At 38.0% G+C, this 72,089-nt stretch overlaps 3 protein-coding genes across 3 annotated transcripts; 1 reads left to right on the forward strand and 2 right to left on the reverse strand.

The window, feature by feature from the left end:
* Nucleotides 1–5,578: 5,578 nt before the first annotated feature.
* Nucleotides 5,579–29,970, forward strand: LOC140841202 (uncharacterized). Its single transcript, XM_073208465.1, has 6 exons — nt 5,579–5,928; nt 6,341–7,180; nt 18,784–18,862; nt 19,224–19,319; nt 19,434–19,570; nt 29,516–29,970. The coding sequence occupies exons 1-6, from the start codon at nt 5,720–5,722 to the stop codon at nt 29,685–29,687; spliced, it is 1,533 nt and encodes a 510-aa protein (XP_073064566.1). The 5' UTR covers nt 5,579–5,719; the 3' UTR covers nt 29,688–29,970.
* A 1,473-nt stretch (nt 29,971–31,443) lies between these two features.
* LOC140841201 (exocyst complex component EXO70A1-like) lies at nt 31,444–33,703 on the reverse strand. Its single transcript, XM_073208464.1, has one exon. It carries the CDS (start codon nt 33,564–33,566, stop codon nt 31,758–31,760), a length of 1,809 nt encoding a protein of 602 aa, XP_073064565.1. The 5' UTR covers nt 33,567–33,703; the 3' UTR covers nt 31,444–31,757.
* Nucleotides 33,704–37,894: 4,191 nt separating this feature from the next.
* Nucleotides 37,895–59,966, reverse strand: LOC140840678 (glutathione S-transferase T3-like). Its single transcript, XM_073207849.1, has 2 exons — nt 59,907–59,966; nt 37,895–38,527 (listed from the first exon to the last, which is right to left on the reverse strand). Exons 1-2 carry the CDS (start codon nt 59,964–59,966, stop codon nt 37,895–37,897), a joined length of 693 nt encoding a protein of 230 aa, XP_073063950.1.
* Nucleotides 59,967–72,089: the final 12,123 nt, after the last annotated feature.

Genomic DNA, 72,089 nt, shown 5'->3' on the forward strand with positions numbered 1-72,089 from the left:
ACCAGTAATAGAGGAAGCTATTATTCTATCCACTTCAATATAGTACCGATTAACAGTAATAGAAGCAACTCTAATTCTATCCACATCGATATGACATCGATTAACAGTAATAGAAGAGCTACTAATCTATCCACATCGATACAATACTGATTAACAGTAATAGAAAAAGCCACCATCCTATCCACATCGATAGCCAAACATCCAGTGACAGTCTTTGGCACAACCGCCAATACACCATCTTATGACATCGTGCAATGTGCCCGTGGTGATCCCACCACTAACGGCACTTCTGTCATAAGATTACTCTTCTAATACCTGTAATCTATAACTCAAGAAAACAAGTATATAAATCAATCAATGCAAATATCAATGCAATAAAGTAAAGTATGTGATTTAGAGAAACCCAAGTCTAAACCGACTCAAGTCCATCTCTCAATACCACATTGACTTATACCTTTCTTTCGTCGGTTTCTGGCTCAGTCAAAGTCCTGAATTCACAATCTGTCTGGTACTGACAATATCAATAATCTCATATCAATATACTAGTCAATTCCATAACAATCTGATCAATCTGGATTTAATTCAAAATCAACGGCATAACGGTACAATTTCAGTATCCCCGTCAATACAATATCCTCATATCACAGTTACAATCCATAACCCATATCCAATACAATCCGTAATCCAATCACAATTCAAATCTGTCTGGTATAAATCAATATACCCTAAAAATTCATAACAATTCTATAATCAGTCCGTTTCTCAATCTGACTTCGATTCTACAATGTCTCATATGTCAAGAACAACATATATGAATTATATCCAATTCCTACAACATCATAATTTCAAATGATAATAAAACTCAATGAAACTTACGTCCAGTTGTAGCTGTTGACAAGAAGATCACAGAACTGTGTTCGGATCAAAATTCTGATAGACGGATTGAACAAAATCAATTTTCCCAAGCTTTAAAGAAACTTGAGAATTCCCAAGCGCTGTTCTCGGTCCTCGGCTGAATTCAGAAAGAGGAATGAAGATTTTACCATATAAATTGCATGGCAAGGACATGTGTCCCACTCAAGCCAATATTTGCACTTTAGTCCCTCAAGTCTTCTTTATTTGTAATTTGGTCCTCACTCAATCTTTTAATTCAATTTCAATCCTAATTAATTACAAAAATCGAGGAATTTAATTCATCATTCCAAAATTTGTAAATTAATTAATCTCGGATTAAAATGATATAATCTCGGGCCTTACACGACGCAACGTCAGCAGCTTATATATAAGCTAAATGAAGGACAAAGTGAGTTAATAAATATATATATATATATATATATATATATATATATATGTATATATATATATATATATATATTAGTCCATTATAATATTTTTATTTTTTATATATATAAGTATTGGACTTATCTTATGTTTTGTCACTGCTCAAAGTGAAAGTTCTTACACTGTAATATTCTACATTTTCTTAATTTTTCCTCTTGCTTTCAAAATTTAATTCTATCATATGTCGGTCTTTAAACATATCTTAAATTTTTTTCTAAGCACCTAATTTTAGATGTAATTATTTTAACCAAATAGTTATTATACTTTGTATATAACAATAAATAGATTGATACCATGTAATATATTGACAACAATAAAAAAACGAAAGTTAGAATAAACATTATGATTATTTAATGTCAATATTAAATATAACATCTTATATTCGTAAATGTGTTTATTGAGATAAAATGTTTAGAATATGATGATAAACTAAAAGCAATAATTTATTTATCATTGTAATATAATAATAATAATCTGATCGTTGTTCAGAATCAGAAACTGGTGTACTTCGAATTTTTGTTGAATTGTATAAACAACTCTCACAATATTTTTAGATGCATAAATATGTTAAATCTGTTAAAACTAAATAGTAGAGTTTTCACACAGTAGCTGTTAGGTCAAAGAAATATATTAATTTTTTTAATAAAGAAGATATTAATTCAAATTTCAATTTGGATTTCCGTATTTTGTCAACATGATGTGTATTTTTTCTGATTTTTCCTTTATCTCTAAAATATAAATAATCAAATAGATGAAAATGACTTTTTTCTATGCTATTTATGTGGAATATCAAGTATATGCTCTACTCAAATTTCTTATAAATTCATATGAAAGGTCATTTGCATAAACTTATTTGTTGGGTACAATAATTGTTCATATTGAGTATAACAATTAAAATGTTGCACTTGAGTTGCATTATAGTTTAAAAGATTTAAGTTGCACCGTTACTATCATCTACATATTTTGGTAATAGTAAACGATCGGTCCTACAATTGGTATTTGAACCAAGATCATGAGTTTAATTCTCATTTATTGCAATACGTGCAGTTATATTGTGATCGAAAAAGAGTTTAGAGGAAATTTTCTTATTTAAAATAAGTTTTTCAAACGTTTTTAGGCGGTTGAAAATTCTTTCTCAATCGGTTGGAAACTTGAACCACTGATGAGTGCGAAAAACGGTTCACAATTTCCAATGACAGTACAAACATTTTTAGCAAACTTAACAAATTGCGGTTAATAAGGTAAGAGCTTGCGATAAGTAAATAACACAAGATTTTTATGGATGTTCGGAGATTGAATACTTCTACGTCATCCCTTCTTCCTTTTTCAGGAAGGATTCCACTAAAAGACTTTGGATTTACAACGTATTTGCAAAAGCCCACTCCAATCAGGACTTATCACACTGCCTGAATTGGAACTCTTAGTGATCACTTTACACTTCTGGAAATTAAGAACACTCAGTTCACCAGATAACAAGACTAGATCAAATAACCAAAATGTTACTAATGAGAATAAACAGTTTGGTGTGAGTAGCACAAAAATGATCCTAAGATGATCAAATGATTTGTTTTGAAAAGCGTGCTGATTGAGCGAAGTAGTATGTAATCTTTTAGTGGCGATCGGAGATCTTTTTAAGTATGCAAGCAAGCTGTGATTATCCTGCTGTAAAATCGAGAGGGAGTTTCTGCTAACATACTCTTCCGTTAACATACATGATTTTCTTAACGGTTAGAAAGGACATAGAAACGTTAACCTGATTATCTGAACAGATGAGTCTTTGCGTCTTTATGAGCATTAAATGTTTTTTAACGAGCACATTTAATCTTCATTTTGCTCAGCACTGTTCTGAAGTGTTTTTCTTGAGAAGTTCCTTTTATATTAACTGTATTTAGCATCAGAGCATGCAATCTACACTTGGTCTCTCTTCTTTGAGATAGGATCATAAATGCGGATCATTCTTGGAGCATACGTATATATGTTAAATTCAAGATGGTGTAATACTTTGAATGTATTAAGCCGGTCATAGAATGTCTTTGAGCAATAAGTGGTCCTTCTTAAATGATCCGGTTCTGATAGACGGTTGAAACTCCTTTGAGCTTTGGACGGTTAGAAAGATACTTCATCATTTGAGCTGGACGGTTGAACTGATATATGTCACACATATGAACCGCAGAACTGTCTTGATTTTGTCATATCCAAAAATTCTTGGGAGTAATATTTTCTTTAACAAGTTATTATGAGAGATATTATTGAGTACAATAATTGTCCTTGGTAAGTAAAGTAATTGAAACGTGACGCTTGAGCTGTTGTATGATTTAAAAGATTTAACTTGCATTGTTACTATCAATTATAGCTTTTTATAAAACGGAAAGATTTGCTCCTACATTTGTAAAACTATAAGAAAGAAGTTGCATTAACTTTAGTTTTGAATTGATCCTTTAAATGTAACTATATTTTTAAATTTGAAATCATTCTTCGGTTTGCATATTTTTTATAGATTCAATGATAATTGATTCTTTTCAAATTGAAGAAATACCTAATATAACTCATGTAAATATTATTAACTAAAACATTTAAATGAAATATTGGATTTTTCGATCCTCAAATAAAGAAATAAACAAAGTTTGATCTTTAAGTGAGAAGTGATATATTTAAAGAAAATTATAATCGCCACAATGAAATAGAACACATGCATGCATTTATCACTGTAGTTTTACAACTAAAAGATCAAGAAATTTTTCCATCTATTATTTTTATATCATATTTAAAATAATTATAAATCCAAATTTTTATCATTTTGAGTTGGTTAAAAAATCATTATGAATAAACTGAATTTGAAAATTCTTATCTTTACATATATCACATCTTAATGTGTTAGCCTAAGTCGAAGAAATGAAAAACTACAAAATGGACTTATTCATATTTAATGTACACAAAATTATATAATGAAGATATATTATATGTCAATTAAGACAGTGAAGTAGAGTATATGTTCACACATAACAAAATATATAGACAAGAAAAACAAAAAATAGAAAGAGAGGAAGAAATGTTGTTTTCCGTACAATGAATTCAGTTTTCAAATTAAATGTATCCTACTAGAAAATTATATTTACTATTCAAACTTTGTAAATGTAATAATTTTTTCTCAAAATAAGGATACACAAATTATTTCGTGAATATATATGACAATTAAGAAAATTAAAAATATTATTATCTGGAAATAATATTAATATAACATTAATAATTTAATTGTGCTCATTATGCTTATGACTTATTATAAAATATTAAAGTAAGTGTCATAAGAGTCAGTAAAAAGATGATTTACTGTCAAAAATATTATTATTATAAATTACAAATAGATGACAACATTCAATCAATATTTTTTTTTATTAATACATCAATACTTTTATATGTTAGTAGATTGTTATAATAATATTCAGTTTATATGTTATCAAGTATAAGTATCTAATAAATTAAAGGTGATTAGGAACGTAAAAACATCTAGTAACAATGATTGTCATTTTACATAAAAGAGAATAATAACCAACACTATTATAAATAAAAAATAATTGCAGATAACTGATTGCCAAAAAAATGTAATAATTGAAGTTATAATAAAATATATGCATTTGTTGAGAGAATATGACAAATAACAAAAAAACGCTATGATAAAAAGATATGAGAAAAAACTGACTAGTCCAAATCTTTTTTTTAAAAAACTAAACAAATATGTTTTTATCCAAATTAGTTACATATACGTAATTAACATGAATTGTCAAAATTTACAATACTATTGTTATTATCTTTTGTTGAGTTAACTAATTTTGTTTCGAATTCTTATTACTCCAATATACGTTTCTCATGTGCAACACATATGCATTATTTCTAGTATATAATAGTTTCGATTGGTTCCAAGTTGATGAGATGTTATAGTAGATTATGAATGACCCTTATTCTATCCTTTCGGAATCGATCGTTTGATTCGTGGAATGAAAAATACGTGATGAATTAATATATATAGACAATATAATAATTCAAAACTGTTTTGAGTTAAAAATTTGATAAAAATAAAATTATATAATCATCCTATCATTGACAGTGTGGTTTAAATATGTGGATTTTATAATTACACCCAATAGACGTATATAATAAAATTAAAATAATTAAAAACATGATTTTCTATTTGTAAAAAATATAATTAAAAATAAATAAATTCTATTTAAGATTTGGTTTGACGGTAGTTGACAATGAATTCTGTGAAAGTGAAAAAAGGACAAAGCGTAAAAATGGAGAAACACTGGTCGGAGGTCACTAGGCTCAGCTTGCTTCTGCACTGAGAGAGAGATCTATAATCTATCCCCTCAATTCAGTTGCCATGTCGCGATGCAGCTCCTTAACTACCATTCTTCTCTGGGTGGTGCTGCTGATGCTCTGTTTGCTGCGGGTGGAGACGTCGGTGCATGTTTACCCGGGGGAGAGATTCGTAAGCAAGGGGAATGCTTTCGTTGTTCACGGTGGAAGTGAAGGGATTTACTCTTCTGCTCCTGACCTTAACGAATCCTCACCTGCCTTCTCTTCCATTCGGTGGATATCGATTCTCTTCGCTGTGTGTTTGTTTGTTTGTTTGTTTTTTTTGCTGAATTTTGTCTATTTGTTTTTATTCCGTGTTGCATGAATAGGTGTAGTTCTGGAAGAGTATTCGGTTTCGGTTAAAAATTTAAGCATCCCTCCCTCGAGCGCTAAATTGGCCTTGAATGTTGAGTTCTGGTATTTGAGCTTGGATTTGGTAAATTATTCGTGGTGTTGGAGCATTTGTCGAAAGTTTGTGTGTGACTTGATTTTCCTTTACCAGATCCTAGCTTCTTCTAAGCCAGGACCTTCTAACTTTTGGTTTCAAATGAAATAGATTAAGTTTCCCTTTCCGAAGGTTCTTGTTCTTTATGTTATGGTTTCAGGCAAAAAAATTTGTCTAACCCTCATTTTTCTTCAAAACCAGTTTCGAGAAGATAATATTTCGGAGGCCCTTGGAGATTTCTAATTTCAGTTCTAAATCAATCCATGCAATTGTATTTGAGGTGGATGATAGGGAAACGATAGGGGGCTCGGCCTATGGAGGTCAAAGAGCTCTGTGCTGCACAGCAGATCTTGCCAAACTTGGAGCCTGCACTGAGGGTGAAATCATTCATCGCCCCTCTGTTAATAATCCAGGTTGGCCCCAGGTGTTTGGTGCTTCATTTGATGTTGACGTTTTAGAAGCTACGCTGCAGCCCAGATCCATTCAAATTACGAAAACTGGAATGTATAACCTGTATTTTATGCATTGTGATCCCAAACTTAAAGAGGTTTTTGTCGATGGGAGAAGTGTTTGGAAAAATCCCACTGGCTACCTACCTGGAAGAATGGCTCCCCTCAGGAATTTCTATGGGTTCATGTCTCTTTCATTTTTGGTGCTCGGTATCTTCTGGTTTTCACAGTATGCAATATTTTGGAAAGAAGTTCTTCCATTGCTAAACTGTATTACTCTTGTTATAACATTGGGAATGCTTGAGATGGCATTATGGTATTTCGATTATGTTGAGTTTAACGAAACCGGCATTAGGCCGACCGGGATCACTGTCTGGGCTGTCACATTCAGAGCCGTGAAACGTACTGTATCACGATTGATCGTCCTCATTGTTTCTATGGGTTATGGTGTTGTTAGACCTACCGTAGGTGGTCTTGGTTTTAAAGTTCTCTTGCTTGGAGGAACTTTCTTCTTTGCATCAGAAGTACTTGAACTGATTGAAAATGTTGGTGCTGTGAGCGATTTCTCAGGAAATGCTAGACTTTTCTTTGTACTTCCTGATGAGATCCTCTTGAAATGGGCGAGCCGGGTAAGGAGCTCCAATCGGATCAAATCAACAATTTTTAATGTTTTGGAAATTTTGAGCGAAGACAATGGCTTGAACAACACCTGCAAACAATGAAAAGAACTCGTGAATGGGCGCCGGAGGGGTTTCCGACGTAGCCACTCCGATGATAAAGTCAGCAGGTTGTATGATGATGAACTTCGAACAATATCTGAGGAAAAATACGTAGAATGCTTAAAGTTCAAAGGTTTTTTTCTTCAGGATCATTTAATGACATTAATACCTGCTATTTATAGGAGAGGAATGGGTAGTTACCTCGATTCCCGCGTCACCTACTAAGTCGGTCTACCATACTAGCTTCTGATGACTTCTCGGACACTCCAAACCCAAGTTGCTCTGGCGGATTAGATTGGCTGTAATGATTACACTCGAGTGTGGCTCATTTATCGAGGTAGCGCTATTCTCGAGGTTGCCCAAGTGGGTATCCAACCGAGAACATTCCCTGGACAGGTGAGAAGCACCCGGCCAACTCTATGAGGACCCGGGCTACTGGTAAAGGACTGCGGATGAAGCCATCACACCCGGGAAGGGAAAACTTACCCGGGCATTCACAAAACTACCCGGTACCCTGGTTTGTACACATGGGTTTCAGATGAACAAACCCATATCCTTATAGGGGTATCACCACCCATCCCTAAAATAGTCGGGCTAGAGCTTGACTCGCTGTCCCGATTCAATCTTTCCTGCTCTCTCCCGGATTGCAAGTGTGAATAAATACCGAGTGAGGGAACTTTCTAAGCGTCTTGTATCTCATACCCCCGACTCCTCAAAATCTGATAATTACTATTCTCGAGAGAATCGATCGAACACATCATTACGTATACATTAACAAGGATTTTACTGAAAATTACTCGTTTTCCAAGGTAATGATGAGTCTGTTCCCTCGATAACCGCACACGTCTCTTCACTTGTACGCACGATTTCCTAGGCGTCATATGATCGTCCGATTAGATTTGAATCGAGGGCGGAGAATAATTCTCTTCCCTATAAATAATGACCTTGCTTATTCTTCCGTCTCATCAGTGCAATGGCAGGTTCAAGCAATTCGAAAGTTCCGGATATGGCTGAAGAGCTCATGGCATCTGCAATAGAGAGAAGAAAAACGACTATGGAGGACGAAGTCTTTCACAAAATACTTCACTTCTGGGAAAAATTATACAAGCTGGAATCCTCTCAGTATGTAGAGGGGGTTCCTTCTCCTGAGAACGTGGCTCTTATGCGGAAATATCGCCGACGCCTCGGTGTTGCGGAGTACGTGGACATCTTTACTCACCATGGTGTCTACGCACTAATGCTACAAAGGGAGCTGAAGATCCTGGAGGATATATCCGGGTCAGATAGCTTTGGCAAGACCGCTACCGGGAATCTCAGTGGCTGGTTGCACAAATGGAAGATGTTTGTTGAAAAGGAACATCTTCGTGTACTCTCTGCTCACTTCTTTTAATTAATAAAATATCTTTTTCGCTTTGTTATTGCATGTATTTGGTAGAACGTCAAAACCAAATTAACAATAAGTAAATAACGAAGATTAACATGGCTAATACTCCTCAGACTTAAAAACCAAATGCTTGAGTTTTTGAAATCCCGCCCTATCACTCAATATGCCCGAGTCCCGAATTTGTAGTCCGGGAAAAGGAATAAGCCAGGACCAAGAATCCTCCGGTCTGCTGACGTGGTGTCATAATGATATGAGATTTATTAAATTCCTGCCAAACGAAAACGTTCTGTATTCCGAGGTGCATCAGATTTGATGTTTTGATAACCGTCAGACCCTTTCGTCTGCCCAGCGCAATCTACGAGGGGCGTCCTGATCGTCCACCTGTCCAGATTCGATGGTTTCGATCAACTTTTGACTTTGAATAATAAAGGAGACGCTTCGACTGGCTGAGGCTCTTGGACTTCCTTGCTTGCCTATAAATAAGAGGATACAGATGCAAAATGAACCTTAATCCAAAATGTCGAGCTCAAGTGGTTCCAGTGCCTGCAGCAGTACACATGTCCTGGTGACTCCGGAAATGCGTCCTCATGTGGAGGAGTTGAAGAGAAGAATTGAACAACGCATATGGGCGAAGGTCATGGCCGTGCGGGACAAGGTTTATGACCTGGACTATACCTACCGCAATCGTCTCGCCCCTACTCGAGTACAAAGAACAAGAGCAAGGAAGTATATCCGAGAGTTTGCAGTAAACCGGGTAACAGATCTGGTTGGTGACGAGGTTTTGCTGCACATGATGTTGTGGAAAGAATGGCGTGCTTTGGACAAGATAATGAAGGATGAATCCTTTGTCAACCTCTGTATTCACGAGTTAACTAAGTGGATAACGGAGTGGCAGGATTCTGTATCTGATATAATGGATCCCATAACTCTTCGTCGTTATCGTATGTAATGGAAGTTTTATTGATTTTTCCTGCCTCGTTATTCTGTTGCAAACAAATCCTGTACAAATTAATGCGAACTGAAATAACAGACGTACCATAAATTAGGATAACCCAATCTTTAAGATTGAAATTACACTCGTGACATATTTGGTGAAAATATGGTCCCCGGATCTGGTATCTCCTGCACTTAGAACATACTCCCGAGCTAGTTAAATCTTTGAATTTGTAACAACATACCGGGGTATCGAACTAACCGGTCCCAGAAATCACCATCCCGGGTCTTTAGGCTTCCCGAGCTACGAAACAAACCCACCGAGGTATTCAAAACCTCCCGGCCTATCCACACAACATCATAATGACACGTGTTACTCTATTCCAACGGTCAGTAACGTTTCATATTCCGAGGAACAATAGGCCTGACACTTTAATGATTGCGCGTGTCCCTTCACGTACAATCCGATTCCCGAGGGTTATCTCGACCACCCGTTTAGATGCAAATCAACGGTAGAGATCAAGCCCCTCCCTTTATAAATAGTGGTATAGTCCTTTGCCAAAATCACTATTGAATTCAAATTTCAGCGGAACTCTTGCGCTTGGTTTTCTCTACTTCTTCGGCGTGTACAACCATTTTCCTCCGGCGACCTCCTCACTGTCTCTCTTATTTACTCGTAAGTACTCTTCTTTCAAAATGTCTAATTCTACCTCTTCCACGTCGGGAGCCAACGCGCGAGGCTCGCCTAGCGACGAATCTGCTGCGTTACGCTCCGATGCTTCTCAATCTCCCCCACCCCGTCGCTCTATCACCCAACCCGCTAAGAAACTAGTAGCCTCTCCAATCATACCATCTTCCTCTAAACCCCTCCCTCCTAGTCACTCCTGAGCTCTTGCCCAGAAGAAAGGTAAGGGTAAAGCTCGGGCCACGGGCCCTCCTCCCACCGAGGCCCCGGGAATTCCCTGGTTCTCCTCTTTGAGTAGCACCCTGCGCTCAGGGGCGGATGAGGAACTTAGGACCTTGGGTAACATTCCTTCCAATCTTTCTATCCTAATACCCGGGTCCTCTGACAGGGCAAAAAACCCCCCTCCAGGGTATACTACTTTCTTCCGGGACCAAATTAAGAATGGTCTTAGGTTTCCGATTCACCCCTTTTACATTGCGGTTGCCAAATTTTTTGGCATACCAGTTAACCAATTCCACCCTAATTCTTTTAGAATAATGGCTGCCACTTATGTCCTCTTTAATATGAACAATTTTTTTATTAACCCCCTCATCTTTCACTATTACTTTTCTTGCCGTTTCGGGGACAATGCCTTTTCCCTGACTGCCCGGCACAATACTCGCTTCCTTGATGATATACCCTCTTCTCAAAAAGGGTGGAAAGGAAGATACTTTTTTATTCGACTCCCGGGAGATCTTCCCTGCTTGACCGGTTTTCTCTCCTCTCTGCCTACACAACCTTCCCTCCCCGGCACTTACAAATTCGAAGAACCCTTCATTGTGAGCCAAGATTTGGTGGAGGGGCGCAGATACTCATCTTCCACACTAATTTCTGATGATAATCTGACCGCGTATGGGTTGAGTCCCCGGGCTGAGGATCCCGAAGATCACATTATTGATGAGGTGGCAGGCTCAGGCTCTCAACCCGGTAATTCGCCCCTCTTTCCTGCCGCCTCCTTCCTTGTTCCCTCCTTGATTTATTTAACATTATTCTTTTTTGTCCAGACAATTCCGAGATGCAAGCAGCTTTTGCTAAAAGACGAGCAGCTGAGAAAATCGCCCGGGAACAGGAGCTTGCGGCGCGCCGTGCAGCCACCGAAGCAGAAAAGAAACGTGCTGCCGAGGAGGTGTCTCGAGGAGTGGCAGTTACTGGGGAAGATCTTCCCCGGGAAGAAACTTCTCGGACAATGGCTGAGACTGTAGAGGATGCTGAAGATCTCGCCCCTCTCAGTCAAAGAAAAAGAAAAGCCACGGCGGAGCCCGAGATGGTTGTTCTGGAAGGCCCATCTGAGGGTGATCCCTGCACTTCCCCACCTGCACAACCCCAACCGCCCCCCCAAACTACTGGGGCCTCAACCTCCTAGCTCCCTTCCAACAATATTTTTTTCGAGGGAGCTACTGTTAGTGGTGCTAAACGCTTCAAGCAAATGCTCAGCCCCACTGAAGCAATATTTTTGAAGAGCATCCCTGCCACTAACAGATTTTTGGAAGGATCAAACCGGCTTCTCTCTGTAAGTTCTTCGTCTTACAGCTTAATATTGATACCGACCTATTTTTCCTGACTTTTGTCTCTATCCAGGCGGCTCAAATGATGGTCTCGGCCTTTGAGGAAGTGGCGGCAGTGGCCACCAGGACGAATAGACAGGCTCGGACGTCTCAAGAAGTTCATGACCAGCTCCGAGGGGAGATCGCCCGGGCCGAGAAGCTGCACGAGGAGAAAGTTGCCGGGCTCCTTGCTTCTTTGGAAAGAGCCAATCAACAATTGGCTTCAACTCAACGTGCTCGAGATGAGAGTTTTGCTCGAGAAGAAGCCTCTCAAAGGCAAATTGCTTTTCTGGAATCCCGAGCTCGATTTCTTGAAGAAGAAGCCACTCTTCAACAACACCGGGTTGTGGCTGCTGAAGATAAACTCAAGCTTTTCCAGCTCACTCATGAGGAATGGAAGACTGTCTTTCTCCGATCCTCGGATTTCCAAGCGGCTGTTGAAGATAGATCGTATAACTACTTCAAAGTTGGCTTTGCGAAATGCCGGGAGCAATTTGAGGAGGAGGGCTTGATTCCGGCAGACAAGGAGGGCTTTCCAGACATAGATCGAGCCATTGACTCCCTTCCCAAGGATGATGATGCCGACAAGGAGACTAAAAAGGCTTCTGAAAAGACTGGGGAATAGTCTGCTGTAGTATTTTTAGTTTAAGATTGTTTCTTTAGATTTCCATACTTCCTTGTGTAATTCTTGCCCCCGGGCTTTGGCTATAAAAATCATTTTTCCTTGCGCAATATCTTGATCTCTAGCGGACCAAATATTTTATATTCGATAGGAAATTAAAGAACGCGAACCTTGCTAAATACGGAGTCTTGAGCCCGGGTGTAACTCCTTGGGCTTTTTAGAACCAAGGTGCGGAGCCTTGGGCCGCGGAGCATGTCCCGGGACTTGGGAATGGTCGAGGTGTGTGGCCCTGAGCCAGGGTGTAGTGCCCTGGGCTTTTTCTTCCGGAATGTGGGAGATAATAACACAACACTTCTGGGAAAAACAAATATTTCATTTACGTCTTTTGGCGAATAGATTACATCTGTCAAGTATAATATTGCTTTAAATTAAATACATTCCAAGGTCTTTTGAGAGGGCGTCCTTGTGCATCCTCTAGATAAAAAGATCCGGAGCTGACTCTCCGAGTGATTTTGTAAGGCCCTTCCCATTTTGCCTCTAATTTTCCCACCTCTCCTGCTGGATTGACCTTTTTCATGACTAAGTCTCCAATTTGAAAGTCTCGGATTCGGACCTTCTTATTGTAAGATTTCATCACTCGACCTCTGTATGCTTCCATGCGGATAAATGCCCGGTCTCTCGTTTCCTCGACTAAATCCAACTCCCTGGCTCTGCTTTCATCATTATCGTGTGGGTAAGATTCTACCCGAGGAGAAGTCTCTCCAATCTCAACTGGGAGAACTGCTTCAGAGCCATATACGAGGCTGAAAGGGGTTTCCTGAGTCGGTATCCGCGGAGTAGTCCTGTAGGCCCAAAGAACACTAGGTAATTCTTCAACCCAATCCTTCCCCTTACCCTGAAGTCTCGTCATCAACGCCTGTACAATGATCCTATTGACAACTTCTGTTTGGCCATTTGCTTGAGGATAAGCCACAGAGGTGAAGGATTGAGTGATCTTCATTTCTTGGCACCATGCAACAATTCATTTGCCTTGAAATTGTCTGCCATTATCTGAGATTAATCTCCGGGGCACTCCGAATCGGCATACAATATTTTTCCACAGGAATTTCAGTACCTCCGTTTCCGTAATTCTTGCCAAGGGCTCAGCTTCCACCCACTTGGAAAAGTAATCGACTGCCACTAACAAGAATTTCTTCTGAGCTCGGGCAAGCAGGAAAGGACCTACAATGTCCATGCCCCATTGATCAAAAGGGCAGGATGCCCAAATAGGCTTCATAAGAGCAGCCGGGCTGTGTTTGAAATTTGCATGATGTTGACAGCCTTCGCAGGTTTGAACCACCCGAGCTGCATCCTGACCAAGGGTTGGCCACCAAAATCCTGCAAGCATGGTTTTTCGAGCTAGAGATCTTCCTCCGAGGTGCTCCGCGCAACATCCTTCATGAATTTCTCGGAGTACATAATCTACCTCCTTTTTAGGCAAGCATTTTAAAAGAGGCCCCTGAAATGATCTTTTATACAAGATTGCGTTTAAGAGCACAAACCTGGGAGCTTGTCTCTTGATCTTCTGAGCTTGATCTCTGTCCTCGGGTAGTGCACCCTTTTCAATAAATCTGATTAAGGGCGTCATCCAGGAGCTTTCTGGATCGGGTGTTCCTTCTTCGTCCATCGAGAGGATCAAGCGGGAGACATGCAATACCTCCCAGGTGTTTACTTCTCCTAGGGATGCTGCCATTTTTGCCAGAATATCTGCCTCGTCGTTTTCTTCTCGGGGGATTTGCTCGATACTCCAATCCGAAAAGCCTTCTGCTCGAGCTCTGATAAGCTGTAAATATTTCAGCATCCTATCATCTTTAGCTTCATACACACCCTTTATCTGCTGTGTTACGAGTTGTGAATCAGAATATATAATTATTCGGGAAGCCCCGACTTCCCGAGCAGCTCGTAATCCAGCTAGCACAGCCTCATACTCGGCCTCATTATTAGTTACTCGGGAATCAATCCTTATTGCCAATTTGATTTTTTCTCCCGGGGAAGATATCATCACGACTCCTACTCCGCACCCCGCAAGGCTAGACGCCCCATCTACAAAAACTCTCCACACTTCTTCTCTACTAGGCTGGATCATCTCAGATAAAAAGTCTGATAAAGCTTGTGCCTTGATAGCCACTCGTGGTTTGTATTCGATATCGTACTCCCCCAATTCCATCGTCCACTTAATCATTCGCCCGGATACCTCAGCATGGGTCATGATTCTACCAAGAGGGCTGTTGGTAAGAACCACTATTTGATGCGATAAGAAGTAAGGTCTTAGCTTCCGAGCGGTCACGATCAAAGCCAATGCAATCTTCTCCACCTCTGTATATCGGAGCTCGGGCCCTCTTAGAGCGTGGCTGACATAATAGACAGGCTTCTGATCATAGCCTTCTTCTTTGATCAACACTGAACTGACAGCATGCTCTGTAGAGGATAAATACATGAATAATCGCTCTCCGGGCTCGGGCTTTACTAATACCGGGAGTTTTGCAAGATGGGCTTTCAAGTCCTGGAAGGCTTGTTCACATTTATCGTCCCATCCGAAGTGCTTGGCCTTTCTCAAGACTTGAAAGAAAGGATAACTTCTGTGTGCTGATCGGGATATAAATCGAGAAAGGGAAGCAATCCTTCCTGTCAGCTTTTGCACCTCTCTTACAGACTGGGGAGAGGGCATACACAAGACAGACTTTACCTTCTCCGGGTTTACCTCAATTCCCCGATCTGTTACCATGAATCCCAGAAATTTGCCACTCTTTATGCCAAAAATACATTTGGCCGGGTTAAGCTTGATCCCATGTTGCATGAGGGTGGCAAAAGTTTCCTGTAGATCATCAATAAAAGTAGTGACCTCCCGGGTCTTGCTTAAGATATCATCCACATAGACCTCCACGTTCCGCCCCAGCTGTTTCTCGAACACTTTGTCCATAAGACACTGATAAGTGGCCTCTGCATTCTTCAACCCGAAAGGCATTACAATATAACAAAATGTACCTCCAGAGGTGACGAAGCTAGCTTTATCTTGATCTTTTTTGGCCAAGGGAATCTGATGATACCCCAGGTATGCATCCATAAAGCTCAACAGCTCATAGCCCGAGGTGGAATCTACCAGCTGGTCAATCCGGGGCAGCGGATAATGATCTTTGGGGCACGCTTTGTTTAGATCGCGGAAGTCTACGCACATGCGCCATTTTCCAGTGGATTTAGGTACTAAAACCACATTGGAAAGCCAAGTAGGGAATTGAATTTCCCGAATATGCCCCGCCTTCAGGAGCACCTTGACTTGTTCTGCTATGACTTTGTCCTTTTCAGGACCAAAGTGCCTCTTTTTCTGCTTCACGGGGTGAGACCCCGGGAGGATGTTTAAATGATGCTCCGATATAAAGGGGGAAATCCCCGTAAGCTCCTGCTGGGACCAGGCAAACACATGAATGTTAGTTTTTAAACATTTAATTAAACTTACCCGGGTGGTCGTGCTGAGATCCCGAGCCACCGGATTTGCTGTCCTGGCCCAATCTCCACCTCCTCCTGCTCTTCCTCGGCCACAAAGTGTATCTCCCCTTCCTCCACTATCCTTCCTCCTGTCTCACCTATCTTAGCCCTCTTCCCCTCCTTCTTAGATCTGTTCTGATCCGCCCGGACCGCTTCTACATAACACTTTCTAGAAGAGGGTTGATCTCCCCGGACTTCTCCTACCCTTGCTCCCACAGGAAATTTTATTTTCTGGTGGTAGGTAGACGCTACAGCCCTTAACTCATTCATGGCCGGCCTCCCAAGGATGATGTTATACGATGAGGGGGAGTCCACCATAGTGAAGGAAGTCATCACTGTTCTCTTGAGATCGTGAGAGCCCAGGGTCAGAGGTAAAATAATCTCCCCTTCCAGATAAACCACGTGCCCGGCGAAGCCAAAAAGAGCAGTTTCCACTGTTTCAAGGTGATAGCCCTGTAAATCCATCTGCTCAAAGGCATCTTTGAAAATTACATTCACAGAACTGCCTGAATCCACGAAGACCCGCAGAATGTCATAATTCGCCACTCGGGCTTGGATCACCAAGGCATCGTTGTGGGGTAGATTCACCCCTCTCAGGTCCTCCGGGCCGAAACTGATGATTGCCTCACTCTTCCTCGATCCTTCCACCTCCAAACACTCTCTCCTACTCCTTGACTTCCTCGCTCGATTGGAGTCTCCATCAGTAGAGCCTCCGGATATCATTTTAATCGTCCCTACAACCGGGGGTGACTTCTTTCTTTGCTCGGGTTCAGGCCCCTCCTCCTTCCGGGTTCGATTCTAGGATTGTTTCTCACACCCCCTCCCCGGGAACTAGATCCGGGCTGCCGGGACGTCCATGGCGGCACCCTAGACATCTGGGTATTGATAATGGGCCTTGGGAGGGAAGGCGCAACATAATTTCCCTTCAGAACTTTGCAATCCTCAGTGTTATGGTAGCCTAACTTGTGAAGCGCACAAAATCCCTTTTTCTCTGGCCGGGCCAGTTGATGATCCGGGGCCAAATCCCTACTACATTCCTGCACCTCCCTCTCTCGGGCAATCTTCAGAGGCACATGATGAGAGAAATGCCCTGAATTGCCCCTCTTTTGTCCCCTCTCCTCGGGCTTAGATACCCGGTCTCCTCTTTCTTTCCTCACCGCTTCCCTCTTTTGTTTCTGGGCTTCTTCCATATTTATGTACTTCTCTGCCCGGGATAACAGGTCCTCAAAATCCCCGGGCACAAGACGGGACGTCTAGAGCCACTCTGTTGAATCTTCTGATGTAAGCCCGCAAACTCTCCTCAGGGCTCTGCTTTACCTCAAAAAGACTGAAAGCGGTCTTTTTGTATTTCTTACTACTACTAAAGTGGTGTAGGAATATCTTTTGGAAATCTCAGAACGAATGCACGCTTTGGGGGGACAAACCCTCAAACCACCTCTGAGCGGAATCCACCAGAGTGGTCAAGAACACTTTGCACTTGATTCTATCAGTATAGCAGTGTAACATGGCCATATTCTCGAATCTGGCTAAATGCTCCTCCGGGTCCGCATTGCCATCATAATCTTTTATTTTGGCAGACTTGAAGTTTCCAGGAAGAGGTTCCCGAACAATGATATCGGCAAATGGACATCCTTTTGCCGCGGCCCGGGCAGAGCTGCGACTTTCCAGCTGTCCTTCTAAGACCTTCATTTGCTGCTTTAAATCTTTCAACTCCTCTGCTGTAGTCGGAGCCTTCGACCCGGCACTATAATCTACATTCTCTTCACTCCCTTCCTCATCCTCCTTTCGCCCCTGCTCCTGTTCTTGCTCCTGCTCTGGTGGTGTGTTACGTCGAGAAACTTCTTTTCGGGCCATAGCATGAACCATTGCATCAGCCATCATTTTTTTTAATTCCTCTCGGGTCATGGTTACGAGATTCTGGTCGGTATTATTAACGTTTACTTGTCTTGAAGATTGTCCCCCGTCCGCCTGGGCCCGGGAGTTATCTTGGTCTGTTCTTCTGGTACGAGCCATATCAACGCCTCGAGCTCAATATAATTTCCCACAGACGACGCCAATGATGAGATCCTCTTGAAATGGGCGAGCCGGGTAAGGAGCTCCAATCGGATCAAATCAACAATTTTTAATGTTTTGGGAATTTTGAGCGAAGACAATGGCTTGAACAACACCTGCAAACAATGAAAAGAACTCGTGAATGAGCGCCGGAGGGGTTTCCGACGTAGCCACTCCGATGATAAAGTCAGCAGGTTGTATGATGATGAACTTCGAACAATATCTGAGGAAAAATACGTAGAATGCTTAAAGTTCAAAGGTTTTTTTCTTCAGGATCATTTAATGACATTAATACCTGCTATTTATAGGAGAGGAATGGGTAGTTACCTCGATTCCCGCGTCACCTACTAAGTCGGTCTACCATACTAGCTTCTGATGACTTCTCGGACACTCCAAACCCAAGTTGCTCTGGCGGATTAGATTGGCTATAATGATTACACTCGAGTGTGGCTCATTTATCGAGGTAGCGCTATTCTCGAGGTTGCCCAAGTGGGTATCCAACCGAGAACATTCCCTGGACAGGTGAGAAGCACCCGACCAACTCTATGAGGACCCGGGCTACTGGTAAAGGACTGCGGATGAAGCCATCACACCCGGGAAGGGAAAACTTACCCGGGCATTCATAAAACTACCCGGTACCCTGGTTTGTACACATGGGTTTCAGATGAACAAACCCATATCCTTATAGGGGTCTCACTTCCCATGGCGATTTTGGATGCTTTCTTCATTCTTTGGATATTTACCTCCCTCTCTTCAACTTTGAGTAAGCTTCAGGTACTTGGTTCTCTCTATATGGTTTTTGTCTCATGAACATACATACATACAACTGAAAGCTATTTTTATGCGGTATTTTTGCCTTGAGAAACGGAGAATATAGATAATATATCCTTTAGAAAGGCATATATGCTTATTGTATCCAGGGATGGACACATTTTGTAACACGGTCGCGTTTCTTCTATATTTATATTGGCAATCGAGATCTTTCCAAATTTGGGTTTTTGCCCTTTTCCTCATCCAGAGCTCCGTTCCCCACAGCAATTCATATCAAAGCATCATTTCTTGAAGCAATAGCATTACCTTTGATATAGGCTCCAGCAAATCTTGCCTCTAATTTCTCTGTCTTTTGATGTTACAGGCCAGAAGGTTGACCGCCAAATTAGATATTTACCGGAAGTTCGCAAATGCATTGGCAGTTGCGGTTATCGTATCCATTGGCTGGATTTGCTACGAGGTAATTTTGCTGTATATTCTTACAGTATGAAAGCAATTTATATATTTATTTTTCTATATACTTTGTGGGTTTTACATTTTATAACTTGATGAGTTACCGCCTTGGATGTTGCAGCTTCATTTCAAGTCGAAGGACGTATATAATGAGCAGTGGCAGAACGCATGGATCATTCCTGCCTTCTGGCAAGTCTTATCATTCGCTCTATTGTGCGTCATATGCGCTCTATGGGCACCATCTCAGAACTCGACGAGGTAAATTATTTTTCCTCATCGATAATGTTTGCTATCGTTGCTAAGTGCACTGTAAATATTTTTCATCCCTGGTAGCTTACGCCTTCATTGTTGTGGGAATTTTTCGAAATCTCAGTTTATGGCCAAATTTAGCCGTTCTACAGTATCATTTTCCAGCATGACCCTACGTGTTAGTCCCTTCAATTGTGTACATACATATAAATTAAATGTTTATAAATATATGAAAGCTCGTGTGCTATTAAACAAAACAATTGGGCCAATTAAAAAAATAGGAGTGAGACACAAAGTATTTAAAAAACAAAGACTCTGACTTTTTTTTAAGAAACAAGGAGTTGACTCTTGATTGTTAAAATAAGGAAAATTTAGGGAGAAGGGAGTGGGACATGAGGTATTTAAAAAAAAGGATTCATAAGTTAATTTACTTAAATATCCTTGTGTTTTAAGTGTAAATAATCATTAAATTTGATTACATATAATCTGATAAAATTAACGATTATTTCGATTTATTATTTATTTTTGTTCTTCGATCGACTGGTTGAAGAAGAAAATTTCGACCACGTTTTGATCGACCATTGCTTTGGTCTACCAAAAAAATACACAATGGTCGACCATTGCTTTGGTCGACCAATTCTAGCAATGGTCGACCAATTCAAAGAATTGGTCGACCAAAGCTTTGGTCTTCAAAGACCAAATGGTAGACCAAAAGCTTTGGTCTTCAAGTCTTCAAAGACAAAAGCTTTTGGTCGACCATGAATTGTTCTACCATGGTCGACCAATTCCATGGTAGACCAAAAGCTGGTAGACCAAAAGCTTTTGGTCGACCAATTCTTTGAATTGGTCGATCAAAAGCTTGGTCAAATATCAAAGTTGGTCGATCAATTTGGTCGATCGTTGATGGTCGATAATTTTTTATTGTTGAACATTGTATTGATTTTTATAATTATTAGACATTGTAATATGTTTGATAATCATTCGATATTGTATTGATCATTTAATTATTGGACATTCTATTGATCTTTTTTATTTCGATTTAAGTATTTTAGGTGAAATTTTGTTGTTGGTCAGTTTTTGGGTCGACCATGGTGATTTCTGGGTTGACATTGTTGATCAATGTTGATATTGGGTCGACCATGTTGATCTCTCGGTCGACCCATGTTGATTTTGGGTCGATCAAGGTTGCTTTTGGGTCGACCCTTTTTCTAACACATGAATCCATGATTAAAAGGAAAATATGACCGATAATTATTTAATTTTGACGGATAATTACACAATTTTGACCAATGTTGCTTGTTTTTAACATATGAATCACATAATTTCACAAGCATGTTCTATAATGTTACATATTATGACATATGAGTCATAATTTCACAACTATGTTACATATGTTTTGACATATGAGCCACAATTTCACAAATATGTTATATGTTTTAACATATGAATCAGAATTTCACAACTATGTTATATGTTTTAACATATGAATCATAATTTCACAAATTTCAAAATTATGTTATATGTTTTAACATATGAATCACAATTTCACAACTATGTTCCGTGTTTTAACATATGAATCACAATTTCACAACTATGTTCCATGTTTTAACATATGAATCACAATTTCTCAAATTTCATAATTATGTTATATGTTTTAACATATGAATCACAATTTCATAACTTTGTTGCATGTTTTAACATATGAATCACAATTTCACAATTATGTTACATGTTTGAATATATAAATCACAATTACATAATCACAAGTATAGTATGTTCTATAATGTAATATGTTTTAACTTATTATGTTACATGTTTTGACATATAAATCTCAATTTCACAACTATGTTACTATTTTAACATATGAATCACAATTTCAATTGAATTACATGTTTTAACATAAAAATCACAATTATATGTTATCACAATTTCAATTGAATTACATGTTTTAACATAAAAATCACAATTACATGTTTTAACATATGAATCATAATTTTACAACTATTATGCATATTTTAACACATGAATCACAATTTCATTACATAATATTACATGATTTAACATATGAAACACATATTTAACTTGGGTCGACAAAGTAGCATTTATGTACCAATTTGGGCCAACAACTTGGTTGACCAAGAAGAAATTGGTGTTGGTCGACCAAGAAGAAACTTCTTCTTGGTCGACCAAATGGTGGTCCTTTGGTCTACGAAGAAGAATTTCTTCTTGGTAATCCAACACCAATTTCTTCTTGGTCGACCAAGGTGTTGGTCTACCAAGAAGAGACCAAGAAAATTCTTCTTGGTCGACTAATTTTTCTGGGTGGAAAGATGGATGGCTCGTAAATTTTAATCGGAGAATATGCGTGTCGACCGAGAAGAAAGAGAAGAAGACAATTAATTGATTAATTTAAAAGTTTAATTACGGCTAATATAATAATCAGGAGTCAACTCCTTGTTTCTTAAAAAAAAAAGTCAGAGTCCTCATTTTTTAAATAAATTCTTTCTCACTCCTACTTTTTTAATTGTCCCTTAAATTAACTGGAATTAAACTTTTAACTTAATTAATTCTCCTCTTCTCTTTCTTCTCGGTCGACGCACATCTTTTCCAATAAAAATTTACGATTCATCTACCCATTCTTCCCCAAATAAAACTATTAAAACAGTCATCTACCCCTTCAACTTCACCACCTTCCTTCTGTATACTCCTAGCATATTCTTGCTCATTCCTCAGATCTAGATCTAAATCTACTCCAACATTCTAAATCTACTCCAACATCTTGCCCAATTCCTCTGTACTTGAAGAAAAAAAGTCATGTCTCAGTTCATGCCCAAGTAAGTTTTCTCCATTTTCCTTGAACTCCTTGTCATTGTTATTTTCATTTAGCTAGATCAAAGCTTTAATTGACATGATTTAAAAAATGCTGCTTCGAATAAGCTGGGTTCTAGTTTTCGTGATCTGTCGACCCTGAACCAATTTAGTCGACCCAAAATCTACTCTTGAGAAAAAGCAAGAGTTCACCCATAAGAATTGGTCGACCAAAATTAAGTTGGTCGAATGAACTGGTGTGGCAACGCTTATTTATGTTTTTTATTAATTTTTTCCGATTTTAATTATCTTATTCTCTTAATTTTTGGTGAATTTTTTAGGATATACCTACAGTTATCGTTGTTCATTTCGATGGTAAATGAGAAGTGAGTGAAGCGATATGTATAAATGGAATCCAGGGTCCAATGCAATGTTTGTTGCTATTCCAGTAGATGATATTTGTTATTTCGAAAATTTAAAAATTGAACTATATAGAGTTGGGAAAGTAGACGATACAACCAACTTGAGGTTGAGTTATCTTCTAAAGTTGCCGTGCAATTCAACCGATTTATATAGAGAATGACCATGATTTGAAAGCATATTTGTATTTTTTTGTTGTCCGAAAAGTAAGTCAGTGCTTCAAGTTGAAATTGAACATGTTGTTGATGCTTCTTTGATGTTTCCGATAATGTGCACAGAGTTGGTATTGATGAATACAACAGTAATTTTAACGAACATATATCTTTTGATGATTATTTTGACTTGAATATTGTTTCTTTGGATCATAATAATACCAGGGAGTTTTTCGACGAATCACATAATGTGGATGCTATCCATGTTGATCGTAGTAACACGGCTAAGTTATATGATGAAGCACGTGATGTAAATGTGATCCATGACGTTGAGGTCGACGCAAATGTGGTTGCAAGTAATGAGGCAAATGTGGTTGCAGATGTGGATGATAATGATACATTTTCATTCACAGATGATTCAAACTTGTTTGTTGGTCAAGAATTTTCAAACAGAGAAGCGGTGAAAAAGGAGTTAAGTAGAATCAGTTTGAACGCTTTCTTTGAACTTGAGAATGTAAAAAGTAGCTAAAAAGTGTACGCCGTAAAATGTATAGTGTCTGATTGTAAGTGGAGAATCTGGACCTCAAAGATTAAGAATGATTCACATGCATTCTCCGTTCGTACATATTGCAATACACACACTTGTGGTTTGACAAGGAGACGCAAGAGAATCCGCGGAGCGAGTTCGACTGTTGTTCGTGATATGTTGGTGGATAATTTCCAAGGTCATCCAGTGCCAATTATACTGAAAATGGTTATGACGATGATGCGCAATAGTATGAATCCTGATATATCATAGTACAAGGCTTGGAGAGGGAAAGAACTAGCAGACAATATTTTGAAAGGTGATCCTAAGAAGAGTTTTACTCCATTGCCTTGTTATTTGCACATGGTTGAGAAGATGAATCGAGGAAGCATAACAGACATATGTGTCGACGAGGAAAATCGATTCAAGTATATGTTTCTTGCCTTTGGTGCATGTGTTAGGGGATATCGAAGTATGTAGAAAGTTGTATCAATTGATGGTACGTGGTAGAAGGACAAGTATAATGTTGTTTTACTCGTAGCATCGACACAAGATGAAAATTATCACCAATATCCTTTGGCGTGGGGAATCGTCGATGTCGAGTGTACTTCTTCGTGGAGTTGGTTTTTAACGAAGTTGTTAGAAGTAGTACCAGATGAAGATGAACTGGTGATAATTTCAGACAGACATCATGGAATCATTAATGCGGTTTCTAGTGTCTACAGAAATGTGCATCATTGTCATTGTACATGCCATGTATCCCAAAAACTTGAAAACTAGGTGCAAAAAGAAGAGTGCAACCGAAATGTTTCTGCACATTGCAAAAATTTATAAGCATGTAGAGTTTGATATTGCATATAATGATTTTAGAAAAAAATATCTTGAGGCCGCACAGTTTTTGGACGAGAGAGATTCACTTGATCGATGGACTCGAGCATGTTGTTCAAAGACCCATTACAATATTATGACGACAAACGGGGTTGATTCGATCAATGCTAGACTACTTGATGAGAGGAAGCTTCCAATAATTGCACTTTTATATTCTTTGCAGAAACTAGCTTCATCTTGGTTTGCCCGATATCGCCACGCATCAATTGCAGCTAATAATAATCAGACGCCTACCATCGAGGGGATTCTTCGTAGCAAGTTCATTGATGCCCAGGGAATGCAAGTTTTTGAATTAGGACGTCTTGAGTTTGATGTTAGGAGCCATCGACATTCGGCTATAGTGGACTTGGAATAAAAAAGATGCACATGTCGAGTTTTTGATATTGATATTGATAGAATCACATGTGCTTATGCCATTGCAGCCAGTTGATTAGCCAAGATTGATTTATATGATTTGTGTTTAGAGTACTATTCTACGATGACATTTTGCATGGCTTACTCAGAGACTGTGTATTCCGTTCCTGAAGAAAGTGAATGACATTAATTTTCCAGTGGTCCTGCCTTCTTTTTTTTAGAGAAGAGACTTGGCAGAAGAAAACATAACAGAACTCCTTCAATTGGTGAATTCAGCAGAAGATATCCCCTCGATGGTAGGGGTCAGATTAGTGTTAGCTGCAATTGATGCGTGACGATATCGGACAAACCAAGATGAGGCCAGTTTCTGCAAAGAATTTAAAAGTGCGATGATTGGAAGCTTCCTCTATTCAAGTAGTCTAGCATTGATAGACTCAACCCCGTACGGGTCTTTGGACAATATGCTCGAGTCCATCGATCAAGTGAATCTCTCTCGTCCAAAAGTTGCGCGGCCTCAGGACATCTCTTCCTAAAATCATTGTACGCAATATCCAACTTGACATGCTTATAAATTTTTGCAATGTGCAGAAACATTTCGGTTGCACCCTTCTTTTTTCACATAGTTTTAAAAATTTGGGATAAATGCCACGTACAACGACCATGATACGCATTTCTATAGACACTAGAAACCGCATTATTGATTCCCTGATGTCTGTCCGAAATTATCACCAGTTCATCCTCGTCTGATACTACTTCTAACAACTTCATTAAAAACCAACTCCACGAAGAAGTACACTCGACATCGACAATTTCTCACGCCAAAGGATATTGGTGATAATTTCATCTCGTGCCGATGTCACGAGTAAAATACCATTATACTTGCCCTTCAACCACGTACCATCAATTGATACAACTTTACGCATACTTCGATATCCCCTTACGCATGCACCAAAGGCAAGAGATATATACTTGAATCGATTTTCCTCATCGACACATATGTCTGTTATGCTTCATCGATTCATTTTCTCAACTATGTGCAAATAACAAGGCAATAAAGTAAAATTTTTCGTAGGATCACCTTTCAAAATATTGTCTTCTAGTTCTTTCCCTCTCCAAGTCTTGTACTATGATATATCAGCAATCATACTATTGCGCATCATTGCCATAACCACTTTCGGTACAATTGGCACTGGATGGCCTTGAAAATTATCCACCAACGTATCAAGAACAACAGTAGAACTCGCTCCGAGGATTTTCTTGCGTCTCCCTATCAAACCACAAGTGTGTGTATTACAATATGTACGAACGGAGAATGCATGTGAATCATTCTTAATCTTTGAGGTCCAGGTTCTTCACTTGCAATCAAGCACTATATATTTTACGGCGTACACTTTTTGGCTACTTTTTACAGTATCAAATTTAAAGCAAGCTTCCAAACAGATTCTACTTAACTTCAAATTCTTGACCAACAAACAAATTTTTGAACCATCTGTGAATGAAAATATGCCATTATCAATATCCACATCTGCAAGCACATTTGTCTTATTACTTACTACCACATTTGCCTCGACCTCAACGTCATGGATGACATTCACATCACGTGATTCATCATATAACTCAGCCGTGTTACTACGATCCACATAGATGACATCCACATTATGTGTTTCGTCGAAAAATTCATTGGTATTATTACGATCCAAAGGAACAATATTCAAGTCAAAATAATAATCAAAAGATCTATGTTCTTTAAAATTACTATTGTATTCATCAATACCAATTCCGTGCACATTATCGGAAACATCAAAACAAGCATCAACAACATGTTTCAACTTGAAGAACTGCCGTACTTTTCGGACAACCAAAATACAAATATGCTTTCAAATCATGATCATTCTCTATATAAATCGGTTGAATGTTGCACGACAACTCTAGAAGATAACTCAACCTCAAGTTGGCAGTATCGTCTACTTTCCCAGCTCTATATAGTTCACTTTTTAAATTTTCGAAATAACAAATATCATCTATTGGAATATCAATAAACTTTGCATTGGACCCTGGATTCAATTTATATATCATCATTTCACTCACTTCTCATTTACCATCGAAATGAACAACGATAACTGTAGAAATATTTTACAAAATTCACCAAAAATTAGGAGAATAAGATAATTAAAATCGGCAAAATTAATTAAAAAAACAAAAATAAGCGTGGCCATACCAGGTCGACCCATAATATGGGTCGACTAATGACGCCAAAAAGAATTCTTCTTGGTCGGCCTATAATACTTGGTTTACAAACTTAATTTTGGTCGACAAATTCTTCTGGGTGGAATCTTGCTTCTTCTCAAGAGTAGATTCTAGGTCGACTAAATTGGTTCTGCATCGACTAAAATTGGTTCTGCATCGACTAAATTGGTTCTGGGTCGACAGATCATACATCAGGTCAATTAAAGCTTTGATCTGGCTAAATGAAGAAAATAATGACATGGGTTTCAAGAAAAATGAAGAAAACTTACTTGGGCGTGGACTGAGACATGAATTTTTTTTCTTCAAATACAAAGGAATTGGGCAAGATATTGAAGTAGATTTAGATCTAGATCCGAGGAATGAACAAAAACACGTTGGAAGTAGACAGAGGGGAGGTGGTGAAGTTGGATTTAGTGTAATACGGAAGCATTTGAAGGGATAGATGGCTGTTTTAATGGTTTTATTTGGGGAAGAAGGGGTAGATGTGTAATAGCCGAACCCGGTGTACGGTATGGTTTAAGATTTTGTATGATTATTGGCTATTTGGGTAAGTTTAAGTATAGTTTGGATGTTAAGAGTTTCGATTTATGATTTTAGTATGGTTGGTTATAGATGATGTGCAGTGTTTTTGTAGCGGCGTTACGATTAAATTCATGATAAATGGTATATTGATCCAAATGAGGTGAGGCCAATTGGAGTGGTTAGATAAGACATAAGGCTATAACTTTCGTATTTTGAGTTTTGTTCAAATCATTGTGGAAGGTAAGCCAAAAGTGTCCCGAAGTGTGTCGTGTGATTCGACGTTCCTCCAGTGACACAGGTTGGGAGATTTAGCATAACTTTTTACTCAGACATCCAAATGATCTGAAATTTTGAGGGAGTCAAGATAAGACATAGAGCTACAACTTTGTAGTTTACCACTTTTTCTAATTCGGACGGGAAGAGGCGTTTCTGAGGCGATCTTTGAAGAAGCTGTGCGCAGAGTAAGATTTGGTCCGAAGGTGGAGCGCACCCGCGGTCATGTAAGGACCGCACCCGCGGTCTCAGTGGTTCAGAAAATGGTTTTTTTTGGTCGTAGGCTTGGCGCACCCGCGGTCCTTGTGTTGGCGCACCCGCGGTCATGCATTATTGAGGTATGGGCGAAGCTTTAAGTTGCTTTTTGGTTGAGTTGACTTCACTTTTCACCTTACCTTTCCTCCATTCTCGTTTTTCCTCTCTAGAAACAAGGGTTTCCTTCATTTCATTTCATTTCCTACCTTTGATTCTTGGATCTAGTTCGATTTTCGACTTGAGATCGTGGTTCTCCTTGGTGCTAGGAAGCTTAGGTAAGTTTTTGGTTGAATTCTATCATGGTTTTGGAAATGGCATGCTATAGGTTGGAGTATTGGTTGGTTCTATGGATTATTTAACTTGTATTTTTGGATATAGAGTTGATTTTGGTGTTGTTTATGGATTATTGTTGTAGGTGGTGAATCAAGAGCTTATTTGAGGTGTTCTATTGGGTTGTAAGTGGAATTTCATCCTTTTTGCTCACATGATATTATATGTATTGTGTTTTAAAGGTTTCAAAGTGTTATTCCCTTCAATTGATTCATTGTTATGTATTGATCCCATTGATTATCTATTGGAGGCATTGATGTCTCACTATTGTTAAAAGGGAATACAAGAGATATTAAGAGATTTCGAAATGACGGCTTTAAATGATATTCAGAGTTCAAATGTTTTATTGGATTGATTGAATCATAGTCAGAGCATTGCATGCAATTAGTTGATCAACTCTCATAGGCTTATATCCCTCACAGTTATCGATTTATATCGATGGGATATTTGCAACCACAGTCAGAGATACTATTGATATCAATCCAACCAGAGAAAAGAGAATACCATCGTATTGCTATCTATTGCTATGCTATTGCTACAGTTATTGCTACAGTATTCATATTTCAGAGTTGATGGTATTTATGATTTCAAAGTCATGTTTTACAGAGTATACTATGTATCATTACTATGTAAGAGTTCCACTTGCTGAGATTTATTCTCATTTCAGTTATTTCATGTGATGCAGATCAGAGTGGAGGCCCGGGACGTTGACTGTGGACAGGGAGTCATATGCATGCACCGTTGGAAGGATGATTTTGATGGCATGATCATAGGACTGATGTTTTGTATTTTATTATACCTTTTGAATGATCATGTATTTATTTTGGTTGTTAAATGTTTAAAGAAAATGTATTTTGAAACTCCTTCCATATTTTAAAGAAAATTTTTATTCCGCTGCGTATTTTATTTAAAGAGGTCAGGGGTGTCACAAGATGGCTCGTAAATTTTAATTGGGGAAGATGTAAGTCGACCGAGAAAAAAGAGAAGAAGAGAATTAATTAAGTTAAAGAATTTAATTTCAGTTAATGTAATAATCAAGAGTCAACTTCTTGTTTCTTAAAAAAAGTGAATAGTCCTTGTTTTTCAAATACTATGTGTCTCAGTCCTATTTTTTTAATTGACCCAATTTAATGGTATATTTTTCACTCAATGATTCTTTGTTGTTTATTATTTTGATAGATACGCTTACTCTTCTGAGGATGCGGATGAGGTGTTGGACAAAGAAAACACTTTGGCTCTCATAAAACAATTCTCTTTGCGTTCAAAAGATGCAAGGAATCTTGAACTTCCGTATGCAGAAAGTTGTCACGGCGTAGCCCGTTGTGATCTCCAAGAAGAAAAGGCTTCATAAATGAGTGTAACTGGAACCATTTACTATACCCCAATCCGTTGCTACAATAATCTGATTAATCGGGGAAGAGTAGGCGATTTATGGGATATAAAAATATCCGTGGGATTTGGGAGGAAAAACATTCGTTATACTCCATTTATATTTCGTCGATTTTTGAAATTTATGTCTTTTGGTTCAAACAGGAAAACAGAAAGTCAATTCCGTTTACAAATCTGTGCCGTGATGGTTTTGTATTATTCATTTTTTTTTACTTTCGTAACGTGTTATCTTTGTCATCCAAAAATATATTATATATGATTTGAACATGATGCCCGAGAAACAGGTGGCCATAAACACAGCGTTCACACAATTCCCAATTTGACCTATGCGAAGGGAAATTTGACAGTCAAAGGTGATAATCAATGAAGGCATGTTTCACTTAGTTTGAAGTTGTGATTTGCGATTATGGATCAAAATTGAAATTTGCGACCCGTGTCCGAAATTATCATAAAAGCTTCAGAGGAGGAGGATATCGTGTCAGAGAATGGCCGTGGTCAACGACAAGCATTTTCAAGAGTCAGCAACTGCCTGAAAATGTCCAAAAATATTTATACCACACTGGCATCTATATTCTTTGACCTTGACTAGTCTTTACTTTGCCAAAGAAATGTCATCCGACTGCCCAAATCAACTCATTTGTTATTACGTCAGCCGCCACGCTAACAGGAAGATCACCCACACATCCGATAGCCCAATGGAACATGGCAAGAATGGCTAGAATAGAATAGAATAGAATAATTGACTAGTCCACATTTTTATGCTACCGCCTGCGTGTCGACCCCAAGAAACACACAATAATATACATGCTGCGTGGAGTTGCGTATCGAAGGCCAAGATCAACGGCATAGAGGTATCCAATCATATAAAGTTCAAAGGACTACTACTAAAAATATCTCGGCTAAAATGATCCGCAAAGATTGGCAAAATTCTCCGAAAGAAGAGAGACTTGTCACTGTCTCAGAGGAATCCCAAGATCGCAAAAACTCAAAAATATGAAATATGTGCGACTTTGAGACTCCACTTTTTGGAAGAAAGGAATGTTATTCAGCCAGCAGCAGCCATAATAAGATGATAACAGAGGAAGCATCAAAATAACTGTCTTCTAATAAGCTACAGCTGTCCGCTTATGCAACAATTCTGGATAGACAAGTCCGGAACTAGAAGTTTTTAACTTCCGAATTTAATCGCCTATAAATAAATTTCAACTAGTCTACATGTATCACCATCTAACAATTGATATATTGTTGAAACAAGAAGCTTCAAAAAGAAATATTAATACAGGGTCATCGCAGTCCTCTCCAAGTAAAGGAGAGCTTGGGATTTAGTGTCTAATGTCAATGTCCTCAAGGCAGATCGATATAAATTTGCATTTCCAGACTTCGACTTTCACCCGACATTCAATACAAAATCAGAAAAGGAGCTACCGTTGCAATATAAGAAATGCCATGCAGTAAATTTGAGAAGTCTGTGATCCAGGATAATTCAATAGGTTATAGTCTTGAGCTCACAAACTAACACACCATTTTGAAAAAAAGTCAATAATTTGAAGACATGATTAAATTGCATTTGATCTCGGAATAACACAATAAAATTCAGTTGCTTTGAATCTAACTCATCCAACTCTAATGTTTTAGAGTCAGTTCAAGGGCACTCATTCATGCTTTATATTATTTTCATAACCCACAATAAATTGCATGTGCGGATTCAAAAAAGTAGCATAACACAACAAACACAGCAATTCCCATATAAACAAATGATGCAAAATCTACATGCTGGCACAGTTATAAAACACATTGCTTACAAAAAGAAGCATTAAAGAGGCAATGGCTGCTCTGACCTGCACAGTTATAAAACACATTGGTTGCTATTGGATCACAACCACTATATTCATTGAGGATCTTATTCCAGTCTTTCCGAAGAAGGCTGCGAGCTCATTCCCAGAACCACCAGAAACTCATCCAAGAAGGCTCCACAAATAATTAAAAGAATGATTTCCTAAATTTTACTTGGGAAAACTCAATCACAGTCCTTTTAATGATGTTTCCTCCTGAAATGCTGAGAAATCGGGTAACCCTCAAAGAAATCCAAGACCGCATTCTCAAGGTCTTCAACTGAATATTTAATGTAATTTTCAGGGTGCCTCCCACTCTCGATATGACTTCTAAACCGTCCGAGAAACGACCTATAAGCTGGGATAATCCTTTCGGATATGGAAATCCTAAGTTCCTCGCGAAGCTGAGTATCAGGTATCAACCATGTGGCCTGAGTCCTATGCACTTCCTCAAACATTGCATTGAAGGCCTTAAACCTCTCTCTTAGAGCACTCTTCGACACACCAGATGAAAAGCTTCCACTTACGTGCAAACCCTCGTCTCTTAAACAATGCAACACCCGCACCCATGTTGCCCTCTGGTAATTTGTTGCAGCCAAACGGAATTTCCCTGTTAACTTTTTCAAATAGAAATCCCCAATCATCTCTCTCAATTCTGGTGACCCTTTGATCTTTTCGACAATATAATGAACATTATTCATCATAAACAAATGAGCCAATGATTCATCCTTGTAATACTTAGACTTGCCATCCAAATTAAACTGCAAAACCACAATAATCCAAATCATATGAAGTGCTAGGGTAGAAGCCTGCCCCTCAAACTCTGAGAAATCTATATCCGGAACATCTGGATCGCTGGAGTATCTCGACCCTGTTGAGGGCTTCGACACAATCAATTTGACCAAATCTGTTTTATAATCCGAAATCAAACCAATATAGTTCATCACGTATCTAGTCAAGGGATGAAGAGCCCCCCCTGGAACAGGAACCTTTGAAGGTTCACGAAGCACCGCGTTTTCAAATTCCGACAATATCCCTCTCACAGCCTCAGCTAACCTAGACAAAATCTCGGCAGCTTGAACTCTGATCGATTCGCTAGATTGTGAATCAAAAACAATTTCGATGTCAGGCATTAAATCGGATAAAGCATCATGTAAATCCAATGTTTTAAACAGTTTCTCCGGTGACCGCTTGCTAATGCTAATAGCTTCGGCAAAATTAAACAATTGAACAGTGGGACCTTTAATAGTTTCCATAAAACAAGCATCATCAATAGATTCACCCAAACCTTCGAAAATCTGCTCGCACAACCTCCGTTCACTCGCGAAGTGAAACCGAATGCATATCTTCGCTGCTCGTATCCAGCGCCGGATCTTCGTCTCCAGCGTCTCCCAATCGAGGCGCTGTATTTCGCCAATGTTCAGTTTCTCAACCTTGAGGCTCTTCAAGCTTGCGTCCACAGCAGATTTACGAACACTCCCATACACCTGGATACACTCCCGCTGGTATCCAGAAGCAATCATCCGCTCCGCGATACAGCGAAGATCGTAGACTGCATCACTGGGGAGTAGATCCAGTTCTCGTATGCTGCTAGTTGACTTGTAACTTATGCTGGAGATGCTGCAGTTCGTCTCCTGATGCTCCAATTGTTTGACTAGATCGTTCTCATGGAACTCTTCACTCAATTCAAACTCCTGCGAGGTGAACTCGGAGTGAGTTGACTCGGAGTAGGAGTCGGTTTCGATAGGTGAAGTGTGTGAGACGAGGATGTTACGAAACTCATCCTCAAGCCGAGACATGGCGATCTGAAGCGCAGAAGACTCTGCGGAGGAGGAGCGGGACAAGGAGGTGGAGGACATGGATTTCTGGAGCTGATCGACGGCGTTGAGATAGAGGTCGATTTCCTGACGGTCGCCGTTGAAAATCATCTGGTCACGCGAGTAGTCCGACGCCGTGGAGTCCCATCGGCGGATCACATCCTCGGCTGGGGCTGATACCGGCGGTTCCATGGAAGGGTAAAATGGGAAAAAGGGGCAGTGCTGATGATTGATGATGGCGGTGGCAGGAAATGGACAAGGTAGGTGGATTGGGGTTGAATGTTTTTGGGTTCGGTACTTCTCAACAATTCTTTCTTTCTTTCTTTTCTTTAATTAATTAATTTGCTATTGCTATGGTGAAACAGGCGCAGGGAACCGGATAATTCTTTCCAGCTTGTCATGTCTGCATGCATTTTAAAAATATTGATTTGAGAAAATAACAATAATCATAAATTTAAGGGAAAATGTGAAATTTTGTAAGTTTAAAAAATGTGCAACTATATTATTCGTTTGTTCATTTTACTAAAAATTATAATTAACAACAATGATGTAAATTAGATTTAACAATGATGTAAATTAGCACTGACAAGGAGTGGCTCCTGTCAGACTTATAGGCGAAATGAAATATGAATGAAACAATTCAACACCATAATGAGAATAAAATTCCAAGACTGTACATGTATGAGACTGTTGCATTTCATGAGTACTTAAAAGATTTGATATGCATTAATTATATCAACAAAGTACATCAGAAGTCCATAACTTCAAAAATTTTAAGTTTAGCATGGTTGATTTGAAGCAATTATGATATTGATTATTAGTCATGGTTAATATATCGAGTTGATCTGGAATCGGTCCTGTAAAATATGTTTCAATCCAGAATTGGTTAATGTGGTTTAGGGTCAAACCAAATCCAATATTCTAATTGAATTGGATTGGTTTTTAAAATTTTGATTAGGAACCGAAACCAATACGGTCCGACAATGGGATACAATCCGATGCAAGCCTGGACTAGCTCCAATCTAGTCTGGAATTTTTTATATTTGAACATATAAAAAAATATTTTATTTTCAAAGACATTGCTTGATAAATGACATGTTTAGGTACATACTGATTGAATAAGAAAAAATTGATTTCATTGCGATCTCAATACATTCCTACACATATCTAATTCGGTTAACAGTCCGGTCAAATCCAATGCAACCTGTTTGTTTTGACACAGTTTTGGATTGAAGTATATACAAAATCATGTAAATCCAAAAATGCTATTATTTTGGTTTGATTCTGTTACTTTATCATATGAAACCGGTTAAATCCAATCTAATAGCATGTCTATGAATGATCCCTTACGAAGTTTCTCGAATGAATGAAGTATCCATGTCAAAATATATGATTTTAAGTTTGATTTGTTTGAATGGAGTTATATTATGTGAGTTTCCGTCCATCGGTAATTCAATAACTCTAAGTATTAGGTTAAGCGTGTATGAGTGAGAGTAATACTTGAATAGATGATCTTTTAAGAAGTTCTCATGCGTCAAGCTGCTGACATAACTCAGCTTGATCTGGTTGGCTAAGTGGGCCGTAAAAGAGTGACTTCAAATCTTAACGAGTAATACTGTCTCTGTTGGGGATAGGACCGACGGCAGGAAAAGGGTAAGACTGGTCTCTAAGAGATGTGAGACATCACCAACAGATAGATGCGGACCTCCCCAAACTCATAGGCTTAACAGCCCGACCTATTAACACCCAAGTAGGTGCACTCTACGCTATTACAAGTATAAGAAAATAAAGTTTCGCCCCTAGCTAATAGCTATAGTTTTTGGCCTAGTGGTAAGCGCTTGACCATAACAATTAGTATCAAAGCGAGGTCATGGGTTCAAGTCTCCCAAAAAACATATTTTTATGTACATCTTGGGGGGAATGTTGGATTAAGCATGCATAAACGAGATTAGTACTTGGATAATGACCTTCTATGAAGTTCTCATGCGTCAAGCTGTTGACATTGCTCCACTTGATCTGGTTGGCTAAGTGGGATAAAAGAGTGACACCAGATCTTTACAGGTAATATTATCTATGTTGGGGACATGGTCGACGGTAGAGAAATTGTAAAACTAATCTCTAAGGGATATGAGAGAGACAACACTAACAGATAGACCAGCACCTCCCCAGACTCATGGGCCTAACAGGACGACCCATTAGCACTCAAGTAGGTGCATTATGCGCCACCACAAGTAATAGGAAATAAAGTTATGTCTTTACTAACAACTATAGTTTTTGGCTTAGTGGTAAGCATTTGATCCTAACACTATATTATAATTTTAGAAATAACCTTGTTTACTGAGCATTTTATACCATTATCTATGGACAAAAACTTGTGTGAGACGGTCTCACGGATCGTATTCGTGAGACAGATCTCTTATTTGGACTATCCATGAAAAAGTATAATTTTTTATGCTAAGAGTATTACTTTTTATTGTGAATATGGGTAAGGTTGACCCGTCTTACAAATTAAGATCCGTGAGACGATCTCACATGAGACTCACTCATATCTATGATATATATTATAAAGAGACTGTTAAATTGACCATTTTAAAATTGCAATTATCATAATTAACAAATTATTTATTTGATAACTTATCCAAAGAAACTAAAAATGCTCGTAAAATAGACAATATATTTTACTAATTAATTAAATCAACACTTTTAGATAACTATCCGGACAACTTGAAAAAAATAAAAATAAAAGAAGCTAATGAAAATAGTATCATCATCGCACAAACAAATTACATCCTCATATTTTTTTTTTATAAATAAAACACATTATATAACGCAATAATTTAAGAAATTATCACAAAAATAATAACAAATATTTTCAATACAAATTATCCGTAATCTAAATATCAACTTAGCTCTAAAAATAAGTATCCATAAAAAACCCGATTTTACAAGAATACAAGGCTCCTCGCGTATATTGCTAACAACAACGCTGGATTAATTAATGTCCAAATAAATGTTTCTAGATTCATTTTAGAAGGAGGTTGGACTCACGAATCACGATTATTTCGAACAAAAGAGATGGGTTGAACTTATTTTAAAATCTAAAATTTAATTTCAAAACTAGTGTACGCATACGAGTTATATATATATATATATATATATATATATATATATATATATATATATATATATATATATATATATATTATATCTGTGTGTGTGTGGAAAAAAATGGGTTGCCAAACAACAAAATTGACTTGACATTTCTTTTGATTTTTTTTTTTTACACTTTTAAGTTCGTGTTTGATTGGAATATAAAAGTCTGATTTTTACCTTATATTTAATAATATTGTAGGAATTATGTTGTGAGTTCACGTAATTTACTTAATTATATATGGAGAATAAATAACCTAAGGACACCCGCATTGTTATTGTTATAACAGTCATCACCTCATCAAAAATCGTAGGGTCCATATGTCTCTCACATTCATTTTAACATTCACACTCATTATTTGTAGGTCTCATTGTCCCTAGGGGTGAGCAAAATATCGGTCAAACCGAGAAAACCGAAAAAACCGAAAAAATTTAGAAATTCGGTTCGGTTTAATTGGTTTAATCGGGTTATTCGGTTTATAAATTCGGTTTAATCGGTTTATTCGGTTCGGTTCGGTTTTTTGGGAAAAAAATCGGTTAGACCGATAAAACCGAATATATATATATATATATATATATATATATATATATATATATATATATATATATATATATATATAATATATGTTGGGCCTCAAATTTAGATAGGATACATTTTTATTTCTACTGGACTTTTTACATGATGGAAAGTTGGAAACTCAATTCTATTGAATAAACACAACTATTGGCTTCGTTTTCTTAATTGATCAAACTTAGGCTAGGTGAATTGATTATCTCTGTATATTTGAATCATGTATTAAATTCAGTTGTAGTTTTGTGTAAATATGTTTAAAAAGTTTATTTAATAAAAAATCGGTTATTTCGGTCGAAAACCGAAATAACCGAATTTTTATCGGTTCGGTTTCCTCGGTTTTCTTTTCAAAATTCGGTCGGTTCGATTTTCCCAAAAAAAAATCGGTCGGTTCGGTTTTCGAAAATTTCGGTTCGGTCGGTTCGGTTCTGACCGATTGCACACCCCTAATTGTCCCCACTCATTCATCTTATTCTTACTTTAAATTAAATAAATTCAATTTCAAATTTTTAAGAAATTAAAATTATTATTATTTTATATTAATAATAATATGCTTTTATATATTTAGTACGTAAAATAAATATTCATTCATATTATTATTTCATATTCCTTTAGTTGAACTTTGGCCATAGCAGCTTTTGCTTTCATCTCCTCTACTTCGAGTTGTTTTTGTTTCATTTCAACTTCAACTTTTTTCATGCTTGTATATTCAGTAAACTTTGCAAACATATTGTCCAAGTTTGTTGTCATACACTCCATGTCCGATCTCGTTTTATCTTCCTTTTTTTTTTGCTGCCTTCTAACGCATTGGACGATTTTCTTCTTCGTTTAGGTCTACATGTAGACTCGCATCTTGGTTGGATGAGGTGTTGCTTGCTCCCGACTCCGAGGTACTTGCCTTCTTCGTGCTAGCAAGGTGATCAACGGACTGTGAAGTAAACATAGGACGGTCTTTTACGATCTTCCACACATGCTCAAGATTAAATGCGATACCATTATTTTCCTCACAATATTTTTCATACGCAAGCCGTAGTATATCCTTATCACTGTGGCCGCTACGATATGCACTATAAATACTATTGTAATTTGCATTGAAGCAATATACTTTTTTTTGGATGGTATTGTGCAAGTGCGATCGTATGACACTTGCACTTCTATTGGGTGTACTTGCGGGACGATTGTCATTGTAGTAGCTTGCAACACGTCCCCAGAAAGCTTCCGCCTTTTGATCATTGCCGATGATTGGGTCATCGCTGATAGTGACAAACGATCTCGCTAAGACCTCGTCTTCAACCTTTCTCCAGGTTGACCGTTTTTTTCTACCCTCAGCGCCAGAATCCACATTCTCCAAATTTACGACTTCAATTGGGGATTCACGGTCGGACAATTGAGTCTCTAGGACGAAAGTCGGAGTGGCCGGTTCATTTTCCGTCTAAGAAATAAATGGCATACTGGTTGCATGTAGATTAGATGGATAGTTTGGTGAATATGGATTATAAGGATAATTTGGTGGATACGAATTATAAAGATAATTTGGTGGATATGGATTTTGTGGATAATCTGGTGGATATGGAAAATATGGATAATTTGGTAGAATTTGCGAATTTTGGGAAGAAGTATTTTTGGAGAAAAGATTTTTGGAGTGAAGAATAATATGTTTTGAAGTTTGAAATAATTTGTGTAGTGTGTGAATATTTATAGATGAATATATTATTTTTTTATTAAACTAGCCGTTAAAACAATTTTACTTTTATAAACAAAACAACCGTTAGTTTTTCATTGAACATTATTTTAAATTTATTTTAATATCCGAATTTCTTTTTAAAAAATGAAAATTTGAAATTTAAACCAATACATTAAATAGCATTAAATAAAGAAATATCATCACGTGTGTGGGGCTCGCGTTCAGCGACGGTTTGTAAAAACCGTCGCTAAATGTCCAATTTTTTTTTTTTAAAAATAAGCGGACAGATGGGCGTTCAAACATATGAATGCCCCCTTTTCTCTCACTTGAACGCCCACTCACAATGGAGAAGGAGTGTTAAATGAATGTTATAACACCCATTTAACACCCATTGTAGTTGCTCTAATAAGATAATCTAATTAATTATAGGTTTCAAAAATATTAAATAAATTGGTATGATCTAATTTATGTGTAGGAATCAAGCTCAATTAAGTCTTCTATTATGGGTCGAAGACGGCTAAGGTTATATAAGGTCATGGTCCCCAAGACACATAGAATAACACAGAATATCTATGACACACATATTCTAGATCTCTCTCGTCCTCCCATCTAAGACGAAAATAAGACGATCGATTCTTTGTTGCCTTGGAAAATCTATAACAACAACGCTATCCATTGAATGCAATACTTGATTAATTCTCTCATGCTAGAAACTCATATTACGTATATATCTCCATGATATTGTTAGAGTAGATGCCCTGCAAGCCAACGGTTGGCTAGGGAATTTATTGACTCAAGTGAAATAAACAATCTTTATTTTAATATAATTTAACTTTTCATGGTCTTGTTATACTTTATCTGTATACCCATGCAAAGAGCATAGATAAAGTCCTTGATTATGCTTTAATACAAATAAATCGTAATTCGATGTTGAAACTCATTTGTAAACACTGCATACTCTAAATTCGTTCCTAGTCGATTCAGCCGCCTAAAACAAGGATAAAGGCCGCTTGAGCTCGAGACTAGCATCTGTGATGTTGTGTACTGCGTTTCTTGGTAAGGACATAGAGATGCCCAAACATGCAGATGGGTAGTCATATGATGATTATACCGAACAACCCTCCCTCGGACTTTCCAAGTGGTTATCATTCATCGAGAGGATAAGTCCGTGGTTATGATTGTACACCATTAGTCCTTACGACCCGGGACAACACTGAGGCTCTATATGCTAGGGCTGTGCTTTGACTCGTTTACCGGCTCCAGGAGAGTCATCAGGTGGCGAGGTTGGGTACAGTTGCGACACATATAGGAGCCAGTGCATTGTAGTCGGGGATTCACCGCTCACCTACGGGTGTGGATATCCTATGTGATCTAATGAAATAATAGTGCATGGAATCTCTGGCCAGAGTACGAGATGTACGTTGGAGAAGGAGTTCTCCAAATAGTACACGCGATGCCACTATTATAGTTATCACATAGTTATCGAATTAATATGCAACCCTCGATGAACCAATGGTTGCAGATTCGATCGGGATATATGAGATGAAGGGACCGTACTGTACGTTAATCATAATCGACTGGTTCTTGCAGGCACTATCAGTGATACCTAGGGGATCATGTTAGAGTAGGTGCCCGTCGAGCCAAGTGTTGGCCGAGTGTTCACAATGAAACTCTATGTATAAGCAATCTTTATTTTAATAATATTTGAAATTATTATTTTGGCACATCTTTATCTGTATACCCATGCTAGTTGCATAGATAAAGCCCTTGAATATACAAATAGTAGAAAGAATATGAGATGCTCATATGATGAGTATCATGAAACTCATATTTGTAATACTGTATATTCTAAACGGTTCCTAGTCGATTCAGCCGCCACTAAGAAGGATATAGGCAGCTCGAGTTAGAGACTAGTATCTGCGATGTGAGTACCATGTTTCATTGGTAGGGGACATTGTGATGTCCGAGCATGCAGATAGGTGCTCCTTGTAGAGTGCACTGAAAAACCCTCCATAAAAGGACTTTCCAAGTGGTTCTCACTTATCAAGTGGAAATATCCTAGTTCATGGTTGTACAGAATTAGTCCTTATGACCCGGGACAACATTGAGACTCTATGTGCTAGAATTACACTTTGACTTGTTTACCGACTCTCATGGGGTCATTAGGTGGCAAGGTTGGGTGTTCTGTCGAAACACATAGGAGTCGATGCATTGTAGTCGGGGATTCACCGCTTACCTTCGGGTATGGATATCCTATGTGTTATCATGTGTATGTATATCGAAATCTCTGGCCAGAGTATGGTGGTAATTATGAAAGGGTTTCACAGATTACACCATCGATGCAACTACGACATGACACATAGTATCGATTCATTGACAACTCTCGATAAACCAATGGTTGTCGAATCGATCGGGATATATGAGTTGAAGGGACCGTACTGTACGCTAACCATAATTGAATGGTTCTTACAGGCACTATCATGTGATACATAGGGAATCACGTAAGCGATGCTGCTAGGCGTTTAACGTGATTGGTTGGGTACTATCAAACTTGAGTTCTGACGTTCTTATTATCAAGGTGTTGATAAATAAGAATGGAGCAATTGGGGTATGCTCATATAAGGACATGTTTAGTCCGAATCACATAGAGATGTGAACCCACGGCTAGTTGTATCAATGAACCATTGAGGGCCACACAAGTACTAGCTTTCTAGATCCCGTTGAGAAGTAAAAATAGTTCAATGTGTTGAACGGCTTATAAAGGAGTTTATAAGCGTGAGGAAAATTAGAAGTATGACTTCTATAAAGGAGAAATTAGTTCAATGTGTTGAACGACTTATAAATGAGTTTATAAGTGTAAATGAAATAGAAGTATGACTTCTATGAGAGAAATGTAAATTTTAATTTATGGAAGTGTTCCTAAATTAATTGGCCAAGTAAATAATGTATTTGAAAATTATGATTTTCATAAACATTATTGTGGACTAAATTAAATTAATTCAAGTGTTGAATTAATTAAACACTAGTGGACCTAGTAGAGTCCAAATAATTAAATTAATTCAAGTGTTGGATTAATTAAATTATATTGAGTCTTGTAGAGCTCAATTAAAATAATTATTTAACTAGTGTGACTTGGGTAAATTCAAGTAATGTTTAATTAGTCTCAAATATGTTTGAGATAATTAAATTTAGTCCATGGTTTTTAATTTGTTAAAACCATATATTATATGCATGGGGAGGTGAAAGGTTGGGAGACAACTTTTGCAAGAAACTAGGCATGTCTTGCACATGGTAGAACACAATTTTTCCTCAACCAAGAAAATGCTCTTCCCTCTCTCCTCCCCTCACCATGGCCGAAATTTCTTCCCCCTTTCTCCTCCAATTTTGTTCTTCAATTTGTTGAAGCAACAACTCAGTTCTCAAAGAAAAATGCCCTACATTTTCTAGTGCAAGTGTAAGGTGGATCTTTTAAGTTGGTGGTGGGCTTGATTGGAAGAAAGGAGTCCAAAAGAAAGGAGGAGCTTGTAGATCTTCATCCATCAAGAGCTAAAGTGTTTATACTTTAGTTGGAGCCATAAAATCAATCCTTGTGATTGATAGGTAATTTTCTCAGCACCCTATGCTTGAAAGTTGAGTTTTTGTATATGCTACACTAGTACACATGGTGGCCGAAAATTTCCTTGCAAGAAAATGTGATTTTCGAAAATTTTGTAGCTTCCGTTGTGTTTTTCGGTCACCTTATTCGATCCCTTTCAAGTGGTATCATGAGCTAATGTTACTAGTTTTTTGTAGCATATACATAATATTATATTGAGGGCGATTTCTAACCGATTGAGGATGAAAATTTGCAACATAAAATCAAGGTCTTGAGGGGAAAATTTGGGCAGCTTGTTGCTGCCCATTTCGGGCAGCTTGGGCTGCCCGTGGGCTGCCCATTTCGGGCAGCAAGTGCAGCCCGAGGGGCTGCCCGAACGCCCCTATCTTTTAATAAAAAAAAAAAATTTTTTTTTTTGGTTGGCCGGAATCCGGCGACGGAGCTCCGGCGACGGCAATGACGACTAGGGTTTCCAAAAGTGTTTTGGACTATCCAAGTGTCATGGGCCTTGATGTTGTTGGGCCATTTGTTGGTCAACATATTTGTGAATTTTAAATGGGCCAAAATGTTTTTGGTAAAAAAATAAAGTTTTGGGCCCGTAAGTTTAAAATTACAAAAGTTGCAAATATTTTCTCATGAAATAAATAATTGAAGTTGGACTTTAATTATTTATAGTAAATGGTGATTTACAAGAAATTCGGTTATAAATAAATTAATTTGAAAGTAGACAAATGTGTTTGTATACTTTGTTAATTTAGTTTATAATCGTGGCGGTTAGTGATTGGTTCAAGATATATAATATTGGATCAATTAATTATTGTGATAATTAATTGATGGTGTATGATATGTGATATTATGCATGAAGGATGATCAAAAGCCCAAGCCCAATTTGCTAGGTGTATGCTAGGATATTTGTGTTGTATGATTGTAATAATTATCAATTTAAAGTGGGCTTGGTTTATGGCCCGTTCCCACCCCCCATGAGATGTATCCCTATGTGCCATGGATATTTAATTGTAAATATTAGAATAGTGGAAGATCAAGATTGGAAGATGGTGGCCTTGGTGATTATGAAGATCGAAGACATGTAATATTGGATGCTAATGTAATAATGTAGTTGCATTTGCATCCCGTGCATTTACCCTAGGATTGGACCTAGGTCCGTGTTTAGCTCACACGGACCGTTAGTATTGGGGCGATTGATCATCCTTGTTTGTTTACTGTTTATAATATATGCATGATATGTTATAAATAATGAGTATGTGCGTTATTATTATGATAATAACAAAGTTGCATGAATCCGGCAAACATACGATCAAACATGGCGAGCTTTTAAATAAAAAATTAATGATGAGACCTTTCAAAATTAAAAACCCTCATTTTGAATAAGATTCAAAATTAATATCAAGCCCGAAAAGGGGAATTATAAATTTATTTATAATTTCCTTGTCTTCCATCGACAATGGGTGCATGATGAACGCTACCCGTACTCGAGGCTCGGCTCATATTATTGGGGGGGCCCTGGGTGCCGGAAAGCTGTGACATCCATTGACATAGTGATGTGAACTATGTGGAACTCCCATGATTTCGGCTCATATTATTGGGGGAACTCATGGCGACCGTCCATTAAGGTTCGACATCGATGGGTAAGGCTTGACACGTGAAGATGAACGACGTCATATTATTGGGTCCTAATCAAACGTGAGACAAAAGTTTACGTAGAGGGTTGCATTGTGATGCAATTGGAAACTACCTTTTAGGAATTGTGATTGGCTGATATTATTCGGGATCATAATTCGCTAATTGGACCTTACGTACCTACTGAGGAAAGGAGTTTCCCGCTTTCACTAGAGGGTAGTGAAAGATGTCAAAACAGTGGGAGCCAATATTTATGAAGTAAAAGTCCAAACTTCATATCTTACTAAATATTTTAAAATAGTCATCAACATTTATCTGTTTTTACTTTTCAGTACAAATTGACAATGTCATCGCTTCGCAATCCAATATCCGTAATACTCGACAAAAACATATTAACTGGACCTAATTACCTCACTTGGCTAAGAAACCTAAAAATCGTCTTGAATTCGGAAAGGGTAGCATATACACTGACTGAGTCGCCCCCTGTTGAGGCTCCGACTCACTGCAATCCTGAGGAATTGCAGGCTTACAAGGAATGGTGTGACCATGACTTGATAGCCAGGTGTTATATGCTTACTTCTATGAATGATGAGCTGCAGAGGCGTTTTGAGGGTGCAAAGAGTGCTGCTGACATTCATTTGCACCTCAAGGAGCTCTTTGGAGAGCAAACACGTCCTCTTAGGCATGCTACCGTCAAGGAGCTGATCACTTTACGCATGCAAGATGGGGCCTCGGTCCATGAGCATGGCCTAAAGGTGATCGGGCTCGTGGACAAGCTCGTTGGCATGGATCTGATCTTGCCTTCGGAGTTGACCACCGACGTGTTGCTCTTATCGCTGCCTAGCTCATTTGATCCTTTTGTGGTGAACTTCAACATGAACAAGATTGAACCGACCCTTGAGGAGTTGGTGAATATGCTTGTTACGTTTGAATCCACCATCAAGAAAGAGAAGTTGGTTCTTTATGTGGGTTCTTCATCTGGTACGAAGATTGATCCACATGGGAATGGAAAGAAGCGTTCTTTCCAACGTCCCAAGAAGAACGTGCCCTTGTTGAGGCAATCTCCGAATCCCGTTGTGGCAGCCACACCAATTAAGGCTGACAAGACTGCTGATGAATGTCATCACTGCAAGAAGCCTGGACATTGGAGGCGAAATTGCAAGGAATATCTGGCCCAGAAGTGTTCTGGAAACGGTATGTTCTAAATTTAAGTAAACGTTTCAATTAACTCTACTTCTTGGGTATTAGATACCGGTTGTGACTCACATCTCTATAATGAGTTATAGGTGATGGGAAGAAGTAGAATGCTTAAGGAAGGTGTGACCTTCTAGAGGATGAACAATGGAGCAAGAGTTGCTGCCAAGGCTATTGAAGATGTTTACTTATTATTGAACAATAGTTTAAGTTAATTTAATGAGATGTTTTGTTTGTACCTAATTTTGTAAAACATTGTTTCCATTTCTATGCTGATAAAAATGGATATTCTTGTTTATTTTGCAAATGTGTTTGCAACATTTACATGAATGAATGTTTGATTGGTACTGGTGAACTTGAAAACGATCTCTATAACTTAAAATTGAAAGATATTCCACTAAATGTCTATTCAAAGGCATACACCATATGAGATATGGATGGGTAAGCCTCCTAAGTATTCTTATCTTAGAATATGAGGGTGCCCTGCTTATGAAGCAGGTAGTGGTAGATAAATTGGATAGTTGATCCATTTTATGCTAATTTGTGGGATATCCAATGAATTCGATTGGATACTACTTCTATCATCCCCAAGAAACAAAAGTGTTTGTTTCTAGGAATGCGACCTTTTTGAAAGGGAATTTCTATTGGATAGAAAAAGGGAGATGATAGAACTCGAAAAGGTTCGAGAGACACCCACAATTGTAGAACCCACACCCGAAGAGCCAAGAGAGGAGATACAAGCTCCTAGAAGATCCGAGAGAGTCTCGAGACCACCTATGAGGTATGGTCTGCTTCTTGAAGAGGGCCATGATGAGCCTAACCATGGATGTGATCCAAGGACCTTCAAGGAAGCGTTATCTGATGCCGATTCATCCAAGTGACTTGAAGCAATGGAATCTGAGTTGAATTCCATGCATTCAAACCAAGTGTAGGATCTTGTGGATCCACCTGAGGGAATTGTTCCCATAGGGACTTGGGACGGATGGGAAGGTATTGACCTTCAAGGTGCGATTGGTGGCAAAAGGATATACTCAAAGACAAGGAGTTGACTTTGAGGAAACCTTTTTCCCCAGTCGCAATGTTCAAGTCCATAAGGATTTTGCTAGCCATAGCTGCATGGTATGACTATGAGATATGGCAGATGGATGTCAAGACAGACTTTCTTAATGGGGATTTTAAGAAAGTTATTTACATGTCTTAACCTGAAGGGTTAACATCTATCGGAAGTGAGCATATGGTATGCAAACTTCAGAGATCTATTTATGATCTAAAGCAGGCATCTAGGAGTTGGAACCTCAGATTCGACAGTACAATCAAATAGTTTGATTTACTAAGAGTCCTGAGGAACCCTATGTGTATAAGAAGGTCAGTGGGAGTGTTGTGACATTCCTGGTGTTATATGTTGATGACATTCTACTCATTGGGAATGATGTAGGAATGTTGCAATCAACTAAGATATGGTTAGCGAGTAAGTTCTCGATGCAGGACTTGGGTGAAGCATCTTTTGTATTGGGAATACAGATCTATAGAGATAGATCGAGAAGATTGCTTGGTCTCACCCAGTCCACATACATTGATACCATCGTGAAGCCGTTCTCGATGGATGAGTCCAAGGGAGGACACCTACCAATGTGTCATGGCGTGTCCCTATCCAAGTCTGTCTCCCAAGACTGATGCAGAGATAGTGGCGATGACACGCATTCCGTATACTTCGGCAATTGGTAGCATCATGTATGGGATGATATCTACACGTCTTGACGTGGCTTTCGCACTAAGTGTAGTGAGTAGATATCAATCGAACCCTGGTCTTCCACACTGGAAAGCTGTGAAAGACATCCTCAAGTAGTTGAGAAGGACCAATAATGTGTTCTTGGTCTATGGGGTGGAGAACTAAAATTGGAAGGCTATACCGACTCTAGCTTCCAAAGCGATATCGATGACTCGAAGTCAACCTCTGGTTTTGTATTCATGCTCAATGGTGCTGCAGTCTCTTGGAAGAGTTCCAAGCAAGACAATATTACGGATTCCAGCACAGAGGCCGAATACATTGCTGCATCAGATGCAGCAAGGGAGGCTGTTTGGATAAGGAATTTCGTCCAAGAGTTGGGCGTCATTCCTAATGGAGTTGCTCCTATCCCGGTGTTGTGTGACAACACGGGAGCTATAGCTCAAGCAAAGGAGCCTAGGTCTCATCAGAAATCCAAACTAGTATTGAGAAAGTACCACATCCTCGGAGAGATTGTGGAAAGAGGAGAAGTGTCTTTTGACACAGTCGGCTCCGCTGATAATGTTGATTGATCCACTAGCTAAGCCTTTACCTAGACCATTATTCAACAAGCATCGCGAATCAATGGGTTTAAAGCATATGGGTAGTTGGCTCTAGTGCAAGTGGGAGATTGTTAGAGTAGGTGCCCGTCGAGCCAAGTGTTGGCCGAGTGTTCACAATGAAACTCTATGTATAAGCAATCTTTATTTTAATAATATTTGAAATTATTACTTTGGCACATCTTTATCTGTATACCCATGCTAGTTGCATAGATAAAGCCCTTGAATATACAAATAGTAGAAAGAATATGAGATGCTCATATGATGAGTATCATGAAACTCATATTTGTAATACTGTATATTCTAAACGGTTCCTAGTCGATTCAGCCGCCACTAAGAAGGATATAGGCCGCTCGAGTTAGAGACTAGTATCTGCGATGTGAGTACCATGTTTCATTGGTAGGGGACATTGTGATGTCCGAGCATGCAGATAGGTGCTCCTTGTAGAGTGCACTGAACAACCCTCCATAAAAGGACTTTCCAAGTGGTTCTCACTTATCGAGTGGAAATGTCCTAGTTTATGGTTGTACAGAATTAGTCCTTATGACCCGGGACAACATTGAGACTCTATGTGCTAGAATTACACTTTGACTTGTTTACCGACTCTCATGGGGTCATTAGGTGGCAATGTTGGGTGTTCTGTCGAAACACATAGGAGTCGATGCATTGAAGTCGGGGATTCACCGCTTACCTTCGGGTATGGATATCCTATGTGTTATCATGTGTATGTATATCGAAATCTCTGGCCAGAGTATGGTGGTAATTATGAAAGGGTTTCATAGATTACACCATCGATGCAACTACGACATGACACATAGTATCGATTCATTGACAACTCTCGATAAACCAATGGTTGTCGAATCGATCGGGATATATGAGTTGAAGGGACCGTACTGTAAGCTAACCATAATTGAATGGTTCTTGCAGGCACTATCATGTGATACCTAGGGAATCACGTAAGCGATGCTGCTAGGCGTTTAACGTGATTGGTTGGGTACTATCAAACTTGAGTTCTGACGTTCTTATTATCAAGGTGTTGATAAATAAGAATGGAGCAATTGGGGTATGCTCATATAAGGACATATTTAGTCCGAATCACATAGAGATGTGAACCCACGGCTAGTTGTATCAATGAACCATTGAGGGCCACACAAGTACTAGCTTTCTAGATCCCGTTGAGAAGTAAAAATAATTCAATGTGTTGAACGGCTTATAAAGGAGTTTATAAGCGTGAGGAAAATTAGAAGTATGATTTCTATAAAGGAGAAATTAGTTCAATGTGTTGAACGACTTATAAATGAGTTTATAAGTGTAAATGAAATAGAAGTATGACTTCTATGAGAGAAATGTAAATTTTAATTTATGGAAGTGTTCCTAAATTAAAATTTGGCCAAGTAAATAATGTATTTGAAAATTGTGATTTTCATAAACATTATTGTGGACTAAATTAAATTAATTCAAGTGTTGAATTAATTAAACACTAGTGGACCTAGTAGAGTCCAAATAATTAAATTAATTCAAGTGTTGGATTAATTAAATTATATTGAGTCTTGTAGAGCTCAATTAAAATAATTATTTAACTAGTGTGACTTGGGTAAATTCAAGTAATGTTTAATTAGTCTCAAATATGTTTGAGATAATTAAATTTAGTCCATGGTTTTTAATTTGTTAAAACCATATATTATATGCATGGGGAGGTGAAAGGTTGGGAGACAACTTTTGCAAGAAACTAGGCATGTCTTGCACATGCTAGAACACACTTTTTCCTCAACCAAGAAAATGCTCTTCCCTCTCTCCTCCCCTCACCATGGCCGAAATTTCTTCCCCCTTTCTCTTCCAATTTTGTTCTTCAATTTGTTGAAGCAACAACTCACTTCTCAAAGAAAAATGCCCTACATTTTCTAGTGCAAGTGTAAGGTGGATCTTTTAAGTTGGTGGTGGGCTTGATTGGAAGAAAGGAGTCCAAAAGAAAGGAGGAGCTTGTAGATCTTCATCCATCAAGAGCTAAAGTGTTTATACTTTAGTTGGAGCCATAAAATCAATCCTTGTGATTGATAGGTAATTTTCTCAACCCCCTATGCTTGAAAGTTGAGTTTTTGTATATGCTACACTAGTACACATGGTGGCCGAAAATTTCCTTGCAAGAAAATGTGATTTTCGAAAATTTTGTAGCTTCCGTTGTGTTTTTCGGTCACCTTATTCGATCCCTTTCAGATCATGGGGCGATGCTACTAGACGCTCTTACAATGATCCGATGAGTGCAATCAGAAATGAGTTCTGACATTCTTGGTCAAGGCGTTGATGAAAAGAATGGGGCTAACTAGGGTAAGCCCGAATAAAGGATTATTTCCTGAATCACAAAGAGTTGTGAACCCACGGCTAGCTCTATCCCTGAACCATTGAGGGTCACACAAGCACTGGATCGTTTGTTCCCGTTGAGAGAATAAATTCAAGGAGTTGAATTTATATTATGATATAGTAAATTCAAGGAGTTGAATTTATGATAATTAAATTTTGAGAAAATAAATTCAAGGAGTTGAATTTATAAGATAGTAAATTCAAGAGTTGGATTTATGAAATTTGGAGATAATAAATTCAAGGAGTTGAATTTATAAAATTTGAAAATTTAATTTATTAAACTCAAATGTTGGGTTTATTAAATATTAAATTTTGGAGGTGATAGAAATTCAAGGATTTGAATTTATAATTTAAATAATAAATTCAAATGTTGAATTTATAATGTATTTAATTTATTAAGAGCAAGAGTTGAGTTGATTAATTAATAAATTAAATGTGATGGGAGGTATGTTTAATGGGCTTGTAGGTGTACAAGTCCAACATACTAAATAATTAAAGTTCTTAATGGACTTTGATTTATTAATTAAACTAGTTGGACTAGCAAATTAATTAATCAAGCTCATTAATATTAATTATGATAATTAGGTCATGAAAATTTCTTTTTAAGAAAAGTTTGACCTAAAAAGGAATGGCCTCCACCAATCTCAAAAGGGTTCTTCGAGAGACTCTCCAAGAATTGAAAAAGAGAAAGTTTCGGCTATTCCAAAAGCTCTCGAAAATCTCTTCTAAAAAATGCAAGAAAAATTTGGCTTAAATTTTGAGTCGAATTTTTCGTGTTATATCTCAACGTAAAACTTCTTTCAAATATTATAGTGCTATTTGAAAGAGGAACAAATCTTCTAGTCGTGGACCTAATTAGAAGAATCGAAGAAAGTTCGTAGGGATTTATCAAGAGCTAATCCGTTCATACCGGATTAGTTGGAGCCAAGTGATTTAATTCACAAAGGTACAATCTTTAACATCCTATGAATGTTTTGTTATAATCATACGAGCGCCCAAAGCAAATCTTATTTTGATTGTCAAAATAAAATAAAATTTTAAAACTTCCGCTGCGTTTGGGCGCGTAGAAAAACCGGATCCAACAGTGGTATCAGAGCCAGGTTTTTCTAAATCGTATGGTTTTGATATATTGAATAATTTATTTCTAACCACACAAGAAAATTTTCAGAAAATTTAGCACCACGAAAATTTATTTTTTCCAGATTTTCGAAAAAAAAAAAAATTAAATCTGCCCGGAACTGTTCCGGGCAGTCCGTGCGCGATGGGCCGCGCACGGCAGCGCGCAGCTTGCGCGCGCAGGCGTGGACGCCTGCACGCACAGCGCTAGCGCAGGCGTGCGACGCCTGCGCGCGGCGTCGGCGCGCCTTCGCGCGTTCTGCGCGCACAGGGCCGCTGCCGCTGCCTGAAACGTTCGTGCAGCAGGCGGGCAGTGGGCGGGCGGCTGCCCGGGAGCGTCTCGGGAAGCACGCTGAATAATGGGCTTGAATTGTTTGGGCCTAGGGTGCGATTTTCTGATTTTTCAAATTTTTGGGTAAAATTGATATTTTTGAAAATTGGTTCAATTTTTATTTTGGCAATTAATTTTTGTAAATTAATAATTTTCTTGTGAAATAAATAATTAGAATATGATTTTAATTATTTATGGTAAAAATGAGTTTTTTTTACAAGAAATCAATTATTATTGATTTAATTGGAAATTAAATAAAGGAGTTTATTTAATTTATTAAATTCTTTAATAATTGTGGTGGTTAGTGATAAAATTATTAGATATATGATTTATCAATTAATTAAATTGTTTAATTAAATTGATGTTAATATTTGTTATTAAATACATGAAGGATGATCGAGAGTCTTAACCAATGTGTTAGGTGTATGTTAGGATATTTTACTGTTTTATTCGTTTTTTAATATTTGATATTATTAAAGTGGGCCTGGTTTATGGCCCGTTCCCACCCCCATGAGATGTATCCCTTATGTGCCATGGCTATTTAAATGTAATTATTAGAAATAGTGAGAGATCAAGACTGGAAGATGGTGGGCCCGATGAACAAGATGAAGACATGTAAAATATTGGAAGCTCTTGTAATAGTTGCATTTGCATCCCTGCATTCACCTAGGTTTTGTACCTGGATCCATGTCTGGCTCACATGGATCTAATAGTGTTGGCGATCGATCATCCTTAATTATTGTTGAATGTCATATTATGATATATGTGATATATAGTAGTATGCATGTATGTATATTATTATATAATATAGTTGCATGAATCCGGCAAACATACAAACTCGTGGCACGCGATTTTTAAACTAAAATGATGAGACAATTTTTAAAATTAAAATCCCTCATTTTGAATAAGATTCAAAATTTATATCAAACCGAAAAAGTAAAAATTAAAGGAGTTTAATTTTTCCTTGCCTTCCATCAACCGTGGTTGCATGTTGATCGCTACCCGCGGACAGTGTCTGGCTCATATTATTGGGGAGGCCTGTACGCCGGAAAGCTGTGACTTCCACCGGACATATGATGTGAATTGAGTGGAACTCCCATGACTTCGGCTCATATTATTGGGGGAACTCATGGCGACCGTCTACTACAATTCAATATTGATGGGTTGGTTTGATACGCGAAAATAAACGGCGTCATATTATTGGGTCCTTATTAAACGTGAGGCAAATCACGCGGAGGTTGCATATGGAGCAATTGGACTCTACCTTTTAGAAATTATAATTGGCTGATATTATTCGGGATTATAATTGGCTAATTGGACTCTACGTGCCTACTAAGGAAATACGATTTCCCTTTTTCATCAGAGGGTGGTGGAAATGTCAAAATAGTAGGAGGGCAATTTATAAAATGAAATCCATATTTTATATCTTAAAATTATTTTAAAATAATCAGCAACCATTATTCTGTTTCCGTATCAGTATATTTTCGATTTCGTCACGTAATAAGTTTTTATTATTAACAAGCTAACCGAATCTAATTTTCAAGACTGGTTGGGAAAATTGTTCTGAATTCGGAGAAAATGGCATGCACGCTAATGTCAGTCATGTTGAATTGACAAAGCATGCAAGATGGTAGGACCATAGTATGCAAGCTAAAGTGTAACATGCTCGCTTTTATGTCAAACGAACTAAAGGGACAGTTTGAGAAAATGTTGAATGCTGTTGACATTCGAATACACATGCAAGAGTTGCATGGTGCATGAAACTTGTACAGTGATGCACACCACTTTTAAAAGCTCATGACTACACTAATGCAAGATGGGGCTTTGATCCATGAGCGTGGTGTACATATGATTGGGTTTAATGAGAAAGTGGTGAGCCTGGAATAGGTGATTCCTAACAAGTTACTTCACGACATCAATTTGTTGTCATTCTCTTTCTCAATTGACGGGTTTATGTTGAACTTCAATTTGAATAAAATTGATGATAGCCTTGAAGAGCTATTCAACATGCTTATGACTTATGAAGTCATCATAAAATAGGAAAATGTTGTTTCCTAGTTGGGCTTGTTGTCAGGAACAAAAGTGGCCCGCAATGTAAGGGAAAGAAATGTTCTGCCCCTCACAAGAAAAAACCCAATAAGAGGCAAACTCCGAAAGACACTTAAAAGGCCTACAATGCCCGATAAGTCAGAACAGATTTCACTGCAAGAAGTCCGGACATAAGAAGTTATATGAGCCAGAAATGTTCTGGAAATGATGAATGAATGTCCAAGTAAACAGGATTTCAACAACAAACAAAAGAAAGTTAGATGATCCAAATCCCGCACAAATATGGCACGCTAGACTAGGTCACATTTCTCAAAGAAGGATGCACAAGCTAGTGGGAGAATGCATGTTTGACTTGTCAGACATAAATTCTATACTTACCCGTGAATCCTGTCTGAAAAGAAAAATGACCAAGACTCCATTCGATGGAAACGTGGAACGTGCGCATGGTCTATTGGATTTGATCCACACAGACATTTGTGGCCCGCTAAGTGTTAGCACAGGATATGGGCAATCCTACTTCATTACCTTTACTGATGACCATTCGAGGTATGGGTGTGTTTATTTGATAAAACACAAATCTGAAGCATTTGAAAAGTTCAAAGAATTCAGATCTGAAGTAGAAAATTAGCAAGAAAGAAGTATTAAGGCACTTCGATCTGATCGAGGTGGAGAATACTTAAGTGCTGAATTTTTGGGTTATCTAAAAGAGAATGAGATTCTCTCACAGTGACTCCACCAGCAACACCACAATTGAATGGTGTTTCTGAAAATTGTAAGCAAACCTTGTTGGACATGGTTCGATCAATGATGTGATTCACTGAATTGCCTACATCGTTTTGGGGCTTTGCGCTTGAAACTGCGGCAATGTTGTTGAATAATGTTTATACTAAAGCAGTGGATAAAACACCATATGAGATATGGATGGGAAAAAAAACTCCCAAATATTCTTACGAGAGAATATGGAAATGTCTTGCTTACGTGAAGCAGATAGTGGGAGACAAATTGGATAGTAGATCCACTTTGTGCTACTTTGTAGGATATCCAAAGAATTCTGTTGGATCTTATTTCTATCATCCCAATGAAGCAAAAGTGTTTGTTTCAAGAAATGCCACCTTTTTGGAAAAAGGAATTTCTATTAGATAGAAAAGGCAAGATGATAGAATTTGAAGAAATTCAAGATACTCCCCTCAACTATAGTAGTTGAACCTAATCCCCAACAACCAGTAGTTGAAGTACAAGCTCCTAGAAGGTCTGATAGGGTTATTAGACCACCTGCAAGATATACGCTTCTTCATGAACAAGGCCATGATGAGTCTTGTGTTGGATGTGATCCAATGAATTTCAAAGAAGCAATATCTGATACTGATTCGACCAAATGGCTTGAAGCCATGCAGTCAGAAATGGACTCTATGTATTCGAACCAAGTCTGGAAATTAGTGGATCAACCTGAGGGAATCGTTCCTATAGGGTGCAAATGGATCTACAAAAGAAAGCTTGGGGCGGATGGGAAGGTAGTGACCTTCAAAGCAAGACTGGTTGAAAAAGGATATACTCAAAGGCAAGGAGTTGACTATGAGGAAAATTTTTCACCAGTTGCTATGTTTAAGTCCATTAGAATATTACTAGCCATAGCAGCATGGTATGACTATGAGATATGGCAAATGGATGTAAAGACTGCTTTCCTCAATGGAGACATCAAAGAAGAAATTTATATGTCTCAACCCGAGGGATACACATCAGTAGGAAGTGAGCATAAGGTATGCAAACTTCAGAGATCAATTTATGGTCTCAAGCAGGCATCAAGGAGTTGGAACCTCAGATTTGATAGCACTATCAAAGAGTTTGGTTTTGCTACGAATCCTGAGGAACCACGTGTGTACAAGAAAATTAGTGGGAGTGCAGTGACATTCCTAGTACTTTACGTTGATGATATCCTGCTCATTGGGAATGATGTAGGATTATTACAATCAACTAAAGTATGGTTGGCCTATAAATTCTCCATGAAAGACATGTGTGAAGCATCCTATGTATTGAGAATATAAATCTATAGAGATAGATCAAAAAGGATGCTAGGACTCACCCAAGTCACTTATATCGATATCATTCTAAAACGATTCTCTATGGAAGAGTCCAAGAGAAAATACTTACAAATGTGTCATGGTATCACTCTATCTAAAGCTATGTGTCCCAAAACTGATAAAGAGATAGAGATGATGACACGTATTCCATATGCGTCAGCTATTGGTAGTATCATGTATGGTATGATATCGACACGTCCTGATGTTGCTTACGCTTTGATTGTTACAAGCAGATATCGGGCGAACCCTGGTCCAATGCATTGGAAGACCGTAAAAGATATTCTTAAGTACTTGAGAAGAACTAAGAACTTGTTCATGGTCTAAGGGGGTGGAGAATTAAAATTGGAAGGCTACACTATTCTAGCTTCCAATGTGACGTAGATGATTCGAAATCAACCTCTGGTTTTGTATTCATGCTATATGGTACGGCTGTCTCTTGGAAAGGTTCCAAGCAAGACACCGTTGCGGATTCCACCACTGAAGCTGAATAAAATGTTGCATCTGATGCAGCCAAGAGGTAGTTTGGATGAGAAATTTGGTCCAAGAGTTGGACATTATTCCTAATGGACTTGATCCAGTCCCGTTGTACTGGGACAACACTGGTGCCGTTGCGCTAGCAAAGGAACCAAGGTCTCATCAGCGATCCAAACATGTACTGAGGAAGTTCCATATTGTACGGGAGATAGTGGGAAGAGGAGACATATACGTTGAAACAGTCCCCTCTGCAGATAATGTTGCTGATCCACTTACAAAACCCTTGCCAGGACCATTGTTTGAAAAGCATCGCGAAGCAATGGAATTAAGGGTAGTTGGCTCTAGGGCAAGTGGGAGATTGTTAGAGTAGATGCCCTGCAAGCCAACGGTTGGCTAGGGAATTTATTGACTCAAGTGAAATAAACAATCTTTATTTTAATATAATTTAACTTTTCATGGTCTTGTTATACTTTATCTGTATACCCATGCAAAGAGCATAGATAAAGTCCTTGATTATGCTTTAATACAAATAAATCGTAATTCGATGTTGAAACTCATTTGTAAACACTGCATACTCTAAATTCGTTCCTAGTCGATTCAGCCGCCTAAAACAAGGATAAAGGCCGCTTGAGCTCGAGACTAGCATCTGTGATGTTGTGTACTGCGTTTCTTGGTAAGGGCATAGAGATGTCCAAACATGCAGATGGGTAGTCATATGATGATTATACCGAACAACCCTCCCTCGGACTTTCCAAGTGGTTATCATTCATCGAGAGGATAAGTCTGTGGTTATGATTGTACACCATTAGTCCTTACGACCCGGGACAACACTGAGGCTCTATATGCTAGGGCTGTGCTTTGACTCGTTTACCGGCTCCAGGAGAGTCATCAGGTGGCGAGGTTGGGTACAGTTGCGACACATATAGGAGCCAGTGCATTGTAGTCGGGGATTCACCGCTCACCTACGGGTGTGGATATCCTATGTGATCTAATGAAATAATAGTGCATGGAATCTCTGGCCAGAGTACGAGATGTACGTTGGAGAAGGAGTTCTCCAAATAGTACACGCGATGCCACTATTATAGTTATCACATAGTTATCGAATTAATATGCAACCCTCGATGAACCAATGGTTGCAGATTCGATCGGGATATATGAGATGAAGGGACCGTACTGTACGTTAATCATAATCGACTGGTTCTTGCAGACACTATCAGTGATACCTAGGGGATCATGGGGCGATGCTACTAGACGCTCTTACCATGATCCGATGGGTGCAATCAGAAATGAGTTCTGACATTCTTGATCAAGGTGTTGATGAAAAGAATGAGGCTAACTAGGGTAAGCCCGAATAAAGGATTATGTCCTGAATCACAAAGAGTTGTGAACCCACGGCTAGCTGTATCCCTGAACCATTGAGGGTCACACAAGCACTGGATCGTTTGTTCCCGTTGAGAGAATAAATTCAAGGAGTTGAATTTATATTATGATATAGTAAATTCAAGGAGTTGAATTTATGATAATTAAATTTTGAGAAAATAAATTCAAGGAGTTGAATTTATAAGATAGTAAATTCAAGAGTTGGATTTATGAAATTTGGAGATAATAAATTCAAGGAGTTGAATTTATAAAATTTGAGAATTTAATTTATTAAACTCAAATGTTGGGTTTATTAAATATTAAATTTTGGAGGTGATAGAAATTCAAGGAGTTGAATTTATAATTTAAATAATAAATTCAAATGTTGAATTTATAATGTATTTAATTTATTAAGCTCAAGAGTTGAGTTGATTAATTAATAAATTAAATGTGATGGGAGGTATGTTTAATGAGCTTGTAGGTGTACAAGTCCAACATACTAAATAATTAAAGTTTTTAATGGACTTTGATTTATTAATTAAACTAGTTGGACTAGCCAATTAATTAATCAAGCCCATTAATATTAATTATGATAATTAGGTCATGAAAATTTCTTTTTAAGAAAAAGTTTGACCTAAAAAGGAATGGCCTCCACCAATCTCAAAAGGGTTCTTCGAGAGACTCTCCAAGAATTGAAAAAGAGAAAGTTTCGGCTATTCCAAAAGCTCTCGAAAATCTCTTCTCAAAAATGCAAGAAAAATTTGGCTTAAATTTTGAGTCGAATTTTTCGTGTTATATCTCAACGTAAAACTTCTTTCAAATATTATAGTGCTATTTGAAAGAGGAACAAATCTTCTAGTCGTGGACCTAATTAGAAGAATCGAAGAAAGTTCGTAGGGATTCATCAAGAGCTAATCCGTTCATACCGGATTAGTTGGAGCCAAGTGATTTAATTCACAAAGGTACAATCTTTAACATCCTATGAATGTTTTGTTATAATCATACGAGCGCTCAAAGCAAATCATATTTTGATTGTCAAAATAAAATAAAATTTTAAAACTTCCGCTGCGTTTGGGCGCGTAGAAAAACCGGATCCAACAGATATTGTATCAATCCAAGAAAGATTACACCGATTCTCTCATTTTGGAGATATATCATAGTGCTGTATGGCTTCTGGAGACTTGTAGGCTGCTAATGTTTGTGAAGATTGAATGCTACTAATCAAAGAGCATAACCCGTAATCCACAAGTCAAGGCTCGTAGTTTGGCGTTAAAAGGACATCGCTCGATTTGAGGTTACCATGGGGAAGGTCTAGTGCAGAAATTTCGGTTTGCAGATAGCCTAATCCTCTGGCAATCCCTTGAGTTATCTTGAATCGAACCGGCCAAGTCAACTCTGCGCGAGGGATCCCGTGATCATCTAAAGATATATGAAACAATAAGATCATCATAGTTTTGTGGTCATGTTAAAGGTTAAAAATTTGAGAAAATCCATACTATATAATATGTGAAGTAAACTCCCGTTTGGCTGAAACTCGAACACCAAAAGCTTTTCGTCTTTACGATAATGGTTAAGCTAAAGGTGTCAACACATTCTAATGCTTTAATCTCCAAACCTTCTACTCTCGGAATGAAATTGTTCTTTACTCATTTGCTCATATTTCTTTGATCCCTTTAACCACATCTGTTAATCCATTCATCATCATGGGCTTATAGGAAGACCACCCTAAAGCCCCATTTCTCTAATATCTTGATATGACTGTTGATCATAAACGTACATGAAATAAATATATTATGTGTATCACAAGTTAGTGTTGTACTCTGGTGTTTTCAACACGAGCGCAACATGAAGCGGAAATTGATTATTTAACACACGCGTAAACTTTTAATAAATAGACATTAGTTTTAAATTATTCACAAGTACAAACAACGTCTCATGACAAAAATTCACTAGAGAAATATGTAATTTGTTTACACAAAACAATACTAGTGAAAGTAACAAAACCAAATTCCTTGACACTGTAAGGAATTAACATGCATCAAATAAACCAAACTAAAAACTAGATGCATAAACCGAAGTTACTTAAAACAAATAATAGAAGAACATTTTTCGATCAACACTCTGCATCAGTGTTTTTTTTCACGTATCTTCAACACCAATCAGCAATACGGTGCTTATGTGAATTAATCACACAAAGTCTTCAACATGAAATTTATCTTCAATACTAAACTTTGTTCCAGTTAAAAAAAACTCCAGCAGCTGTGTAAAAGTCCTCTCCAAAGTCGTCTCTTTTTTCTCTCAATATTCCACATATATATAGATCTTCATATCTTGACCTAATTATCTTTCCATGGAAACAAAATCCTACAAATATGGAAACAAGAGTTTATTAGGAATAAGACTTTACTCAAATCTAAGACATTATATCTTAGAGATAAATACCAAAAACAAATCATAGAGGATAAACACCAAGGTTAGATTAGATCAACCAAGTCTAGAAATAAATCTTCTTATTGGATCAAGTCAAATTAGCCTAAAAATGCGAAACTCTTATTTTTCAATTTACATAAAAGACTAAGATTAATTAGGAATAAAATATTCCTTTCATACCTCAACAGCTGATTTCTTCAAATAAGCCAATCCAAACTCGCCCTTTTCATCATTTATCATCACCAAATTCACAACACCTTTCCCACATTTTGACCCTTTTCGGCTTCACTCGATTGAGCTCGATGCAAACCGTTTTTTATTTGACTTGAAATCTTTCCTTTCACTACAAAAAAAATGATTTTCCGCATCACGTCATCAACATCATGCATTAAAAGCACGCTGCGTGTGCACTGTTAATAGTGTTGCACTTGATACTATTAACGGCGTGCATTAAAAGCACGCTGCAGATATTACTATTGACGGCGTGCACTAAAAGCATGATGCGGATAGTAACTTGATACTATTAACGGCGTGCATTATAAGCACGCTGCGGATATTACTATGGACGACGTGCATTAAAAGCACGCTGCGGATAGTAATATCCGCAGCGCACAATAAATGCACGCCGTGAATAATACTATTAACGGCGTGCATTTTTATGTGTGCTGTTAAAAGTAAATCATTTTTTTAAAAAAAAATTCACGCTGCGGAAAATGAGTACGGATTTTAAAATTTAGTGGCGGTTTTCTTACCACCGTCGCTAATGGAGCGACGGTTTACATAAAACCGTCGCCGATTTAACATCGGCGACGGTTTGCATTAACAATTGCTAATAAATGTACATCGGCAACGGAAATACCGTCGCTGCAAAATCGCAAATTCTCTATTTATATCCGATTTCCGTTTCATTTTAATTCACAACACTTAAAATTTTTCTCTACTTATACGATTTTAGTTTCTATTTAGATACGTGTTTTTGTTTCAATTTATGATTAATTCTTAAATTGTTAATTAAGATAATGAGTATTATTATTGTATTTTTTATAAATATTTATTAAATTATAAAAGTAATTTTTTTTTATTTTTACACTAAATTTAGCGACAGTCGCGAAATTATAAAACTGTCGCTAAATTTAAAGACCATCGCTAAAGCAGCGACAGTTTTCTGATTTTTTACCATCGCCAATTTGCGACGGTTTTGTCAAAAACTGTCGCTAATTTTTTTTCTCACTATTAACAGCGTACATTGCACGCTACGAAAAGTTGTATTAACAGCATACATATGTATAATGCCCGAGATTTTGATTCTGTTAATCTGAGATTATTGATTATGAACTGATGTGATTATAGGCGGATCATCCCGAGACCGGATTGGGCCAAGCATATGAATTACACAATTTTTGGACAGAACTATTGGCGCCCGAGCGGAAGTTTTTGACCGCCCGAGCGCCATTGTTCAACAAGTAGGTGTTTCGGGCAGAAGATGCGGCGCCCGAGCGGTAGTTTATGACTGTCCGAGCACCAATGTGCGATAAGAAAATATGTGGACAGAACATTCCGCGCCCGAGCGATACTTTCTTACCGCCCGAGCGCCGACTGAGATTCAAGGAAAATAGACACGTATCTTTACATGCAAGATTGGATATATATATGTACATAACTTAGTTACCTTGGAAGAAAATCATAAAATGGAACGAGAAAGTTTAGAAGAAAATCTTTACGCCTGTATATTTTAATCCGTCCGTCTGATTTTGAATCCGACTTCAGTAATTTGTTCCTATCGACGCAGGTTACAACTGGACGTAAGTTTTATTGATTTCTAATACAGTTTAAAATTGTGATATTGTCAGAATTGAATATAATTCATATATGATCTTGACATGTTAGACATCGTAGAATCGAAGCCAGATTGATAAACAAGTTGATTATGGAATTGTTATGATTTATCAGAGTATATCGATTGATATTGGACAGATTTGGATTGTGGATTGATTACAGATTGTATTGGATATTGGTTATAGATTGTAATTATTATCTGTTGAGATTGTGTTGACGGGAATATCGAGATTATGTCGTTATGCAGTTGGTTTTGAGTTTAATCCAAATTTATCAGATTCAGTATTGATCCGAGCAGTATATTGATATGGTATTATTGATATTGTCATTGCCAGATTGAGTATTGACAGGCCTTGGGTTCGAGACTTCGACAGAGCCAGAATTCAACGAAAGAAAGGTATAAGTCAATGTGGTACCGGGAACGACTCGAGTACGATATACTTGAGTTTCCCTAAATCACATACTTCTTGTTATTATGTGCATTGATTTGAATTGATATGCTTGTTCTATTGATTTATAGAAAGCATGTATTAGACGAGTAATCTTGTGACATAAGTGCCGATGGTGATGGAATCGTCACTGACACATTGCACATTGTCACAAGATAGTGAATTAGCGAAAGTGCTAAAGTCTGTGACGGATAGGTCAAGACACCGGATGTTTGGTTATATCGAAGTTGATAGAATTGGAGTTTCTTCTATTATTGATGTTCGATATGGAACACCAACATCTGAAAACCGGGATCCCTAGACTAGGATTGAGTCTAGTCTGAATTGTGGAGTCACGAGTCTGATTTAAAATTTTATATGGATTATGTTTCCAGATTTTGATACATATTACTGATATCTGTTTCATGCTTTATATTAATTATATGATTGCATGTTCGTTGATTTATACTGGGATATATTTCTCATCGGAATTATCCGGCTGTTGTCATGTTTTTACGTGTTCTTGGCAACAGGTGGGACAGGCTCGGGGTCGAGGAGATGAAGAGAGATCGTGATTAGAGTGGAGACTACGGACTTTGATTAAAGATAGGGTTTGGACACTTGATATTTAGTCGTTAAACCTTAGTTTGAATGATTGTATATAGTACGAGACTTGTACTTTAATACTGACATGTATATTAGAACGTATTCCATTACGTTCCGCCTTTAATACTGTATTTTAAAAAAATTAGACCCTGTTTATTATAATTAAATAAATTGTCCCAATGATGATTAAGAAGATGATTAGCGTCCGGGTCCCCACAACAGGTGGTATCAGAGCGATAGATCCTCTAGATTGAGATAGAAGCTAGTGAGCGGGGTAGATTAAGTTTTCTTTCCTGCTTGTGATTGCTAGCATTTATTACTGCTTTAATACATGTTTACCTGAATTATCTGATTTGATTGGTAATGTGTATTAATTGAGAATGAATCAAAACCAATTCTTGATCAGCAGTAAGATGATCAGAGGAGGACTGAAACAGGTTTGTTGCATTTGGTTGCTAACCTTTTTGATAATCATATATGCCTCCCCGACGAATCACAGAACATGGCAGTACTTCGAATCCTCCAATGGATGTGACAGCAACACCAATGGAAACATTGCTGAAGAGATTTCAGTCATTCCATCCACCGACTCTGAAGGGTACTGAGACTTCAATTGATTGCGAGAGTTGGCTAGATGACATTGAGATGTTGTTTGACTCATTGGATTATACAGATGAGCGGAGAGTGAAACTGATTGGGCACCAGTTTCATGACGTTGCAAAGAACTGATGGATTACGACAAAGAGGGCTTTGGAGCATTGAGGTACGACTACTACCTGGAATGTCTTTAAAACTGAGTTTTATCAAAGATTCTTCCCAGTATTGTACAGGAAAGACAAGGGGGCAGAATTTGCAAATCTGAGACAGGGTCAGCTGAACATTGAGGAGTATGTGGCCAAGTTCTCTACATTGTTGCGATTTGCCCATCATGTGGCTGAGAATGAAGAAGCTGTTGCTGATCAGTTTATCAATGGTCTGAATCTTGACATTTTTACATTGGTGAACACTGGACGAACGAACAACTTTGCTGATGCTTTGAACAGAGCTAAGGGAGCCGAAGCCGGTCTGATGAGACAGAGAGGAGCTTCGTTTGTGCCTCCAGCACCGAGACCACAACAACCACCTCCCCGATTTGAGTGGCGGCAGTAGTAGTGGAAAGAAAGAATTCCTGAAAGCTAGAAGGAAGCAGTTCAAAAGATCTGGAAGCAGTTCATCCAGTTTTAGTGGCTCGAGATAGGCCGGTCAGGGCCAGAGTTATACAGGACTTTACTGCAACATTTGTGGAGGGAAGCATCCCACAGAGCAGTGCCGAGGAGTTTTTGGCAGTTGCCGTATTTGTAGACAACAGGGACATTTTGCTCGAGTTTGTCCCCAGAAAGATGCTTAGAGATCCCAGTGTGCCGAGTCATCTGGATCAGTAGCTCCGACTGGTAGGCGGCCACTAGTTGCAGTCAACTCGTTCCAGCCAGCACCAATTCAGTCACAGCAGAGGCCAGGAGGGAGCCAGACAGTTAGCAAGCCTCCTAGACAGCAGGCCAGAGTGTTCGCTTTGACTGAGGAGCAGGCTCAGGACGCACCAGACGATGTTGTTGCAGGTAACTGTTTTATTTCTGGTTAACCTGCTTATGTATTGATAGATACTTGTACATCGCATACATTCATATCTGAGCGATTTGCTTTGATGCATTCAATGCCTATTGAGTCATTATCTGTTGTAGTGTCTGTCTCTTCTCCTTTGGGTACATGTTTGATATCAGTGAAGTCTGTGAAACATTGTATGCTACAGTATGATGGGCATGAGATTGAGATAGATTGTATTATGCTTGGGTTGATTTTGACTGTATTATCGGTATCGATATGTTAACCAAGTACAGAGCCACTGTTGATTGATTCCACAAGATTGTGAGATTCAGACCGGAGATGGCTGATGAGTGGAAATTTTACGGTAAGGGTTCTCGAGCTAGAATTCCTTTGATATCTGCTATGAATATGAATCGATTATTTCAGAAAGGAGCGGATGGATTCCTTGTCTATTCAGTTGATTTACTGAAATCGAGTCCATCATTGACGGATTTGCCAGTGGTGTGTGAGTTTGCTGATGTCTTCCCAGATGAGATTCTTGGTTTGACTCCGATTCAAGAGATAGACTTCAGCATTGAGTTGATGCCAGGTACAGTTCCGATTTCGAGGGCTCCGTACATAATGGCACCGATTGAGTTGAAAGAGTTGAAAGAACAGTTGGAGGATTTACTGGCCAAGGGATATATCAGACCGAGTGTGTCTCCTTGGGGTGCTCCAGTACTGTTTGTGAGAAAGAAAGACGGCTCAATGAGACTCTGTATCGACTACCGGCAACTAAACAAAGCAACGGTAAAGAACAAATACCCTTTGCCTCGTATTGATGATTTGTTTGAATAGTTGTAGGTTTCATCGGTATATTCCAAGATCGATATGAGATCTGGATACCATCAGCTGAGAGTCAGAGATTTTGATATCTCAAAGACAACATTTAGAACCAGGTATGGACACTATGAATTTATTGTCATACCATTTGGTTTGACGAATGCACCGACTGTATTTATGGGGTTGATGAACCGTATCTTTCAGAGATATCTGGATGATTTTGTGATCATTTTTATTGATGATATTCTGATTTATTCCAAGAATATGATTGAGCATGCTGAGCATTTAAGAACTGTGTTGAGAATTCTGAGGGCTGAGAAACTATATGCTAAATTGTCAAAAAATACGAGTTTGGGTTGAGACAGATTGTATTTCTGGGGCATATTATATCCGGAGACGGTATATCAGTTGATCCCATTAAGGTTGAAGCGGTGATTTCTTGGCTGAGACCGATTTCAGTACCTGAGATTCGTAGTTTTATGGGTTTGGCAAGATATTATCGATGTTTTATTAAAGATTTTTCCAGCATTGCCAAACCGATTACTCAGTTGACTCAGAAAAATGCTCCGTTTGTATGGTCTGAAGAATGTGAGACCAGCTTTCTTGAATTAAAGAAAAGACTGACCAGTGCACCGATTTTGATGATTCCATCAGGTACTGGTGATTTTGTAGTTTATTGTAATGCTTCTCACTGAGGATTGGGTTGTGTTTTGATGTAGCGATGGCATGTTATCGCTTATGCCTCAAGACAACTGAAGCCCCATGAGACTTGTTATCCAATTCATGATCTTGAATTGACAGTCATCGTCTTTGCATTAAAGATATGGCGACATTATCTGTACGGTGAAAATTTTGAGATCTATTCTGATCACAAGAGCTTGAAATATCTCTTTTCACAGTCAGAGTTGAATATGAGACAGCGAAGATGGCTGGATTCATTGAAAGACTTTGATTGTGAAATCAAGTACTATCCGGGGAAATCCAATGCAGCAGCAGATGCACTGAGTTGAAAGGTATGTTCTTTATCTTTGTCGACGATTGGTGTTTCCAATTTGATAGTATATTGCTGTTTGTCTGGATTAGCCTTTGAAACAGATCATCAACCTCTAAGATTATGTACGATTCGAGCTGAACCGAAACTGATAATGATAATCAAAGAGGCACAGAAAGTTGATCAGAATATACATAATTCGATTGTTATGGTCATAGCTGGACATCAATCGGAATATTAGGTTCGTGACAGCGTTTTGTATGTGAATAACCGTATTGTTGTGCCAAATGTTTCAGATTTGAGACAGCAGATACTAGCAGAAGCGCACAGCAGTCGTTTTAGAATTCATCCTGGTGGCGGAAAAATGTATAATGATTTGAAGACACAGTATTGGTGGAAACAGCTGAAATCTAATGTTACTGAATTTGTAGCCAAGTGTCTGAATTGCCAACAGGTGAAAGCAGAAAGAAAGACCAGGAGGATTGTTACAGAGCTTATCAATTCTTGAATGGAAATGGGATCACATTTCCATGGATTTCGTGACGCAGTTACCGAGATCCTCCATAGGTTGTGATGCGATTTGGTTCGTGATTGATCGATTGACCAAATCTGCATGCTTTATTCCATACAAGATGGCATACAGACATGACCAGATGGTCGATATTTATGTCAGAGAAGTGGTTAGATTGCACGGAGTGCCGAAGTCGATTGTTTCAGACCGTGATCCTCGATTTACTTCGCACTTCTGGCAGAGTTTGTAGCAGGCTCTAGGTACGAAGTTGCATCTGAGTACCGCATATCATCTACAGACTGACAGACAGTCAGAGCGGACGATTCAGACGTTGGAGGATATGCTGAGAGCTGTAGTGCTTGAATTTAGCACTAATTGATAAGATGCATTGCCTCTGTGTGAGTTTTCGTACAACAATAGCTATCAAAAGAGTATTGAGATAGCACCAATTGAAGCGTTGTACGGAAAGAAATGCAGATCTCCTCTGTATTTGGACGATATCTCTGAGGTTCCTGAGATTGGACCTGATATGATCAGAGATATGACAGAGAAAGTGAAGCTGATTCAGAAAAGAATTAAGGCAGCTCAAGATAGACAGTCCAAATATGCCAACATCAGACGACGACCGTTGGTATTTGAAACAGGAGATCGAGTATTTTTGAAGATTTCACCTTTCCGAGGAGTTGTCAGATTTGGCAAGAAAGGAAAGTTGTCTCCATGATACATTGGGCCGTATGAGATTCTCGAGAAGATAGGAGATCGTGCCTATCGACTCGCATTGCCGCCTTCATTATCAGGAATACATGATTTTTTTCATGTATCGTTGTTGAGGAAATACATGCCTGATGCTTCGCATGTTATGCAACCAGATGAGGCCGAGCTTGACGAGACATAGAGCTACTTTGAGAAGCCGATTCAGATTCTTGATCGGAAGGAAAAGCAGCTCAGAACGAAGACAATTCCGCTTGTGAAAGTTCAGTGGAGTCGTCACGGTGTTGAAGAGGCTAACTGGGAGACTGAGTCGGACATGAGGCAGAGATTCCCAGAGTTATTCGATTGATGTAAGTTTCTATTCAGTTTTTGTTATACACCTTCTTATTAATATGATTTGATTGCCTGTGATTTCGAGGACAAAATCGTATCTTAGGGGGGGGGGGGGAGAATGTAATGCCCGAAATTTTGATTTTGTTAATATGAGATTATTGATTATGAACTGATGTGATTAAATACGGATCATCCCGAGACCGGATTGGGCCAAGCATATGAATTACACAATTTTTGGACAGAACTATTGGCGCCCGAGCGGAAGTTTTTGACCGCCCGAGCGCCATCGTTCAACAAGTAGGTGTTTCGGGCAGAAGATTCGGCGCTCGAGCGGTAGTTTATGACCACCCGAGCGCCAATGTGCGATAAGAAAATATGTGGACAGAACATTCCGCGCCCGAGCGGTACTTTCTTACCGCCCGAGCGCCGACTGAGATTCAAGGAAAATAGACACGTATCTTTACATGCAAGATTGGATATATATATGTACATAACTTAGTTACCTTGGAAGAAAATCATAAAAAGGAACGAGAAAGTTTAGAAGAAAATCTTTACGCCTGTATATTTTAATCCGTCCGTCTGATTTTGAATCCGACTTCAGTAATTTGTTCCTATCGACGCAGGTTACAACTGGACGTAAGTTTTATTGATTTCTAATACAGTTTAAAATTGTGATATTGTCAGAATTGAATATAATTCATATATGATCTTGACATGTTAGACATCGTAGAATCGAAGCCAGATTGAGAAACAAGTTGATTATGGAATTGTTATGATTTATCAGAGTATATCGATTGATATTGGACAGATTTGGATTGTGGATTGATTACAGATTGTATTGGATATTGGTTATAGATTGTAATTATTATCTGTTGAGATTGTGTTGACGGGAATATCGAGATTATGTCGTTATGCAGTTGGTTTTGAGTTTAATCCAAATTTATCAGATTCAGTATTGATCCGAGCAGTATATTGATATGGTATTATTGATATTGTCATTGCCAGATTGAGTATTGACAGGCCTTGGGTTTGAGACTTCGACAGAGCCAGAATTCAACGAAAGAAAGGTATAAGTCAATGTGGTACCGGGAACGACTCGAGTACGATATACTTGAGTTTCCCTAAATCACATACTTCTTGTTATTATGTGCATTGATTTGAATTGATATGCTTGTTCTATTGATTTATAGAAAGCATGTATTAGACGAGTATTAGACGAGTAATCTTGTGATATAATTGCCGATGGTGATGGAATCGTCACTGGCACATTGCACATTGTCACAAGATAGTGAATTAGCAAAAGTGCTAAAGTCTGTGACGGATAGGTCAAGACACCGGATGTTTGGTTATATCGAAGTGGATAGAATTGGAGTTTCTTCTATTACTGATGTTCGATATGGAACACCAACGTCTGGAAACCGGGATCCCTAGACTAGGATTGAGTCTAGTCTGAGTCGTGGAGTCACGAGTCTGATTATCAATTTTATATGGATTATGTTTCCAGATTTTGATACATATTACTGATTTCTGTTTCATGCTTTATATTTATTATATGATTGCATGTTCGTTGATTTATACTGGGATATATTTCTCACCGGAGTTATCTGGTTGTTGTCGTGTTTGTATGTGTGCATGGAAACAGGTGGGACAGGCTCGGGGTCGAGGAGATGAAGAGAGATCGTGATTAGAGTGGAGACTACGGACTTCGATTAGAGATAGGGTTTGGACACTTGATATTTAGTCGTTAAACCTTAGTTTGAATGATTTTATATAGTACGGGACTTGTACTTTAATACTGACATATATATTAGAACGTATTCCATTACGTTCCGCCTTTAATACTGTATTTTTAAAAAATTAGATCCTGTTTATTATAATTAAATAAATTGTCCCAATGATGATTAAGAAGATGATTAGCGTCCGGGTCCCCACGATATGCACGCCGTTGATAATAGTATTAACAGCGTGCACATGTACGCCGCGGATAATCTTGAACTTTTAACCGCTTGCAACTTTGCAGCGTGCAATGCGCACTGCGGAAAGACCATATGCGCGCTGGGAAAAAGCCATTTTTGTTGTAGTGTTTCATTACCTTATTCTTTAATTAAACTCGATGGATTTTTGAGAGCCTTCGCTTCAAAGCTAGTATTCCTGTTGACATTTCCAAAAGCAACATGGCTAACACAATCACTATCCAAATAGAGATCATTAATAAGTTATCACGTTTCGATCATCTTACAGATGGAACACATGATTTTTCCGAATTTCCACCACAAAGATTGTTAGAGTAGATGCTCTATAAGCCAACGGTTGGCTAAAAAATTTATTTACTCGAGTGTAATAAATAATCTTTATTTTAATATAATTTAACCTTTTATGATTTTATTTTACTTTGTACTCACGCAATCAGCATAGATAAAGTCCTTGATTATGCTTTAATACAAATGAATCATGATTCGATCTTGGAACTCATTTATAAACACTGTATATTATAAATCCGTTCCTAGTCGATTCAGCCGCTTAAAATAAGGATAAAGGCCGCTTGAACTTGAGATTAGCATATGTGATTTAATGATAAGGGCATAGAGATGTCCAATCAAGCAGATGGAAAACAATCCTCCCTCAGACTTTCTAAGTGGTTATAATTCATCGAGAGGAAAAATCTATGGTTATGATTATACATGATTAGTCCTTACGACCCGGGATAAAACTGAGGCTCTACATACTAGGATTGTACTTTGACTCGTTTACCGACTCCGCGAGGGTCACAAGGTGGCGAGGTTGGGTGCAATTGCAACATGTGTAGGATTCAGTACAATGTAGTCGAAATCCTATGTGATCTAATGAAATAATAGTGCATGAAATATCTGGAGAGGGTGTGAGATGTACATTATGGAAGAAGTGCTTTAGTTGTGCAAGTGATGAAACTATGGATATTTCACGATTGTACCACATAGTTATCGAATCTAATATGTAACCCTTGATGAACCAATGTTTGCAGATTCGATTGTGATATATGAGATGAAGGGACCGTACTGTACGTTAATAATGACCAACTGGTTCTTGCAGGCACTATAAGTGATACCTAGGAAATTATGGGGAGATGCTACTAGATGCTCTTACCATGAATCGATGAGTTTAATTAGAAAATGATTTCTGACATTCTCATGACCAAATGTTGGTGCATGAAATGGGGTAAATTAAAATAATCCCGAATAAAGAAAAATATCTTGAATCACAAAGAGTTGTGAACCCACAGCTAGCTATATTCTTGAACCATTGAGGGACACAAGCACTGGATTATTTGTTCCCGTTGAGAGAAAAAATTCAAGGAGTTGAATTTATATAAAATTATGATACAGTAAATTCAAGGGGTTCAATTTATGATAATTAAATTTTGAGAAAATAAATTCACGGAGTTGAATTTATGAGATATTAAATTCAAGGAGTTGAATTTATGATATTTAAAATTTGGAGAGAATAAATTCAAGGAGTTGAGTTTATAAAATTTGAGGATTTAATTATTAAACTCAAAAGTTGATTTTATTAAATATTAAATCAAATGTAGTAGGAAGTATGTTTATGGGCTTGTAGGAGTACAAGTCCAACATAGTAATTAGTTAAAGTTCTTAATGAACTTTGATATAATTGATTAAACTAGTTGGAATAATCCAATTAATTAATCAAGCACATTAATGTTAATTATGGAACATAAATCTATTTTTATGGAAATTTGGTCAAACATACACAATTAAGTAAATGAGATGATTAACCCTAGCCTCCACTCATTCTCAAATTTTTCGAAAAAAGGCTCTTCATTCCTCTAAATCGGCCAAGCTAAAAGAAAAAAAAAATTGAGCCGCCTTTCTTTTTAATCTCTAACGTGAAAAATATCTTCAATACTTTCTAATGCAAGTTAGACGATGAATAAGTAATCCGGTCATGGACATGATTCGAATATTAAAGAAGGAGATTTGAAAAACATACGTAGAGATTACAAGAGATGCATCCGCTAATGCCAGAGTAGTTGATGTCAAATGAAAATTTCACTAAAGATATATTACTAAACATCCTATGTATGTTTATTTAATTTAAAAAATGCGAGTGTTTTTGAATGTCAAAATAAAATTTTAAAATTTCTGATGCAATATGGACACGAAAAAACCGATAATCCAACAATGATTAGCAGTTCCATTAAATGAATCGACAATAAATTTCGACAGACCAAGTTATTTTTGAAAAAATCGACTGAAATTAAACTTTGCTAAAAAGTATATTTGAACTGATAAAATTATCTTAAATTTATTTTTGTTAGAGTTTTATAAATACAATGCAAAAATAATTGTCATTTCAAATATATTTTTTAACTCAATATATAACACTCATTGTACATATAACATTTTTCTTGGAGAATAGCCATAAGAAAATTCAGAAATCATCCTGATAAATCATAAAAAATTTAACCAATAAACTATATTGAACGAGTACCTAAAACCATAATTTTTAATCTTTTAGAATGAGTGATTGATCTTTTAAATGTAAAC

Source organism: Primulina eburnea, chromosome 9 (genome assembly GCF_022965805.1).
Source record: "Primulina eburnea isolate SZY01 chromosome 9, ASM2296580v1, whole genome shotgun sequence".
Taxonomy (NCBI): domain Eukaryota; kingdom Viridiplantae; phylum Streptophyta; class Magnoliopsida; order Lamiales; family Gesneriaceae; genus Primulina; species Primulina eburnea.

Coding starts and splice junctions, on each gene's coding strand:
- LOC140841202 (XM_073208465.1), top strand. CDS start 5,720: ATGTCGCGATGCAGCTCCTTAACTACCATTCTTCTCTGGGTGGTGCTG. Junction 5,929..6,340: donor CCTGCCTTCTCTTCCATTCG/GTGGATATCGAT, acceptor CTTCAAAACCAG/TTTCGAGAAGATAATATTTC. Junction 19,571..29,515: donor CCATCTCAGAACTCGACGAG/GTAAATTATTTT, acceptor TTATTTTGATAG/ATACGCTTACTCTTCTGAGG.
- LOC140841201 (XM_073208464.1), bottom strand. CDS start 33,566: ATGGAACCGCCGGTATCAGCCCCAGCCGAGGATGTGATCCGCCGATGG.
- LOC140840678 (XM_073207849.1), bottom strand. CDS start 59,966: ATGATAAATGATGAAAAGGGCGAGTTTGGATTGGCTTATTTGAAGAAA. Junction 38,528..59,906: donor TGAAGAAATCAGCTGTTGAG/GTATGAAAGGAA, acceptor TTTATTTCTTAG/ACGGAAAATGAACCGGCCAC.